General features: G+C 45.1%; 1 protein-coding gene across 1 annotated transcript; it reads right to left on the reverse strand.

Annotated features, from left to right (window-relative positions):
* Positions 1–14431: 14431 nt before the first annotated feature.
* Positions 14432–48256, reverse strand: SLC16A14 (solute carrier family 16 member 14). The gene is made up of 5 exons (XM_043578109.1): positions 47687–48256; positions 38373–38644; positions 30520–30663; positions 24047–25024; positions 14432–16441 (listed from the first exon to the last, which is right to left on the reverse strand). The coding sequence occupies exons 2-5, from the start codon at positions 38629–38631 to the stop codon at positions 16290–16292; spliced, it is 1533 nt and encodes a 510-aa protein (XP_043434044.1). The 5' UTR covers positions 38632–38644; positions 47687–48256; the 3' UTR covers positions 14432–16289.
* Between the last annotated feature and the right edge of the window lie 23157 nt (positions 48257–71413).

The following is a 71413-nucleotide window of genomic DNA, read 5'->3' on the forward strand; positions in this document are numbered from 1 at the left end:
TTCGAGCCCCGCATTGGGCTCTGTGCTGATAGCTCACAGCCCAGAGCCTGCTTCGGATTCTGTGTCTCCCTCTCTCTCTCTGCCCTCCCCTGCTCATGCTCCGTCTCTGTCTATCAAAAATAAATAAACATTTAAAAAAAATGACCACTTAACAACAGCAAATGTGAAAACTTATAAACAACAAAAAATATATTTTACTTACTGCTTTTTTCCTGAACGAGTTAGCTCGGTACTTGCATTCAACCTCACTTATGTGGAATCCAAATGATCAATTTTGGATTATTGATCAAAATAGTGATTCTGAGTAGGCTCAAGATGTAGACAGAGACTATGAATTGAGTGAAGGGTGGGAAGCAGGGGTGGGACAACTTAACCAGTCACCACTCATCATTGTTTTCCCAGCTGCTTCTGTCCAAGATGGTCACCAGCCCTCATTAATTACCCCAAACTGACTCCCACGACGCCCAAGACTAACATAGAACAACCTTAACTAAAAACAGAAAACCTTTGTGCGACAGTTTTTTGCTCTGAGCTCTAAGATGATGCCATTTATCCGCAGTTTGTGTTAAGATAATATACTGTGGGAGAATGTCCAAGCTTTTCAGTTCGGAGCCATTGGTGAAATAAGAGTGAATGTCTTCGTTATTAAAAACGGTACGTAGACAGGCTACCACCACATGAACGAGAAAACATGCCCCTGCAGTTAAAACATAACATTATGCATGAGATCATCTTAGAAAGTAAAACTGATATCTTAGCTTTACGTATTTATTGTTTTGAAACGAGATCATCCATACCGCGGGATGGCAGTCATTTGCCCTTCCTTGCGACATGGAACCCTCAGGGCCGGGAGCTACCAAAGACTCCGTGTTCCCTGCTTATCCTGTTCCCAGATCCATGTTCCTTCCACATAGGTCTCCATTCAGAAAAGTAATTTGCAGTTGTGAAATTTGTTCCACCCATCCAGGAAGTCTTATAGCCATAGATCCATGGTCACAGAATGAGTTAGAATAAGCTTAGAAATAGTAACGGTAATGGTAGTGGCAGCTTTCATTCGTTGAATGCCTACCGTGTGCCAAGAAACAGGTAGTAACCAACTTAATTCTTGCAGCAACCCTTGAAGGTAAGTGATTATTATTTCTGTCTTAGAGATCAGAGATCTACCAACTATGGTGTAGGTCTAATTTGATTAGCGCCTCTTTCTGTAGAATAAAGTTTTATTGGGACATAGTTTAAGCATCATCTATGGCCACTTTCACATTACGGTGGCAGTAATTGGGAGTCACAATACAGACTGTATGGCCTGCAAGGCTCAACTTATTCTCAAAGAGGACAAATTAATTTTCCCAAGGTGTCGTAACTAATAAGTGGTAAAACTGATATTTAAATCTGTACTGAAAGTCTGTGTGCTTAACCACAAAAACCACATACCACTTCTCTTTGCGGAGCCAACACCTCATTTGACCAATGGAATTTGAAAAGGTGATAGGATTTGCCCAAGGTCATTTGAAATAATTAGAGGGCCTTGAGCATAATATAAGAGACCATTCTAATTTAGTTGTCCAGGGAATATTCCAAGCTTTTGATGAACTAAGTTGTTTTTTTTTTAATTTTGATTTTAATTCCAGTGTAGTTAAGAGTGTTATATTCGTTTCAGGTGGACAATATAATGATTCAACAATTCCACATATTATTATCAAGATAAGTGTGCTCTGAATCCCCTTCAAGACCCATTACACCCATCCTCCCCACCCACCTCCACTCTGTTAACCATCTGATTGTTCTCTATATAGTTGAGAGTCTGGGGGTGCCCGGTGGCTCAGTCAGTTGAACGTCTGACTCTTGATTTTGGCATAGGTCATGATCTCACAGTTAATGGGATTGAGCCCCGCATCGGGCTCTGCACTGGCCAAATGGAGCCTGCTTGGGATCCTGTCCCTCCCTCTTCTCTCTGCCCCTTTCCCGCTCACGCTCTTTCTCTTTTTCTCAAAATAAATAAATAAACTTAAAAAAAAAAAAAGAGTCTGTTTTTGGTTTGTCTCTCTCTCCTTTGTTTGCTGGGTTTTTTTTCTTAAATTCCACATACAAGTGAAATCATATGGTGTTTGTCTTTGTTCAACTGGTTTATTTCACTTAGCATAATACTCTCTAGATCAATCCATGTTGTTACAAATGGCAAGGTTTCATTCTTTTTTATAGCTGAATAATATTCCATTGTGTGTGTGTGTGTGTGTGTGTGTGTGTGTATACACACACACACTACATATTCTTTATCCACTTATCTATCAATGGACACTTGGGCTGCTTTCATAATTTGGCTATTTTATTTATTATTTATTTATTTATTTTTTTAGAAAATGTTTGTTTATTTTTGACAGAGAGAGAGAGACAGAGCATGAGCCAGGGAGAGGCAGAGAGAGAGGGAGACACAGAATCCGAAGCAGCCTCCAGGCTCTGAGCTGTCAGCACAGAGCCCGATGCGGGGCTCGAACTCACAGACCGCAAGCTCATGATCTGAGCTGAAGTCAGATGCTCGACAGACTGAGCCACACAGGCACCCCTGTAATTTGGCTATTTTAAGTAATGCTGCAATAGCCATGGGGTGCACGTATCCCTTCAAAGTAGTGTTTTTGTATTCTTTGGATACTCCGTGAAATTACTGGATCATAGGGTAGTTCTATTTTTAACTTTTTGAGGCAACTCCATACTGTTTTCCACAGGGGCTGCACCAGTGTGCGTTCCCACCCACAGCACATGAGCGTTCTTTTTCTCCACATCTCTGCCAACACTTGTTTCTTGTGTGTTTGATTTTACCCATTCTGACGGGTGTCAGGTGATCTCTCATTATGGTCTTGATTTGCATTTCCTTGGTGATGAGTGGTGTTGAGCATCTTTTCATGTGTCTGTTGGCCATCTGTATTTTTTCTTTGGAGAAATATCTGTTCATGTATTCTGCCCATTTTCCCATTGGATTATTTGGGGGGTTTTGGTGTTGAGTTGTAAAAGTTCTTTATATATTTTGAATAGTAACCCTTTATTGGATATGTCATTGGTAAATATCTTCTCGCACTCAGTAGGTTGTTGTTTAGTTTTATTGGTTGTTTCCTTTGCTGTGCAGGAGCTTTTTACTTTAATGCAGTCCCAATAATTTATTTTTGCTTCTATTTCCCTTGCCTCAGAGAATATATTTAGAAAAATGTTGCTACATCTGATGTCTTTAAATTTCTGCCTGTGCTCTCTTCTAGGATTTTTATGGCTTCATGTTTCACATTTAGGTCTTGAATCCATTTTGAGTTTATAGTTGTGTGTGATGTAAAAGGGTCCAGTTTCATTGTTGCACGCGTAGCTGTCCAGTTTTCCCAACATCGTTTGTGGAAGGGACTGCCTTTTTCCCACTGCATGTTCTTGCCTCCTTCATCAAAGATTAATTGACCATATAATTGTGGGTTTATTTCTGAGCTCTCTATTCTGTTCTATTGATCTATGTGTCTATTTTTGTGCCAGTACCATACTGCTTTGATTACTACTGCTTTGTAATATAACTTGAAGCCTGGAATTGTGGTATCTCCAGTTTTGTTTTTTCCTTTGTCAAGATTACTTTGGCTATTTGGGGTCTTCTGTGGTTCTATACACATTTTAGGGATTATTTGTTCTCGTTCTGTGAAAAATGCTGTTGGTATTTGATAGGGATTGCATCAAATCTGTAGATTGCTTTGGGTAGTATAGACATTTTAACAATATTTGTTCTTCCTTCCAATCCATGAGCATGGAATATCTTTCCATTTGTTTGTGTCGTCTTCAATTTCATCAGTGATTTATAGTTTTCAGAGTACAGATCTCTCACCACTTTGGTTAAGTTTTTTCCTAGGTATTTTATTATATTTAGTGCAGTTGTAAATAGGATTGTTTTCTTAATTTCTCTTTCTGTGGCATCATTATCAGTGTATAGAAATGCAGCGGATTTCTGTACATTGATTTGTATCCTGCAACTTTATTGAATTCATTTATTAGTTCTAGTAGTTTTTTTGGTGGAGCCTTGAGGGTTTTCTATCTATAGTATCATGTCATTTGCAAACAATGAAAGTTTTACTTCTTCCTTACCAATTGGGATGCCTTTTATTTCTTTTTGTTGTCTGATTGCCGTGGCTAGGACTTCCAGTACTGTGCTGAATAAAAGTGGTGAGAGTGGGCATACGTATCTTCTTGCTGACTTTAGGGGAAAAGCTCTTAGTTTTCCCCCATTGAATGTGATGTTAGCTGTGGTTTTTTTGTGTAAGGTCTTTATTATGTTGAGGTATGTTCCCTTTAAACACACTTTGTTGAGGGTTTTTTTGTTAATTAAAAAAAATTTTTTTTACATTTACATCCAAATTAGTTAGCATATAGTGCAACAATGACTTTAGGAGTGGATTCCTTAGTGCCCTTCCCCCATTAACCCATCCCCCCTCCCACAACGCCTCCTGTAATCCTCAGTTTGTTCTCCATATTTATGAGTCTCTTCTGTTTTGTCCCCCTCCCTGTTTTTATATTATTTTTGTTTCCCTTCCCTTACATTCATCTGTTTTGTCTCTTAAAGTCCTCATAGGAGCGAAGTCATATGATTTTTGTCTTTCTCTGACTGACTAATTTCACATGGCATAATACCCTCCAGTTCCATCCACATAGTTGCAAATGGCAAGATTTCATTCTTTTTGATTGCCGAGTAATACTCCATTGTATACCACATCTTCTTTATCCATTCATTCATTGATGGACATTTGGGCTCTTTCCATCCTTTGGCTATTGTTGATAGTGCTGCCATAAACATGGGGGTGCATGTGTCCCTTCAAAACAGCACACCTGTATCCCTTGGATAAGTGCCTCGTAGTGCAATCGCTGGGTCGTAGGGTAGTTCTATTTTCAGTTTTTTGAGGAACCTCCATATTCCAGAGTGGCTGCACCAGCTTGCATCCCCATGTTGAGGGTTTTTATCATGAATTGCTGTTGTAGTTTGTTAAATGCTTTTTTTCTGCATCTATTGAAATGATCATATGGTTTATCCTTGTTGATGTGATGTATCACATTGATTGATCTGTGAATGGCAAACCACTCCTGCATCCTGGGAATAAATCCCACCTGATTGTGGTGAATGATTTTTTAAAACATATTGTTGGATTTGGTTTGCCAATATTTTGTTGAAGATTTTTCCATCTATGTTCTTTTTTTAAGTTTTATTTGGTTTTGAGAGCGAGAGAGAGCAGGGGGTGGGGAGAGAGAGAGAGAGGGAGAGAAAGAATCCCAAGCAGTCTCCATGAAGAGCCTGATGTGGGGCTCAATCCCACAAACCATGAGATTATGATCTGAGCCAAAATCAAGAGCCGGACGCTTAACTGACTGAACCACCCAAATGCCCCTCCATCTATTTTCTTGATGAATTAAATTATTGCCCATTTTTTTCTATAAATAAATATCTTAAGTTCATTTAATAATAAGGAGTAAATTCTTTTTCAAAATCCTCACACAATCTTCAGGAAAATTAAGGGATTGAGTGGAGTGTTCGATATGGCTCCTCAGTCTCCTCCTCTTCCTGCCACTCCCTGCAGTTGGGAACCAGTCCGTCCCAAGGACTCTTATATTTTTCAACTTCACCTGACAACAGGAGGGGCTCCCCAGGGCCAGTTTGAGACCCTCAACCCAACCCTCCCTGCTTGTCATTATCGGAAGTCAATACCGTTCATCTGTGGCACCTTGAATGCTTTTCCAGTGATGTCTGCCCTCCGTATGACCCAGTTCTCCCTTCCTAGGTGACAAACGCAGCTGCTGCTCAGCCTTTGTCATTCGACACCAGCATTCTCACCCCTCGCTGTTTGTGGACATTTTGACTTTGGAGGCCTCGGGTCCACAGAAGCCACACTCCAACACGGCCAACATGGCCGGTTATTCTGAAGCATTCACATCTGAGATTTCTGGGGTGAGGCCACCTCCCCTTCGAGGGAAGTCTCCTTTCCTCCACTGGCTCCGAGCACTTGTGACTCTTTGCTCTGCTCTAACCTGGGCCTCCTCAGACCCATCTCTTCCTGTTCATCTAGTAGCCCCTCACTGGCTGTACTTGGCTGCCTGCCCTCTCTGGACTCCGTGATCAGTGACACCCTCAGTGACACCTGACCGCTCTTCCCCTTTCAGCCTGGGCTGGCAGACTACTTCCTCTTCCCTGCGGCTGACTGCAGAGCATTGCCGGAGAGCATCCTAAGATGCGCCTCTTTGGTGCACTACAGAGACCGACCTGGCTCATCTGGCCTCCCGCCGTTGCTGCGACAGCCCGCTTACTGTCTCATCCACTTCCTGGACTCCTCCCGGTGAGTCCTCAAGCCGTGCCTCCCACTTGGCAGCAATGAAGTTACCAGTGTAAACCGCACAGCTTCTTTTCTCTCCTGCTCTAAATTTCCCCGTCCTTGGTCCCGCCTTTTCTTCTTCCCACCTTCAGAGGCAGGCGTCACCTTATTTCCAGTGCTCACCCCTTCCTGTTGGCAGGGACCCCGGTCCTTCCCCCTCCGTGTTCTCCTGTACCTTCAGGCTGTCCTCTTCACAGATTCCCGTCTCTTTCCTTCCCTTACATGTACCCATCATTCCTTGGAAGAAGCTTCACTTCACCCTACTGTCCTTCTTCATGCCATCCTGTTTCTCTCCTCGGCGGCCACCAAACTTCTTCGACTGTTCGTTTACCAGCCGCCCCCCCTCCACCTGCTCCCACTCTGTCCTCTGCTCTTCCTGCATTGGCCTTGCCCTCCCTCAGCAGTCTTTGGAAGCCACCCCCTTAGCTGCTGCCCTGACTCTCCTTATTAATTCATTTCCAAACACCATTTGTTAGTTACTCTGCGCCAGGCACTGGACTCAGCCCCCCGGGGACGCTTGTCTAAATAGAACACAGCCCTACCCACCAGCAAGTTCACGGTCAGTAAACACTTGGCTTTTTTCTCCTTTAACATCCAAGGTTCTTCACTAGCCAGCTTCACTTCCTAACCCACTGCTCCTTTCCTTCCACCTTGGAAGGATTCTTCTATTCCCACCCCTAATCGTCCTGCACACGTGCCTCTACTTACCTCCAGGTTACTTCTCCAGGCTGTTCCAAGCCTGTGTGGTGTGATGCTGCACGAGAGAGAGACTGCTGGTGCTCCAGCTCACCAACACCAAACACAGCTCATCAAGAGGGCTTTCACCAGGTGCTTCGCAGACTTCTGCTTTGTGCCCAGTTGGAGACACTGTGCCAAGGGCTTGGGAATGGCTTGAAGAAGGGCCCCTGTCCTCATGGTGCTTGCTCGGTGATGGCAGTGGAGGGGGGGTACAGAGGGTCGGAGGGTAATAGTTTGAAACCCTTTCCTCGGAGATTCTGATATGCACCCCTGGGTGTGTGTGTGCCGGGGGGCGGGGCGGTATTCTCTGCTCCATCCTGTTCTTACTGGACACGTGCCTCCATGAGGACACTTGAGACGCACTGTCTGACCGTCAACCTTGTCTCCCACTTTGCAGAGGTTGGGCTTAGCGGTGTGAACTTGACAGCTTCTTTTCTTAGCGTGTCTGTCAAGGTCTTGTACAATGCTCGCCTACTTTCTCAGCCTGGTCACAGCCCTAATCCTGATTACTTCAGGTGCCTGTTGAACCTGAACTTCTCCTGGGCTTTCCCGAGTCTGTGGTTTTGCTCACTTGGGTCTCTCCTTGCCCCTGTCACACTGCCAGCCCCTAACTTAATCATACCTGGCCTCCGAGGCCACTTCAACTTCCAATGACCCTGTCCTTCAGATTCCTCTAACAGGCAGTTCTCAAAGTGCGGTGCTGGGACCCTCGGGGGGGTCCCTCCTACCCTTTTGGCAGTCTGTGAGATCAAATATATTTTCACGATGATCTTAAGACATTATTTGACTTTTCCACTCATTCCTTCACAAGTGAACAGTGGAATTTTTCAGAGGCTACTTAACCTGTCATGATGTTAGTGCTCTGAGGGCTAGTGGAATGTATGCATGTAGATTTTTGTGTTTTCTAGAATCTTCTCAGGCAGTAGATTTAGGATATAAACAGGTTCAGTTGTCAGAGGCTGCCTCAGTTTGTTCTCAGGACTTCTCCTGTGCTCTTGCTAGCAAATTTTGTGGTACCTCTTGTAATTTAGGTAATCTCATTATTACCGAATAAATCATTTTGATATCCTGAAGTTCTCCTATGTGGAAACACAGCAAGAGGTAGGTATGCTTTGTTGTTTTATTTTACAATGTAATTTAAAAATATCCTTCCAGGGGCGCCTGGGTGGTGCAGTCGGTTAAGCGTCTGACTTCAGCCAGGTCACGATCTCGCGGTCCGGGAGTTCGAGCCCCGCATGGGGCTCTGGGCTGATGGCTCAGAGCCTGGAGCCTGTTTCCGATTCTGTGTCTCCCTCTCTCTCTGCCCCTCCCCCGTTCATGCTCTGTCTCTCTCTGTCCCAAAAATAAATAAACGTTGAAAAAAAAAATTAAAAAAAAAATAAAAATATCTTTCCAAACGGTTTATAAGTTTTAAACTTTTGCAAAACTCATGATTTTAGAATTTAATAGCATTTTATTCTAAGATTTTTAAATTTACTTATACTTTTATTATATTCAAGGCTGGATCATTAGCTTTAAAAAAGGAAGATTAGAAAGCTTGCTTTCTTAGCCCACAGCTGCACCATCCAAACCTAAAGATGCTGAAAAAGATGAAATACTGAAATCTGCTTAAAAAGAGTGTAAATACGAAACAAAATATTTCTCAAGATTTATCTTTTTCCTTGGCTTTATGATGTTAAAATTTTACCTTTTCGGGGCCTCTTAAAGTTGCAGCACCATTTTGAGAATAATAACGTAGAGTTTAAAGAAAAGCGAACTGAATATTTTAAATGTAGATGTGATGAGTTCATTAAAAGCCAAAAATTGATCATTACAGCCTTTCAGACGCGAAACGCAAAAGCCATTGAAGCCCCGCGCGGGGAAGTGACTGTGCTGAGCCGTCTGGAGACAGCACAGACGCCCCATGCAGCTGACGCTGCTGGATGCCTTCTGGATGGAGAGTCAGCAAAAGGAACCACAGCAATGCCACTTTCTAATGATACGGTAGCTTGTCAAATTAGAGATTTCGTTGCACACATGAAGGCTGAGTTAGTATCTTCTGTGCAGAATTGGACTTTTGTCTTACACGTGGACAAATGAATAGAAGTGGCCGGACTCACCATTTTGCTTGTATTCATCCAGTATCAACACCAACTAGTTCAAGGTCGTCTTTTTTTCTTTCTTTTCTTTTCTTTTCTTTTCTTTTCTTTTCTTTTCTCTTCTTTTCCTTTATTTTATTTTATTTTATTTTATTTTAGAGAGAGCCTGAAAGCAAGGGAGAGGGGCAGAGGTATATAGAAAGAATCCCAAGCAGGCTCCACACTCAGCATGGAACCCGACACAGGGCTCGATCCCATGACCCTGGGGTCACGACCTGAGCCCAAAATCAAGAATTGGACATTCAACCAACTGAGCCACCCAGGGGCCCCCGAGATGTTCTTTGATGTGAATTCTTGTAAACAAACTCAGATGGTGCTACAACATTCAAAATATTGAACAGCTTTATTCACTCTCGTGGCTGATCCCGGAGCAACTGTGTTGATGCTTGCACTGACTGTGCAAAAGCGATGGTGGGTCAGCGGCCAGTGCCTTAGCACAAGTCAAAGGAGTGATGACAGAATGTGCTGGAAGCCACTGTATTTCCCACTGCCAGGTGCTTGCAGTCGAATAATGGGCAGATTCACTTACGGATATCTTTGATGAAGTAGTAAAAATTATTATCTGTTATTTATTAAGTCCTTACCTTGAGTCCACATCTTTAAAAAATTTTTTTTCAACGTTTATTTATTTATTTATTTTTTTGGGACAGAGAGAGACAGAGCATGAACGGGGGAGGGGCAGAGAGAGAGGGAGACACAGAATCGGAAACAGGCTCCAGGCTCTGAGCCATCAGCCCAGAGCCTGACGCGGGGCTCGAACTCACGGATCGCGAGATCGTGACCTGGCCGAAGTCGGACCCTTAACTGACTGCGCCACCCAGGCGCCCCTCATCTTTTTAATATTCTGTGTGACAAAATGGGAAGGTATACACAAAGAACAGCTGCTGGAAATCAAAGTCCAGTGGTTGTCTTGGGGAAAAGCACGTCTGTACCTAAGCTGCAAGCTGAACTTACTGCCTTTTCCATGAAATACAGTGTTTACATTTGGCAGACACATTATTGAAAAGTGAGGCTGTCCCTTCAAGGAAAATAAGTGCAGTATTTGTTGCCAATGATGATATTGAAGCTTTCGAAAGGAAATTAGAATTTCGGATAATTTATATCAACCTCCATGAGCTTGTCCACTTGCCAATTGAGATAGAATTTACCTACCATAAAACTTACCCTGTTAAAGTGTATAATTCAGTGGTTTTTATATATTTGCAAAATTATGCAACAATCAGCTAATTCCAGAACGTTTTCATCACACTGAAAAGATACCCTATTAGCCGTGCCCACTGGCACTCCCTCCACACACCCCTTTCCTTCCAGCCTCAGGCAACCATTAATATGCTTTCTGTCTTTATAGATTTTTGCCTATTCTGGATATTTCATATAAATGGGATGACACAATGATCATGTGAGTTTTAAACATATTGTGTGAGATATAAAAACATTCGGGAGAGCCATAACTCTCCTGGCGGACCAATATTTTCCGAATGACGAAAGCATTATGTTACAAAATTGTAAGTGGGCAAAAGATCCATCCAACATGCAAGGCAGGTCAACGGCTTCTAATGTAAAGATGGTGCAAAAAGTTGGTGACACCAGGTCAGATTCCACGTTGCAACTAACCAAGAAATACCACATTGGGGCGCCTGGGTGGCGCAGTCGGTTAAGCGTCCGACTTCAGCCAGGTCACGATCTCGCGGTCCGTGAGTTCGAGCCCCGCGTCAGACTCTGGGCTGATGGCTCAGAGCCTGGAGCCTGTTTCCGATTCTGTGTCTCCCTCTCTCTCTGCCCCTCCCCCGTTCATGCTCTGTCTCTCTCTGTCCCAAAAATAAATAAAAACGTTGAAAAAAAAAAAAGAAATACCACTTGTTGAGTTTTGGCACGGTATTCAAAAAGAATCTACAATTATCTGAAGAGACTATTAAATACTCCTCCCCTTCCCAACTACATATTGGGAGAAGGCTGAATTTTCTTCATGTATGTATGTCAATGAAAACCACATATCACGACAGATCAAATGCAGAAGCAAATATGAGAATCCAGCTGTCTTCTATGAAGCCAGATATTAAAGAGATTCACAAAAATGTAAAAGAATGCCACTATTCTTTTTTATTTTTAGAGAGAGTGTGAGTGGGGGAGGGACAGGGGGAGAGGGGGACAGAGAATCCGAAGCGGGCTCCACACTGACATCAGCAAGCCTGATGCAGGGCTCCAACCCACGAACCGTGAGATCACGACTTGAGCTGAAGTCAGATGCTCAACCAAGCCACCCAGACGCCATTACAATGCCACTATTCCTACTAAAAAAATTTAGAGGGGAAAATATGGTCACTTTCCATAAAAATGTGTTATTTACATTAACATAGTAGGCTTCTTATTGTTATTCCAAAATGAAGTAATATAGGCATATTTTCAAAAATGTCTCACTTTTCATTTCTAACATGGTAAATATCAGCAAGACATACCAACCCCCCCCCCCAAAGGATCTTTGGGTGTTGATTTGTTTTTAGGAGTGCCAGGGGGCCCTGAGACCCAAGAGTTTGAGGATTAAGTCCGGCACTTGTAGTCTGTATCTTTCACTTGACCAAGTAGATACACTTAGCTTTATTGAACCTCTGTATCTTTATTATCAGTTACAGTTTCATTTAAACAGGTCATGAATCCAATTTCCCCCAGCTTTGTGATAACACTGGGACATTCAGTGCTTTGCAACAGCAACTTCCATCTACACACAAGCCACTCAAGGGCAGGAGGTTTATATCGGCCTGTCTTGTTCTTATAAAAGCCTAGTTTACATTTCTTGATTGGAAGAGAACCATGGAAACAGAAAGACTTAGTAGAATTAAAATATTACACAGTATGAGTGCTCCAAAGATAGTGATTGACCAGAATGTTGTATAAAAGGAAATAATCAATGCGAGAGTCAGGACAAGTGGATGAAATTGATTAGAAGGTTTTGATCTTTTTTTAATTAAAAAAAATTTTTTTTAAACGTTTATTTTTGAGACAGAGAAACAGAGCATGAACAGGGGGAGGGGCAGAGGGAGAGGGAGTCACAGAATCTGAAACAGGCTCTAGGCTCTGAGTGGTCAGCACAGAGCCCGATGCGGGGCTTGAACTCACAGACCATGAGATCATGGCCTGAGCCGAAGTCGGATGCTTAACCGACCGAGCCACCCAGGTGCCCCTAGAAGGTTTTGATCTTAAATACTGTGAGAGTGGGTCTCCAATTTCAGCGTGCATAATCAGCTGGTAAGCTTATCTAAGAGGCAGGTTTTGGGGGCTTGCGTGGCTGTTGGTTAACTGTCCGACTTCGGCTCAGGTCATGATCCCATGATTGGAGAGTTTGAGTCCCACATCGGGCTCTTCGCTGACAGCATGGAGCCCTACTTGGGATTCTTTTTCTCTTTCTTTTTGCCCCTCTGCTGCTGCTCTCTTTCTCTCTCAAAAGAAATAAACATGAAAACAAATAAATACATTATAAAAAATAAATAAAAGGTAGGTTTATTGGCCTCATCCCACAAGATTCTAATTCATTAGATTCAAAGAAAATCCAGGAATCTGCATTTGAAATAATTTTGAGCGCCCCCCCCCCCCCCCCCCCCCCCCCCCCCCCCCGCCGGGTGCTCAGTCAATTAAGCATCCAACTCTTTATCTGGCCTCAGGTCATGATCCCAGATTCATGGGACTGAGTGTGAAGCTTAAGATTCTCTGTCTCTCTCTCCCTCTGCACATCTCCCCACGCTCTCTCTCTCTTGCTTGCTCTCTAAAATAAAATAAATAAAAATAATTTTGGATACAAGTTTTAAATTGAGACAGCATTATGTGCATGAGGAACAAAGTCATACCCATACCGGTTCCCAAACCTCCCTCCTCAGAGCTGACCTCTGTTGGTGTTTTCTTACATTTCCTTCCAGAAATATATACATATACAAGCCATATGAATAATGTTTATTTGGTATTAACAAAAACATAATTGGGAGCACATTAAACATATTTTATCTCATCTTTTTCCGTTAGCAATATATCTTGCATAAGGTTTTCTAATTTTACAGATGGGGCTTTTTAAAAAAAATAGTTGCATAAATACCACACTTTATTTTACAGTTCCCTATTGATGGACATTCAAATTGTTTCCAGTCTTTTCTATAACAAACAACAACTCAAAAGTCTTTGTTCATTTGTAGGAAAAGTTTTTAGAAATGCAATTGCTAGATTAAAAGGCATATACATTTCAGATTTAATAGCTGTGCTTGGCATTTCTTTCTTTTTTTTAATGTTTTATTTATTCTTTGCAGAGAGAGGGAGCATAAGCAAGGGAGGGGCAGAGAGAGAGAGGGAGACACAGATTCAGAAGCAGGCTCCAGGCTCTGAGCTGTCAGCACAGAGCCCGACGCGGGGCTCGAACCCACAGACCGCGAGATCATGACCTGAGCCGAAGTCAGACGCTCAACCAACCGAGCCACCCAGGCACCCCATGGGCTTGGCATTTCTAACGACCACCTTACGTGATTCTCTCCAGGTGGTTCTATGACCACATCTAGAGAAAAAACTGTTCCAGGGGAAGGAACCAAACAGATGATCATCAGTTACATTTTAGGACTTTACCCCGCTAAAGCCAAGACAATAGAGATTTTACATAAAAACACAATGACCGTCTTTAAAGAGGACAAAATTTATTTCATCTTATGTAAATAAAAGTCGCTTGGATATGTGTGTGTGGAGGGGAACACTATAAAGCACGTGGTATAAATACACAATGAACCATTTATAATATTGCCAACTGTGAATAATAACATCGTTTAAACAGGAAGTGTTAATATGCTTGCTGTAATTCTTCATAGCATTCTCTTTTATTCTGTTGTCCACATGAACGCTGCAAGCAGGTTTTACTGTTTTTGTAAAATGGGAGCTTCTGATTTGGTAGAAATCACCCTTCCACAAATGCAGAAAGTCAACGAACAGCTGTATGAACTGCACCTCAGCGGGTCTAACTTGGGTGTAACGAAAGCCGGGGAACTGGATAAAAAGTTCATGTTTGTGATGCACAGCCAGCAGTGTGAACATCAAAATGCATGGTCTATAGCACCATTCAAAATACTGAACACCGCCTCTTGTTCATTTGGTGTTGTCTGAACATGAAAGTAATGGAAGGCTTGTAGTCAGTTTTAAAACACATGTTTTGTTTTTTTCCTCAATCTAGTTATCTGATATTACAGTAAATACATATAGAGAGAGCATTGCCTCAGGATTTAAGAATACCTTTATCAAAATAGACAGCTGGATTCTTAAGCAGCAGCCAAAGCTGTAATGATAACAAATGGGTCGTTGCGTTGAACCAAATGAAGTATGCATGCAATTTATTATCTATAACAATTTACAGGCGATTCTTGAGTCATTAGAGGTAATATTGAGTGTGCATACTAACTATGCTTTTGTTTCTCCTTTCCACTAGCTGCCTTTTATTATTATTGTGATTTTGGTGGTCCCTTTAATCACACAACTCCTCCCACGAGACATCGGAACAGGAAATAATGGAGACAAAACAAAAAGGAAATTTGTCCCCGTAATCCCTTGTCAACAGCTCTGAAGCGTTTGGTGGAGGAAAAACCTGAAACTATTGGCTAAAACGAAGCTTGGGGTAACATTCTGTGATTCCAAATGTTAGTACTGTCCCTGCTTCTAATTACCAAGGATAACAGAATGGTCTGTGCTCACTTTAGATAAATTTGACCCAAGACATTGGGCAATGATATTAAAGGATTTTTACGTGTGTGAGGAGCAAATTGTAAGTAGAAATTTACACGGTTCTAAAATATGTGTAAACAAGTGAGGCGGCCAGAAATTTCAAAATCTGGGAAGAACATTCTGTAGTCCGAAAACTGTTCTGGCTTAGAAAAATAAACATCTCAGATAAAGGAAGAGCATTATTTGATGTCATGGACCACAGTTATCTTTTGTGCACGAAATCAGTCAAGAGAACTATTTTTGGAACCTCGACGAGCTCAGGCAAATGAACTGTCTCCCTAACAAGAGACTCTGGAGCAGGGCTACTGGTTAGCACTACTCCATTGTCAGGTGCACAGACATCTAGACTAAGGGAATTCTGTTTATGAACCTCACAATTTGATAGTCTCACATTCTGGATTAGTAACACACTTTAAAAATGATTAACTGCCAGCTTTAGATACCGGCCAGCAATTAATCTCTGCTTGATTTATTGGGTGGGAGAAATCCAGAAAAAAAAATTTTTTATAAACCCCAGATCATGCTCCCAAAACGAAGAGGCCAATGATATGAATAAAAGTGCTTGAATCATAGCCCTTGATTCAATGTTCGTGTGACAAATACGACCTCTCACTAAGGAAATCATTATTATTTATCTACGTTTTGTCTTAAGGTTCAGTTTATAGCTAGATATTGAGTCAGGATTGACGGCAGATGATTTTCTTAGAGGAAGATTTAGAAACCGTACTCCCCAGCTGCAGGATTCTTTCATAAAAATATAAACTGTGTTTCTCTGATTGTACTAAAGGTATTACTTTTGAAATTAGAGCCTGCTTTTCACTAGTAGATCAACAGCTCCCTGTAACAAGTTCTGAAACCTAGTTATACTCTTGTGCTTGAAACCCAGTCCTCTGTAAGCTTTCCAAAAGCATTCGGTTAATTTCCACCTTACAAAGAGTAGTTGAGTTGAAAAGATTTTATTCCCCGTGTTTGTTTCAAAAGCTGTAGCTAAAACCTTAGTCCCAGGGGATGATGAGAGAGAATAGTTTTTGTAAGGGCATTTCTACCGACTATTTAGTAGGGTGTCTTCGAAGGACATTGTCTTCTCTAAGACATATGCAGGCTTTAATACCTCCCAGTATTGCTTCTCCCCAAACGGAAAGGCAGTGCTGCTTTCGAACGAAGTCACGACCATGGCATTTACAAATGACAGTGCCCGTTACCATCCAAAGCCCTTCCCCACAATGTCACAGGCTCCTCACAGCAATCATGTGAGGTAGGCGTGGGTACCACAAAGAAATCTTACGGGAAACATAACATGACACTAAACATGTGAGCCATCCATGTATTTCTTTCTGGATTGTTCGATAATTTGAATACACGGTTGAATGAGTAAAAAGAGTATTCCTACCATGTAGAGTAAGCCACATATATAGAAGGAAAAATCGTATTTTTCTGTGATGTCATAGATCCAACCTGCAAAACCAAAAAAAGAATATATTCAGTGTAACATAGCTGATGAAAGTCAAGAACACAATTACTGCTCCTGTAAATATTTCTATAAGGATTTAGTTATAGGTCATGTAATACCCCAAACATTTCATTTAGCCATTTTTAAAGGTGTTTTTTTTTGAATGTTTATTTTTGAGAGAGAGAGACAGAGCATGAACAGGGGAGGGGCAGAGAAAGAGGGAGACACAGAATCTGAAGCAGGTTCCAGGCTCTGAGCTGTCAGCACAGAGCCCGATGTGGGGCTCGAACCCACAAGCCGTGAAATCATGACCCAAGCAGAAATCGGACACTTAACCGACTGAGTCACCCAGGCGCCCTTCATTTAGCTATTTTTAAGCCCAGGCTACACAAGCCGGAGTTCTCGGTGCCTGGGAACGGCAGGCATTTTTCTCTAAGCTGCTAGGGCACCTTACAAAGTACTCAAGGCCTGGAAACAGTGGCTGGCTGACTGGGAGCCACTGGGAGGATGTGATGTGCAGCTCTCAGGGTCTCTCAGGCTGGCACAAAGCCAGCAGTTGAAAAGTGAACCCAATGATTTTCTTTTTTTCACAAATATAACCACCAATCTTTTCTCAAACTTTCAACGTTTGTTTATTTTTGGGACAGAGAGAGACAGAGCATGAACGGGGGAGGGGCAGAGAGAGAGGGAGACACAGAATCGGAAACAGGCTCCAGGCTCTGAGCCATCAGCCCAGAGCCTGACGCGGGGCTCAAACTCCCAGACCGCGAGATCGTGACCTGGCTGAAGTCGGATGCTTAACCGACTGCGCCACCCAGGCGCCCCTCTCAAACTTTCAAAACCCTTCTGAAGGAGTTTCTGGTGTATACCAAAAAAGGCTGAGACATTTGAACCTTCATTCACTGTGGAGTGTTTGAGAGTAAACATCTATTCTATAAAGAATACAAGTTTCCATGTTTTATAAATTCATACTTACAGCTATAAAACTTTAATATATATTATATAACTATATGTTATATTATATATATACATATTTATACATATATATATGTTATAAATATATATATATAAGTTATAAATATATAACTTTATATATATATATATATATATATAACTTGAAATTGCCCAGGAGATAGCCTTCAATGCTGACTAGATTTTCAGTTTTCAAGAAATCATACTTTAATATTATAATCTAAAGCTTTCATACACTCATCATACTAGGCTGTAAAATGCTATTATAGTTCATGGATTCTAAGACACCATGAATTGCATGATGCATCATTATCTTATGTAGCAGTAAGAAAGAAATATCCTTGTCAGTTGAAATATGACCCAGTGTCCCAGGGCTTTGTAAAATGTATTCCAATTTCAGAAATGTTAAAATGTGGAAGAAAAAAAAAAAAGGTCTCAGAAACTATGAAACACAGTTACACCCCAGTGATTAAATCTAAGAATTAGTCACATTTCATGGTCCCATGACATGCAAACCATGCAAGCTAAGAGGATTAAACTATCCACAAGAATTTCATTTATGGTAAAAATGTAAATTTTGAACATGCACTTCTTTTTCAGATGCACACGTACATTAGCAAAGACATAAGGAAGATAGAAATGATTTAATGATGAAAGGGAGTACTTCGTGACCACCTTTCAAAGCTATCTTTTCAAAACTGTCTGGCAAATGAACACATAAACGCAACTAAACCTCCCACCCACAAATAGCTACACAAAAGCAACTGTTCAATATGTCAAGCAGTGCTTCTGACTTCCTGGCTCTTGTCTTTATCTCTTCATTCATTGTATCTCCTGCATAATTAATGCGACCGGGTGAGTCAAGGTAGTCATAAGGAAAAGCAAACACTTGACAGCATGAAACATTGACGTATTGTAACCGCTCAAAAGCGGTGGGCTCCCGATATACTTTACAAGTTAACCAACTTTTTTGAGTTTGTTCTTTGATAGAAACACACGAAAGAAGAAAATACCGGGCTCTTGAGATGTCGCTTAGTCAAATGCTCTCAGGTTTTCTTAATTTCTGATCCGAGACAAGAGGAACAAGGGAAGATTGAACATATACCCCAGAGACAGACGTGACTTCCGACGGAATCAGAAGGGACTCTGACACGGACAGGCGAAAGAGACCGCACCCAACTTGGCTCTGTGTTACCGCCTGACACCTGTGCGCCACTGTGACCTATGAAGGGCCTGCTTGCAGATAACGCGGTGCCCTGTCCCTACAAACGGATTATGTGACAGGACCATCTACAAGCTACAGTTAAAAACAATCGGTAAAACATAAATGAGGTTCCCATACTCCACTCATCCCCTACGAATGGTGACCATGTCATTTCAATGGGTAAATCTGTGCCTTTCATATGACCGAGTGACAGGGTAGAAAGAATGACCAATGCCTGACAGCTGGAACGAGGTGACCCACCCCTGCTGCTGAACATGGGTCTCAGAAACAGGACAAGATCTTAACTGATTGGAAAATCAATTTGTATGCAGATCAGACTATTTATTTCCTTTACTTTTTTGTTTGAAGGGGTTGAAATAAGTTCCCAGGGCTCTGTGATGTGGCCCCTCCCTCCCCTGTAGCCCCAAGCTTAACCATGAGCACAAGCCACACTCAAGTTTTTATAGCTTCTTATTTATTTATTTAATTATCTTTTGAGAGAGAGAGAGAGAGCCAGCGCATGCACATGCATGCAAGCAGCGGAGGGGCAGAGAGAAAGAGGGAGAGAGAGAGAATCCCAAGCAGGCTCCACACTGTCAGCGCAAAGCCCGATGCAGGGGCTCGAACCCACGAACTGTAAGATCACGGCCTGAGCTGAAATCAAGAGTTGGACACTTAACCCACTGAGCGACCTGGGAGCCCCAACCTTTAGGATTTATTTTTAAATGACCCTGGTTCCTGTGGTTTCTCTTTGGCGCTGGTTTTAACCTTTCTGCCACTTTGAATTTAAGCCATCCCTGCATCAGATGCAAAGCAGGTCAGGAGAGACAGGGCTTTGCCACGTGCCTTGATCCTCAACACGCAGGGACGTAACCCTTCAGAGAAACGATGTTTCTTTTTTTAAAAAAAAATTTTTTTTTCAACGTTTATTTATTTTTGGGACAGAGAGAGACAGAGCATGAACGGGGAAGGGGCAGAGAGAGAGGGAGACACAGAATCGGAAACAGGCTCCAGGCTCTGAGCCATCAGCCCAGAGCCCGAGGTGGGGCTCGAACTCCTGGACTGCGAGATTGTGACCTGGCTGAAGTCGGACGCTTAACCGACTGCGCCACCCAGGCGCCCCGCAGAGAAACGATGTTTCTGACAAGCTGCCCACCTCATTCATCCTTCACCACCTCTCCCTACAGGTCTGATCTCGGTTCCTCGGTTTGGAGACTGGCATCTTCGGCAACCTTGATTCAACCACCAATTCAAATCAACAGCTTCCAGGTAAAATCTGGTTCCCTATTAAATTGCATTCACAGTTCACTGGAGTCTGTCAAATGAGGAATGATAGATGTTTTTCTTATTTATTAAATAGGTGTTCCCAGCTTTTGATGAAAAACACTGTTAATTGCTATATTTTAGGCAAACAGAGGATGTATGTGTGTGCAGATTCTTAGTCGAATCTGGTGGCCACGTTTTGCTATACTTTACATTGGAAACTTCTAGAAAAGCATCTACTATTATTACATCTTTCAAAGAGATGAACTGAATGCTCAACAACGCTAGAAATGAATTAGATCAAAAAGTTCATGTTGCCAAATGCCAGGGCTGAAATGTCTGTTCAGTATCTTATTATATATTCTTCTCCTAAATGGAACTGTGTGATCGTCTAACCTGCTACTAAATGGTACCAGATTTTTTAATGACAGTAGAAATCACTTTGACAAATGGGAAACATATTCATTTCTGAACCCACTAAAAGAGAAAAAAGTAATGTGAACAATCATCTTTCCTGTAGCAAACCCAGCTAAGTAATAATTTCTAGCCCACCTTGAATTTCTAGCAAGAATTTCATGTGGTAATTTGGTTACTCATATTGCCAGTCGCTTCTGAACTATGATACACAAAAGACTAGGCTTCCATCTCATTGCGATGTTGGCTCCTTGGCCTGGAAAGTCAATGAATTAAATAAACACGGTGCAATTAGCCAATGATGTTGTCAGTATTCCTTAGTGCATGAGTCTGGTGCAAGACAAAGAAAGAAAATCCCCTTCAGTTGGTGGCCTAGAGACGCACAGCAGAACATTGATTTTACAGTCCCCAGGGCAGCCTTTGACATCCATTCATAGATGATTCTTAACCATTAATGCAGTGGTTTCTACCACCCATGGTGGGAACCTTGAAGCAGGCAGAGATAACACATGATGATTTGAGGGTTAGGTATAACTCCCTGCTCTGGTTCTAATTTCTTTCTCTTCCACTCCAAAAAGTGCCCTAGAATGCAAATCAGTGAGAAGGACGTGACCATGAGAATGGGATAAAGAAAGTATGCTGGCCAACTTTGGTGCTTTAGTTAACGTTGATCATGAATTGCACGTGCCACACGTCACAGCTGTGTTGTGGTGCTGCTATTGAAATCTGGCGGATCAGTATAAAAATAACCCCTGACTGACCATTAGAAGCAGAAAATATGTGGGGCACCGGGGTGGCTCAGTCGGCTAAGCGTCCGGCTTTGGCTCAGGTCATGATCTCACGGTTCGTGGGTTCGAGCCCCATGTCGGGCTCTGGGCTGACAGCTCGGAGCCTGGAGCCTGTTTCGGATTCTGTGTCTCCCTCTCTCTCTGCCCCTACCCCGCTTGCGCTCTGTCTCTCAAAAATAAATAAATGTAAAAAAAAAAATTTGTTTAAATAATAAAAAAAAAAAAGAAGCAGAAAGTACACCTGGATCATGAAAAGAACCGTCAACGACAGATTCTGTTTCCAAATACAATACATCTGAAGAACTTTCAACAAGAGAGTGGGTGAGCCACTGATAATATCCCCATCCCTTTAATGGATATTTCGGTTTAACATCTCTAGGAAGTATCATTGGTTGCCTGATCCAACCCCCAATCTCAATTCTTTTCTCCTTTCCTTCCTCTACTACAGAGGCTAGAAAGCAAAATGCAGTTCCCTCGAAGCTTGGACTGGCTGTGTGACACAGTTCTGGCCGGTCAGATGGAAATGGAAGTCGGCTGAAACTGAGCCTTTCTTCCCATCCTCCTCCTTATTATAAATGAAGATGTAGGGGCTGGAGCTGCAGCTGTCATTGTGCGGCCATGAGGCAATTAGCATAAGGAAAAGGCCAGAAGGATCTTGGAGACGCTGTCCCCCTATACCATCCAGTATCTCTGATTTCTGATTATGGGACACAACTAAATCTCTGTTTAAGCTACCATTGGTGGGGTGCTCTCTTACAGCCAACTGCATCCCTGAGAGGAAATTCTGCATGAGATCCCTGAGCAAGTTCTAGCTTTCCAGCTACCAGTTTGGTTTGCTACACTGCCTGTTAATCACTGTCACCTAGAAATGCTGCGCCCGCATGTCTGTGTATGGACAGAGAACCGGAGCAGCCCCCCGTGTAGCCGGTAGGTTTCCTAAACTGAGTCTTGGGTCTTAAACCTTTACCAGCCAGTGCTATCAGCTGTATAGGCAAAAATCCATGATTTCTTGAATCTCACATTCTGTGGGGGACTTAAAAATGAATGTGTTGACACAAGCCTTCTGCCAGTGGGGTCGGAGGATAGGATATGACTGTATGATCCCTAGAGAGACTAGGAAGGAAAGGGCCGGGAGGGCTTTGTCCTGCAGCCATGGGGTTCTTTGGTAGAGGTATTCCTGCAGAGGATATGAGAATAAAGGGCCAGGAGGGGCCAGGCAAGCAGGGGGTGGGGGCACCCGAACGGGTGAGGCTCTACCAAGTCACTTGAAATCACTGCACAAAAGCTCTGGCAGCTTTGATGACAGCTACCGGCCGTGACCTCGCAGCCCTGTCAGCCACCTCTAGGTGGCACCTATGTGTTGATGTCTGGCCCCAGCCCCTGCCACACTATGTGGGCTCCTGCCTCCAATCTTTGGACAGAGTTGACTTCGTCACCTTCGCCCAGTACCTGGCCTCTTGGGGGCTGAGTCTACCTGCTGATATGTTTTCCACAAACAACAGGTTCAGAGAGATCCCGGCTGCCCTAGGACTCCTGAGTACCCGTGATTTCTGGTACGCCTACTGCGGGAAGCAAGTTCCTCACTGAACGCAGGTGAACGCGTGGGAGAGAGCTGGCCCCGGATGTTGTCAACTGGTGGCCTCTGGGCCTCTGGCGGGCAGAATGCCCCAAGTCTCCCCAGCTGCTCCCGTCCTAGTCCCTGGAACCTGTGAATGTTACCTTACGTGGCAAAAGAGACTTGGCAGATGGGATTGAGTTAAGGATCTCGCGACGGGGATTATCCTGGACTGTGCAGCAGAGCCGATGTAACCCAAGTGAAGGAAGGGAGCAGGAGAGTCAGAATCAGAGGAAGATGAGAAGCTGCTTAGAAGGTGCAGGAAGGGGCTAAGAACCACAACTGCAGGCAGTCTCCAGAAGCTGCCACGGGGAAAAAAATGGGTGCCTCCACGCAGCTTCCAGAAAGAAGGCGGTTCTGCGGCCACCTTGCCTGTAGCCCGCTGGGATCCAATTTAGCCTTCTGACCCCTACAGCTATAAGGTAATAAGTCTGTAATGTTTTAAGCCCGTAAGTCCGTGGCAGTTATCAGAGCAGCGACAAGAAACTGCTACCGGGCTAGACCCAGCTCCTTGGTGTGTCCCATGGGACCTACGCGCAGTGTCTTAAACATCTGGAAATGTCATGATAATGACGCTTACCATGATGAGCAGTCCATAATGTACATAATTGTGGAACCACTATGTTATACACCCAAAACTAATATAATGTTGTGTGTCAACGATACTTCAATTAAAATAACATAGGGGTGTCTGGGTGGCTCCATTGGTTAAGCGTCCAACTCTCGATTTCGACTCAGGTCATGGTCTCACGGTTGTGAGATGGAACCTGGCGTCGGGCTCCACACTGGGCACGGAGCCTGCTTGGGATTCTCTCTCTCTCTCTCTCTGTCTGTCTCTCTCTCTCTCTCTCTCCCCACCTCTCCCCTGCTCATGCTCTCTCTCTCTCTCTCAAAAAAAAAAAAATTATTAAATTTAATTAAGACAAATCTGGAAACGTCACCTAAGAGCTCAAGTCCTAGTTTTCCTTTGGAAACAGCAGCAGCAGCAGCAATACTAACGATAGAGGATCTGGCAACAATTTTCCAAATTTCTTGGTGACCGAGATCTGCTGGAGGTGGGCGGAGGCTGCCTCCTCCAGATGGGGTAGGGCTTCTGTGCGATTCCACTGCCCACTTACTTTACTAGCCCGGCTGCTTATCTTGCGGATACAGATCAGAAATTCATCTCATTCTACCTGAAAGAAGGACCGTTACCTTGCTAACATTTACAAATGAGAAGCTGGGGGGCCCAGAACGGGAAGAAAAAGACGCACGTGCACAAACGGGAACTTCTTTCTTGGACTTCAAAGCGCAAATGAGAACACACCCAGCTCTCTACATGTGCTCGAAGCTCTGAAAACCTCTCATGGTTTACCTGCAAACGGTGGCCCGAGCAGCGCGGAAATGCCATTGGCACAGATGATGATGCCGTAGGCGTTGGCCAGGTGCTCGATCCCAACCAAGTCTTCAGTCACTACGGGCATCAGGGAGAAATAACCACTGGAAAACCCTATCAGGGCGCAGATGACCGCCAGGCCGGCGTACGTGTGCACCAGCGGCAAGATGAAAATACTGAGGACGAGGGTGAAGTTGGCCATCAGGAAGACGTTCCAAACGCTGATGCAAGGTAAGTCGGCCACAACGCCCAGGATCACTTTTGCAAAGATATGCACTATTGCTATAATTGAGGTCAGAGGGAAAACATCGTTTTGCTCGGATAAATTATACAAATTGACTATTTCTGGGAGGTGGATGAAGGGGACGACAAAGCTGCTGTAGGCAAACAGAGCCCAGAAAATGAAGGCGACAAACATCCGATTAGTGAAGAGCGAGGCTGCTCCAAAATAGCCCGAGTACCAGGCTCGGAAGCCCTTCTTGACTCTCCTGGTCAGCTGGCTCGCCGTCTTCAGGACCCGAAAGGCGCCCATGTTCTGGCCGTGCCCTGCCTTCTCTTGGCCCGCCTGGGTGGGGAGGTCCCCGAGGGTCTCCTCATTCCTGGGCCCGCCACCCTTCTCTTCTGCTCCGTCCAACTGTCCGCTTGACTTGGATCCAGGGGACTGAGCCGGGACCACCTGTGGATCCTTCCCTCCACGGTCGTCGTTGAGCTCCTTCCCAGGAGAGAGGGGCCTCATAAGCGCCCCGCAAACACACAAGTTCAAGGACACAGCGCCTTGGATGAACATCGCGTTCCGCCAACCGTACTCCGCGCACAGGTACTTGAGCAAAACCGTCATGAGGAAGGTGCCAAACCCCGTCCCGGTGGTGCTGAGGCCCTGGGCAAGGGCGCGTCTCTTCTGAAAGTACCTTCCCACCATGACCACAGCCGGCAGGTAGGCCATCCCACTTCCAAAGCCTGCGCGGGTTGGACGGGGAGAAAAAGCACACAGCGCCACGTAAGTGACCGTCTCCAGACCTTGCAGCATTTCATTATCATAGTCTCTATACTATTCGGTTTTAACTTTTTTCTTTTTTTTTAATGTGTATTTATTTTTGAGAGAGACAGAGACAGAGTGTGAGCAGGGAGGGGCAGAGAGAGAGGGAGACACAGAATCCGAAGCAGGCTCCAGGCTCCGAGCTGTCAGCACAGAGCCCGACACGGGGCTCGAACTCACAAACTGTGAGATCATGACCTGAGCCGAAGTCGGGCGCTTAACCGACTGAGGCACCCGGGCGCCCCTCTATGCTATTTTTTTTACACCAAGAAAGAATAATGTTCCTAACAAAGAAGCTCAGTGGGTAAGCCCGGAGCGGGTCATCCGTGGAAGTTTCTAGTCCCTCATTTCCCTACGAGGCTTTGCAGCATAGCTTACTCCAATAATGAAGTAAGCCAGCATGCTCACATCAGAAGATCCGAACGGATGCAGGCATGAAAAGATGGGTGACTGGACAAATAAACGGATGCCAAGGGCCCTGCTGTCAGCGCTAATTGTACTAAGTACCCGGGAAAGTATTTACGTACCAGTGGCCACAGAGCAATTCCAGGCAATTTGGAGAAGTCTCAGAAATGGGTCCATGTGTTCACAAATGTATAGGAAGAATAAAAGGAATGTACCCATAAATACACCCAGCTACTGGACGTGAGAACCACAGGATGCTTACTTGTATCTCTGATTTTTACTGCTATCTTTCTCAGAAAACGGCAACAGTTTGTGTTTCCATTGACCAAATTAAAATGCTGGTGGGGGAGACTGTGTGTGTTGGGGGCGGGGGGACAAGAGAGCTGGGCTTTCTACTTGCTCTTGCTACAAACCTAAAACGGCTCTAAAAAGTGAATTTGATTTGATTTGATTTTTTTTAATTTTATTTTATTTTTAATTTTTTTTTCAACGTTTTATTTATTTTTGGGACAGAGAGAGGCAGAGCATGAACGGGGGAGGGGCAGAGAGAGAGGGAGACACAGAATCGGAAACAGGCTCCAGGCTCCGAGCCATCCGCCCAGAGCCCGACGCGGGGCTCGAACTCCCGGACCGCGAGATCGTGACCTGGCTGAAGTCGGACGCCTAACCGACTGCGCCACCCAGGCGCCCCGAATTTGATTTTAAAAAATGAAATGAAATGAAACAAAATGCTGGCCAGGAGGTCGTGGTTTGCATTCTTAACTTATAGGTACAGTGGAAACCCTAAAAGCCACTTCAATGACCATGGGGCGCCATAGATGGGGCTAATGCGCCATAATGCTTAAGACGTCCTGACAGGAGAATGGCGGCATGATAGTACGAAAGAGACTTTGGCCGATGTCGCTCCCCAGAGCTGAAGCCTCCTTAGTTCAGCATCGTCTAATAGTTTCAGAATTACCTGAACTTAAAAGAAGACCAGAGCAGTCATGTACGCAAATACAATACGAACTACCATTAACTGAGAGCCAACAGTGGGCCAGTTGCTTTATAGGCTTTATTTGATTTGGGTTTCACAATAACCTGGAAATTAGCTGTGGTGTTGCCTCCCCCCCCCTTTTTTTTTGAGGGAGAAAGAGAGAGAGACGGGGAGGGGCAGAGAGAGAGGGAGATTCTCAAGCGGCCTCCCCGCTCGGAGCAGGGCTTGACGTGGGGCTCAATCCCACGACCCCGGGATCACGACCTGAGCCCAAATCAAGGGTCAGATGCTCAACTGACTGAGCCACCCAGGCACCCCTGCTTCAGCCTGAGTTTCTAAAACCAGCCTCAAGAAGCCACCTGCCCCCTTTATTTACCTGAGAGCAGTGATATTTATAGCAACTGTCAGAAGGCAATGATCTTCAACGGTCTTCAGGTGGACACCCTTGTTTTAAAAACAATCAAGCTGGGGCGCGTGGGTGGCTCAGTCGGTCGAGCGTCTTGATCTTGGCTCAGGTCCTGATCTCACAGTTCATGGGGGAGAGCTTGGGACTCTCTCTCTGCCCTTCCCCTGCTCATGCTCTCTCTCTCTCTCTCTCTCTCTCTCTCAAAAATAAATAAATAAACTTAAAAAAAAAAAAAGAATTAAGCTAGCTTCCAACTGATTCCCAGCAGAAGCAGGAACATGTCCCCAAGCCCCCTTGCAAGCCTCCATGAGGGTAATAATAATAATTTGCATTATGTGAGAAATGAGCAGGAAGAAAATGGCTATCCTTAATTTTGAACTAAACTCTAGATTAATCTTTATGATGTTTAAGTCCACAAACAAAACACCCAGAATCTGTCATATCCTAACATTCAAAGAGGCAGAGAAAAATATCCAATAGTCCATAAACACAATTCCTCCTCCCCCTGACTGTAAAGCAAATCCTGCATATATCATTTTGTGTGCAAATATTTTAGAATAAATCTCTAAATAGAAGAATTCTTTAACCAGCTTAATCTGAAAAAAAATGAAGAATTTCTTTCTTTCTTTTTTTCTTTTTTTCATGTTCATTTTTGAGAAAGAGACAATGCAAGTGGGGGAGGGGCAGAGAGAGAGGGAGACACAGAATCGGAAGCAGGCTCCAGGCTCCGAGCTGTCAGCACAGAGGGGCTCAAACTCATGAGCCGTGAGACCATGACCTGAGCCAAAGTCAGACGCTCAACAGACTGAGCCACCCAGGCAGCCCCAAAATGAAGAATTTCTTGCTGTCATGACATATCCAGAAAGGGTTTGAATTTCTAATTGTCTCAGAAATGACTACATTTTCTTTAAAAACTTGTTTATCTAACCAGGGTCCAAATAAGGCCCACACAGTGCTATTTGTTGGCATGAATTTTAAGCCTCTTGAAATTTCTCTGGTTTTTCCTTGAAATTTATTTGTTGAGAGAACTGGGTCATTTGTCCTGTGAAATTTGTCATAGTCTGGAGTTTGCTGAGAGCACAAAGCAAGTTTAATTTTTTTTTTAAATGGATTTGTTTCTGACAATAGCTAGCATCCTAAATTTAATGTGGTTATGGATTTCTAAACACCAGCAGAATCAAATGATTAATAGGAAGAGAACTGAAGTACCTAAGCATAAGCCCTAATTCTAACTCGGTGTACCTACTAGACAATCTCATGTGTGAGGGAAAAAAACCTCCAGGCCCAACGTTGCAAATATCTATTTCCCTGTTATGTTATCCATGCCGTTAACAGCATCCTCCCCTTTCCTAAGGTGGCTTTGCCATCGGTAATGGGCAGGGGTATTCCATAAGCTTATAGGACAGGCCTTACCCAGGACAGGGATATGTGGCTCGAGCCCAAGGGTCAAGCAAGGCCCTGCTAATGTTCAGACCTGGGCAGGGCCCTGGAACAATTCTCTACCACACTCGAGTTCAGAGGAGGGGCTACAGCCCTACCAACGGGGTAGAGGAAAGAGGCCCAGAAGGGGAAAGAAAATCCTGTGGTCCTGGGTCAGTGTGCATGGGGGAAAACGTGTCTTCAGGAGACAGACCTAAGAAAATGGAGCACTGGTAAACTGAAGACATGTGTCCAGACTCCCCCTGCTGAATAAGGTTGCTCGGACAGACATTTCTGCCTAATAGGATATTCCACATGGTTTTAATTGTTTAGGTGTTCAGAAAAAGAGAGAGATACAAATAAATCTGTCTCAAATACTTTTTGGAATGAAGAAGGATAGCAAACATAAATTGTAATGACAGCCCAGGGTTTTGCGCGTGTGTATATATATATATATATATAAGCTAACTGATTTAGCAGGATTTTCTAGTTAAGTATAGTTAGATATGTATTTGTGGATGAGGTGGATACATTTATTTTCAGGGACTTTCTTTGGGTGTTTCCTGTATAAAAAGTGGGAGCCATAGAGTGCTCAAGATACACTTTCCTTTCATTAGCCTCCTGATTTTCCTTCTACTTCTTTAGACCCAGAAATATTTGTTGAATATGTAAGTGAATGAAGAAGGAAATGAATGAATGTGGAAACAATATTATTCAAAGGTCAAAAAGCAATTAACTGCAAGAAATAAAGTTCATTTAAACAAAGAACCTAATCCTAGAAATCTCTGAATGATGAGAACTCAAGTCTCAGTTTTTAGGATCAAGTCCTAGTCTGTATAACCAAATACCAGCACATCAAGTTACAGGGGCCCCATATGTCTGCCCGGAGACCCCAGTGTGGCTCCTTGATCTCAGCAGGAGTGTTTATTTCCTCACCTCTAGTATCAGAATCCCAGTGCTGGCTCTATTCATTGGACCGTTTGGGGGAAAGTTGCTAAACTTCTCAGGGAAAACATCTTAAGTTGTTCTTTCAGAGCTGTTACCAAGTCCTTCAGATCAGTGGTTTTCAAACTATGCTTGGAAGGACACAGAAATGCTTTATGCGGATTGATGTAACTGACAGAGAACCAGCCTGCCGACTTATTTGGAGGGTAGGTTTTTGTGTTCAGGTCTCCTGCTATCATAAAGCAGGCACTTCCGCTTATACTATAATAAAGATGTTGCATTCTATACAACAATTACACATTAGCTAACACCTACTGAGGACTCTATTTTGTGGCAAATGCTGTGCCAAGTGCTTTCTACAGATTATCTCAATCATTTCAATAATCCTGTAAACCCATCACTCTTCCTTATCCCATTTAGCGGATAAGTAAACTGAGGCGTAAGCAGGTTAAGTGATTTGCCCAAAGTCACACAGATAATAAGTGGGGGGAAAAAAAAGCGCAAAACTTCCAAACTCTGATGTGTAACTCTTCTTCCAACACTGTCATCAAGGTGTCATTTATCGGGATTGAAGCTCTGTACTCAAAAAGGAAAGTCAGGCTAGCTCTGGTTCATTGCAATAGAATTGTACAAGAAACTACTCATCTGTTGCGAGTTCTGCTACCTGTTGATAAAGGAAATTACGGCCGGGAATGTGTTTTGCAGAACGGATATGCAAACCACGTTGCCTAGTGGCCAATTCTTACCTATTCACTGGGCAGTGACACTCTCTGCTCTGGACTTGCTTCTCAGTCTCTACATATCTGTGGATTTTGTTGCTAATTTCACTCATTTGAAAGGGGCGGAAGGAGAAAATAATTATCCGATGATTCATGCTCCATTCTGCAGTTAAGTGAGAGTATGTTATCAATTCTCTCCATATTTGGTCTGTTCACCTATGTGAATTATTTTGAATTGTATTATCACCTTCCCTTTCCTATTCCTCATAAGAAAGAAGACTGGCAACTTAGAACCAATCATGGGAAATTTAATGAGATTCTAATAGGAAGGCCAAGTGCGCTCATTAGGTTGTTTTTCCACACTCAAGGCATATTTAATATCTTATATTAAAAAGTGTTTCCTGGCGTATACGGTGGGGTGGGGGGGCGGGGAGGAGACAGAAGGACACAATATTTCAATGGGTCTCTTTTCTCCGTAACTATTCATTGCCAAAATGCCCAACAGATAAATTTAAAATCGAGTTTAAAAAAGATCACCGTGCTTACCAGCTGTCACTCCAAAGGTGATAAAGAGATAATGCACGTTTGCTGCATAGGCACTCAATACCCAGCCGAGGGAGTTCACCAGCCCTCCAATTATTGCGGTCCGGCGACACCCACAGGTGTTAATAAACAAGCCGATGAAAGGTCCTGAAAACGGAAAGGTCATTGAAAACGGAATTGACCGACGGCGTTTTATATTCGTGCTCTCTTAATCAATCCTCACTTGAAGACAAAGACTACAACATTACTAGGGCTGTTAAATACAAAGAACCAACTCCCCCATTGCTTTATATGCAAAAGGATTTGCATATGCAAAGTGGGTGTCAGTAACCGCAGTGGTGCGTGAAACCAAGGTTCTAGGTTTTGAAGGAAGACAGACCTGAAATAAATAAATAAGTTCATTCTCTGGCCCACAACAGAGGTAAGGTCCTAAACTAGTGGTCTTTGGGCTTATTCAGCCCGTGGATGCATTTTTAAAATCCAGAACATAGTTTAGGGATGCCTGGGTGGCTCAGTCTGTTAAGCGTCTGACTCTTGCTTTTGGCTCAGGTCAGGAGTTCAGGCCCAAGTCATCGGACTCTGTGCCGACAGTCTGCTTGAGATCCCGTCTCCCTCTCTCTCTCTGCCCCTCCCCTGCTTGCTCTCTCTCTCTCTCAAAATAAAAAAATAAAATAAACTTAAAAAAAAATCCAGGGGCGCCTGGGTGGCTCAGTCAGTTGAGCGAACGACTTCGGCTCAGGTCACGATCTCGCGGTCCGTGAGTTCGAGCCCCGCGTCGGGCTCTGTGCTGACAGCTCAGAGCCTGGAGCCTGTTTCAGATTCTGTGTCTCCCCCTCTCTGACCCTCCCCCATTCATGCTCTGTCTCTCTCTGTCTCAAAAATAAACGTTAAAAAAAAATTTAAAAAAATCCAGAACATAGTTTAAAAGATGTTTTGGATCAGTTGTCAACATTTAAAAATTAAGAGCATTCACAACAAATCCAACGGCAACACAGAGTCCAGTAGCTTCCCACACAGCCAAGACAGCTGGAGCTGCTCCATAGCTGTGTCAACGCTTGACTTTGCCACTGTCACCACCCTTCCCGTTAGTCCTGTGCTTGGCCTCCTGCCCTCATTTATATTAGCTGTTATCTGAGTTTTTGACTCCAGACCTAAGGGGGGTACAGGAAGGAGTTCCCAGTTCTCCCACGCTTCCAGCCAACAGCTGAGAGCTTGTGTTCGTGAGGACACCCAGATGCAAACCACATTGAAAAGAACTCATCGCTTCATAGTGTACTTCAGCCCCCGCCGACTCTCAGTCCCAGACTGGCCCCAGCAGGCTATTCATTTATGACACCGTGCAGAAGATTCAGGAAGACGCTTCCGTGCACAGCCGACGCCACGCTCACAGCAATACTGTATCGAGCGACACATCCTTACTGCTTACTTTCTTATGACGCTCTAGTTTTTGTCGACCCCCTGTGTTTTCTTCCTGATTTTGTGGTAACTGCTGATGTCGTGGTAACTGCTGATGTCACAGAAGCTTAACGCTTGCCTTGTGATCACTGATTCCTTATCCAAAAAGCAATCTGTATTTTAGCTCTACGGTGTGAGGTTACATTCAATATTTGGTAAGATGGCACATTTTTTTTTTTTAATTTTTTTTCAACGTTTTTTATTTATTTTGGGACAGAGAGAGACAGAGCATGAACAGGGGAGGGGCAGAGAGAGGGAGACACAGAATCAGAAACAGGCCCCAGGCTCCGAGCCATCAGCCCAGAGCCTGACGCGGGGCTCGAACTCACAGACCGCGAGATCGTGACCTGGCTGAAGTCGGACGCTTAACCGACTGCGCCACCCAGGCGCCCCAAGATGGCACATTTTAAACATCATCTTACTTTTGATCATTATTACTTTTTACAGTTATGGAAACCTATATTCCAGTGGAAATATTTCAGGTTAAAAAGTTGTTAAACTTGGGGCTCCTGGGTGGCTCAGTCGATTAAGCGTCCGACTTCAGCTCAGGTCATGAGCTCACAGCTGGTGGGTTCAAGTTCTGTGTCGGGCTCTGTGCTGACAGCTCGGAGCCTGGAGCCTGCTTCGGATTCTGTGTCTTCCTCTCTCTCTGCCCCTCCCCTGTTTAGGCTCTGTCTCTCAAAAATAAATAAACATTGAAAAAATTAAAAAAAAATTTGTTGAACTCTAAGGAGCTTCCCCTTTTAGTCCAAACCAAAATAAAATTTTCCTTTAAACCTCTAACTATATTCATGTACATATTTGGATGCATAGTTTGCTAATGAATTTTTTTTGCCTAATGATTGTGAGAGGGCCTAATCCTAAAAATTATGAAGGTAATGATTTATTAATTTAATTAACTCTGGCACAATACAGGAAATAATCCAGTAGATAAGCCTCTTAGAATAAACTTAATGTAGTATATATATTTTATATAAAATAACCACATGATATATATAATATATAAACTAAACACACTGACATAAACATCTGAGGCAATTATTGGGGGCAATAATTCTGAAATTCAGAAGCCATAAGTTGAAGCTGTGTCTTTGATTTCTTCACAAATATTTTTATTTTTCTAAACTCACAGTCACTTCAGCACTCAAATCTCAGATAAGTGGATAAAAAAGAGAAAAAATGCACGATTCATCGGTCTGCTGTTAATAGGCCTTTTAAGCTTAAAAGTATGTTCAGAGGGCACCTGGGTGGCTCAGCTGGTTAAGTGACTTCGGCTCAGGTCATGATCTCATGGTTCATGAGTTCAAGCCCCATGTTGGGCTCTGTGCTGACAGCTTGGATCCTGGAGCCTGCTTCAGATTCTGTCTCCCTCTCTCTCTGCCCCTCCCCCGCCTCGTGCTCTCTCTCTCTCTCTCTCTCTCTCTTAAATAAATAAACATTTAAAAGAAAATAATTTTAAAGCATGTTCAGGAGTTCCGGAGCATGATCATATTTTGCATGTAACAGAAGGTCCCAGAAACAAGTTTTTCTGTGATACTGCATGTTTATGGAACACGGCATTGAGAAAGCATTTGGGGAAAAAGAGGGCAGGGGAATTCCCAAGTAAGAGCAGGCAGTCCTGTCTGAAGGAATGTTCTATATCAAAAAGATAGGATTAATTGCTTTACTGATAAGGACAGTAAGTTGGTAACCGTGTCTGCCTCTTCAGTTCGTCTCTCTTGTGCCGGAGTTCAGCAAAGTCAGCCCAAGCAATGTTGTGATTCCTCCATGGTTACAAAACACAGATAAGTCAAAAAAAAAAAAAAAAAAAAAAAAAAAAAAAGGAAGTCAGACCCAAGCTTTCTGATTCCGTTCCATTTAAAACAAAAATTTTTTAAATCTTTATTTTTGAGAGAGAGACAGAGTGGGAGCAGGGGAGGGGGAGAGAGAGAGAGGGAGACACAGAATCCAAAGCAGAATCCAGGCTCTGAGCTGTCAGCACAGAGCCTGACATAAAGCTCGAACTCACAGACTGGGAGATCTTGACCTGAGCTAAAGTCGGACCACTTTACCCACTGAGCCACCCGGGTGCCCCATGATTCCTTTCCATTGTCTAATGATTGCTGATGGCCAGTTGGAATCTCCAAGCTCAAATTACCGTTTCACCCCAATGAAAAGAACTCCCTACGTGGTCTAAGGACAAGGGGCAAAGGAGCTGGTGGGTCGTCTGGCTATGATTCCCATTGTTGTGGAGAAACTCAGTGTTCTGGGAATGAGATTCTACACTTTATCAGACTCTCCTCTTCAGAAGGAATCTGATTTTGGCCCATTTCCCACGTAATAAAGCTGCGGGGAACACGATGAGGAAGTCACAATTACTTGCCCATCTCTGCATCTCATAGGTTGGAAAAAGCTCAGGTGAGGAGAGAAACAATCTGAGGTGACCTTGGCATATAATCATGGATGAAAGTAGGTAGTTCGTTGAACTCCTGGCCTCTTGGGGTAACCCCTCCCTGCAATAGAGCGTCCAGAGCCTCTAAATCAATGACACCCCACCTTGGCTGAGCATTGGCGTCACTTAAGGGCTTTAAAAAAGACCTGATGTTTGGGTCCCCTCCCAAGAGGTTATGATTTAATGGTCTAGGTGCAGTGTGAGTGGCAGGGATTTTAAAGCTCTCCAGGGGGATCCGATGTGCAGTCAGGATTGACAACTGCTGCTCCAAATCTACTTAGCAAGTAAGTAAACTTTTGCAGCCAGTAGATTCCCCTAACAACATGGCTTCCACCAAGAATTATTCCAAGGACTATCACTAAGGCTGCTCTAGATACGACTGAGGTGATTACATTTTGTTAAAAATTGGGACCTTCGGCAGGAAACTGGCAAAGTCTGTGCTGGCAAAGAAGGAAACAAAAATGAAATTATTGAATTTCCCATGTGCAAGCTACTGCCCAAGAGAGAGATGGCTTTCAACTCTGTAACGTAATTCCTGGGTATCTATCTATCTATCTATTTATTTAGAGCGAGTGAGCAGGGGAGGGACAAAGTGAGAGAGAGAGAGAGAGAGAGACAGAAAGAGAGAATCCCAAGCACTAACAGTGCAGAGCCTGACGCAGGGCTCGAACCCATGAACCATGAGACTGAAGTCAAGAGTTCGAAGCTCAACCGACTGAGCCACCCAGGCGTCCCATGGATTTGTTTTTTCTAATTTAAAAGAGAAAACCCAATATGCTTCTAATGGTTAGAAAGTGAAAACAATTTATATTTATTCACTTCAAAACCATTTTCAGTTCTCCTTTCAAATAATGGCAGACAGTGTGGTGTGGAAGACACGATTTTGGAGTCCAGTGGACCAGCTTTGAAGCCTGCCTCACACTTGTCGGCTGTTCGACCTTCAGTTAGTTGCTTAAAGTCTGTGAGCATTGCGTGTTCTTCCTACGTCAGAGAGAGACAACGGTCTGGCTCTAGCGTTGTTGTGGGATCAAACAAGATCATATACATAAGGTGCATTTGGCATGTAATAAATGCTACATAAAGGAGAGATGTTCTTTTGGGTTTCTGGCTTGGAAAAATCCCTATATATCTGTAGCCACCCTGTATCAGGCAGCTTGAGATGATGAATGGCAGTTTAAGACGATGATAAGATAACAGACCTTTTATTTGTATAACTATGAATGTTTCTGGGTTATGATTTCCAAGGCAAAAGATATTTATCTGGCAGGCACCCACCCTTCCTGTAGAAAGGTTAGTCTACGCACTGAAATTACGCTGTCTGGAATTCACGGACGTTCCAACAGAATTCTGAACTACCTCCCAATAAAAGAGGACAATCACATCTCACCATGGCTCTGAGTTAGGTGTTCTTATTGTGAGGGTCCTATTCAAAATCATTTCCAATAATTTCAAGACTGGCTTCCATTGCTTACTTTTGTAGAACTTGTGAAACACAAAATCGTATCTAAGACAACCTTATTGGATGATTGGAAATGGGACATTTCGTATGCTGGCTTTTTGCGGACTCTTCTTTTTTGCGGTAGATATGCGCTTCCTAGATTGAATCTGTAAGTGTTTTGTTCTACCCCTCAAAGATTTGTTTATTGTAAAGATTTTATTTATTTTTAAGTAGTCATTACACCCAGCATGGGGCTCGAACTCACAACCCCAAGCTCAAAAGTTGCATGTTCCACGGACTGAGCTGGCCAGGCAGCCCTTAGAGATTTAGTTTTTAAAAAGTAAGAAAAACGGGGGCGCCTGGGTGGCGCAGTCGGTTAAGCGTCCGACTTCAGCCAGGTCACGATCTCGCGGTCTGTGAGTTCGAGCCCCGCATCAGGCTCTGGGCTGATGGCTCGGAGTCTGGAGCCTGTTTCCGATTCTGTGTCTCCCTCTCTCTCTGCCCCTCCCCCGTTCATGCTCTGTCTCTCTCTGTCCCCAAAAAATAAATAAACGTTGAAAAAAAAATTTTTTTTAAAACTTAAAAAAAAAAAAAGTAAGAAAAACGGATGTTAAGTGTGCTAGAAGCACAGTTTTCCTTCTGTGACCTACTGAAAAGGCTGAATCACATCCAACACAAACGTAGCGTATTCCCTACACTGAAGCAAACCATCCTCCATTTTTCGGATGGCAGTCCTTGTTTTAATAAGGCCAGTGCAGGGTTGAAGGAGTCAGTTCCTTAATGTTGCAGGCTAGACGATGTGTCCGTAATTCCCTCACACACATAATGGTGCCCTGATGTAATTTTAAAGCAAGATTAGTATTAATTCCCTTTGATAAACATGCCTGCTCCACACACATCTTGAGGAATAACACTTTGTCCTTGCTTTCCATTCTTAGCACTACCATGATTATTAATGTTGTTTGTATTATCCAATAACACTGTCTGAATGCCAGCCAAGATCAACAAATCTTTGAGTCGGATTCAAGCGATTAATTACCAACGTGGAGATCACTGAAAAGGGAGGCTTCCATCAAACACACAGATGCCTGTCCTACCCAAACTCTCACAGAACCAGAAAAAGATTTGAGGCCACTTATGTTTCTAGTATAAAATATATTGTGAATACTTGAAACTAAAGAGAAATCTGATGTAAAATTGTGGCTTTTACTTTCAAGAGATAAGGCAAGGGGAAGCACCTGGTTGATAAGAGATGCTTATTATTAGTTGACAGTAAAAATTGTTTAGTTCCCAAAAGGAAACCCATGGGCCATAATAACATGTTACATTTATGATAATTGTCTAGCTTGGTATCTCCAACTGCCTACGGATTGCTTTCACAGATTGGTGTGCGTTCAGGTTTAACTAGAAAATATATTATTATTCCTTCCTGTTAGCTAGATCAGAAACCTTTCTAAAAGGAGCTTAGTAGATTTTTCAACAGCATAGGATTGATATCTCAAATTAAATAAGTGGAACTCTGAAATAAGATTGTTGCTTGACTTTTATGGTGTTTTCTCTACATTTTTTTTCTTTTACAAATATTCGTTAAGTATTAAAGAATTAAAGTAGTTAAGTATCATTACATCTGTAATGATGTATAATGAATTACAGCAGTCAAGAAAACAGAGTTCAGGGCAAAATTTTTTAATGTTTATTTGTATTAGAGAGCGAGACAGTGCATGAGTGGGGGAGGGGCAGAGAAAGACAGAGACAGAATCTGAAGCAGGATCCAGGCTCTGAGTTGTCGGCCCAGAGCCCGATGCGGGGCTCGAACTCACCAGTTGTGAGATCATGACCTGAGCCTAAATTGGATGCTTAACTGACTGAGCCATCTAGGCGCCCTGAATGAAGCAAAATTTTTTAAATGATCAGTTTTTAAGACACTCCAACTTTTTATAATATTCAAATAGTAATATCAGACAAAATGACAAATACTGTATGATTCAACTTACATGTCATAGAGACAGAAAACAGAGTGGTGGTGGGACTGGGGAGTTACTGGTTCACGGGTACAGAGTTTCAGTTTCGGATGATGAAAAGATTCTGGAGATGGATGGTGTTGATGAATGTACTCAATGGCAATGAACCGTATACCCAAAAGTGGCTAAACGACATTTTTTAAAGTTTATTTATTTATTTTGAAAGGAGGGGTGGGAGGCAGAGAGAGAGGGAGCTAGAGAATCCCAAGCAGGCGCCTCTCTAACCATGCAGAGCCTGATGTGGGGCTCAATCTCACGAACCGAGAGGTCATGACCTGAGCTGAGATCAACAGTTGGACACTTAACCAACTGAGCCACCCAGGTGCCCCTACCTAAAGGTGGTTAAAAACGGTGAATTTGATGTTATATATATTTTGCCACCATAAAAAAAAAAATAGTGCCATCATTAACATCTAGTATCTAATGTTTCAACAGTATAAAAACATATTTACAGTGGAAAACTGTCAATTTATAATTATTCAGTTTTATAAGAGTTCGCACACGAACGTACCCACAATCAAGGTGATGCCCATGCTGAGGGAGCTGACCCACGCAGTCAGGCCACGGCTCTGGTGGAATTCTTCAAGCCACTCCACGTTGAGGACTCCCAGGGCCATCTGGGAGCCCATGATGAGGATGTGCACGAAGAAAGAGGAAAGAACCACCATCCAAGCCCACCCACTGTCAATGTTTGGGTGGGGCTTAAGCGTCTTCTTATCTTTGGGGTCGTCTTCAAAATCATACCCAATATCTTCATGACTTGTATACATTTTCCAAGATTTTCTGAAATACACATGACAAATAATTTCCTTGTACATCAACCCAAAAGTATCTTTATCTTCCTTGGACAGCTCTACCTCCCCTTTTGTAACCAAAGTGGCCTCATCCTATCAGACCTTCAGATTCGATTTGTCATTGTGCAGATTTGGGAGCACTCCTTACTTCTCTACTGCCGAGCACTTTTGTGAAACCTGTTGCATCTTTATATCAGTGTTATTACCCACTTTTTAAAGAAATGGAAATAGACTCAGAGAAGTGAAATGCCTTTCCCAAGTTCTCATGGCCAGTAAGTCTGGCTACACAGGAACCTAGGAATCAAACTCAGCTATTCCTGACCTTAAAGCCCATGCCTTGTGTCCACTATTGAGATGGGGACTGACAAGTGACAACAAAGATGTCACAGAAGGCAGACATCTGGCCTTAAACAGGCTTTCGGGGTAGTTTTGCCTGGGTAGGGCCCTTGGCAAAGCATCTGGTTCTCATTTTGTGTGTCTAAGTGTTCCATGTGTTCGGTACAGCCAGAGTAGATTAGCCTCAGAAGACCAACTCATGTGAACCCAACTCAGGAGAGACTGGTAAACTAGAAGGCCAATTTATTATTTCTACAATGGGAGATATAGCTTTCTAATAACAGTGATTCCCAGGTCTTATACACAAGACACATGTTTTTACCCATTCCGCCTACCCCTATTCCAGCATTCCCTGGGGAACTAGAAAGCTGAGCGCTGAGTTTGTACAGGAAACGGGCATGATGACTCATGCTCTGCATAGATACATCTCAAGATGTTTGGAGGAGAGACCTGGGGGTTGGATGGAACTGGAGGGGGGCTGTGATGCCGGGTCTGGTGAGGACTCTGGTTTCATCTTTATTTTTTAGGATGATCATTGAGGGCATGTATGAGAACTGAGGATAAAGAGTAGAAGGACACACAGAGACAGTAATCGTGGAGCTGGTGGAACGGGAGAATTGGTCTTGACCAGGAGGAGCAGTCCATCCCCTGAGACCAGAAGAAGCAGAGGGTATATGCAGATGACATGCCCAGTAGTGGTATGAGAAGTAACACCTGATGGTCTAATTCTTGGGTGAAGTAGGAAGTTAGGTCACCGGCTGACAATGAAGAGGATGGTGGTTATGAAGGCACATCAATGTTTAGGAAAATGGAAGAGACACGGTTGCCTGCCACAAGTGGCAATGACTGTCAGGGAGTCCGGAAGGGGGAGCTGAGCCCTGCAGGGCATCGCTGCAGAGTCACAGGAGTGCAGCACCAGGGACAGAGCGCTGGAAGCACCGCCCCGGAAGCTGGCAATTAGAGCATCGCTGAGCGTCCTGAGGGGAGAACTTTAAAACAACAAACCACTAAAAGTTGGTCTGCTTTTTATGATCGCTATGTGCCTGCAAATCCAGACGACATCACTGATAAAATACTCCTCTCCTCAAAGATCTTTTGCTGGTCAAAGTTTCAAACAATTACATTTGAATTTTCTGTCTGTAAGCTTCAAATCAGCATGGTGCTGTTACTTATCCTTTCGTAGGCACTGTATCATCCAAGGGAGCTATTTCAGAGGATCCCTGGTTATACGGTTGGCCCTGACACGCAGGTGGCCCCAGTTACGCACATCTGCTTTGAGAGTAAGTGCCTATGAGTTCAGAACTGTTGGATCTCTCTGTGGCCCAGAGAAGGTCTGAAGCTGCTGTGATGCCACATGTCACCACCTTCAGCAGGACGGTCGAGATGAACTGACAGCACGGTTATCGTAGAGATGAGGAACCGGAACTTGAGTTCTTCACTCCTGTCACTCTATATGCCTACTTGGGAGATTTTATGTTGTTTCAAATGTAAAATAGCAAATGCATGAGTGCAAGATGACAACCTTCGTTTTGGAAAGTGAAATTTGCAGGCAATACATGAAATGTCTTACTCAATTTAAATGATGTCTTTAAAATAGACATTGATTCCCAGCAAAGAAATAGAATTAGTAATCAAAAATCTCCTCCAAAACAGGAGTCTAGGGCTGGAGAGCCTTCCAGGGGAATTCTACCCCTGGAACATTTAAAGAAGAGTTAACACCTATTTTTTTGATGCTGTTCCAAAAAAACAGAAATAGAAGGAAAACTTCCAAACTCATTCTATGAAGCCAGTATTACCTTGATTCCAAAACCAGACAAAGACCCCACTAAAAAGGAGAACTACAGACCAATTTCCCCGATGAACATGGATGCAAAAATCCTCAACTAGATACTAGCCAACCGAATCCAACAATACATTAAAAATATTATTCACCACAACCAAGTGGGATTTATACCTGGGATGCAGGGCTGGTTCAATATCTGCATAACAATCAATGTGATTCATCACATCAATAAAAGAAAGGACAAGAACCACATGATCCTCTCAATCAATGCAGAGAAAGGACAAGAACCACATGATCCTCTCAAATGCAGAGAAAACATTTGACCAAAACCAGCATCCTTTCTTGATAAAAACCCTCAAGAAAGCAGGGATAGAAGGAGCATACCTCGAGATCATAAAAGCCATATATGAACGACCCAACGCTAATATCATCCTCAATGGGGAAAAATGGAGAGCTTTCCCTCTAAGGTCGGGAACACAACAGGGATGTCCACTCTCGTCACTGTTATTCAACATGGTATTGTAAGTCTTAGCCTCAGCGATCAGACCACACAAAGGAATAAAAGGCATCGACATGGGCCAGGAGGAAGTAAAACTTCCGCTCTTCACAGATGACATGATACTCTATATGGAAAACCCAAAAGATTCCACCAAAAAACTGCTAGAACTGATCCAGGAATTCAGCAAAGTCGCAGGATATAAAATCAATGCACAGAAATCGGTTGCATTCCTATACACCAATAATAAAGCGACAGAAAGAGATTCAAGGAATCTATCCCATTTACAATTGCACCAAAACCCATAAAATACCTAGGAATAAACCTAACCAAAGAGTTGAAGAATCTACACACTGAAACCTATAGACAGCTTATGAAAGAAATTGAAGAAGACCATGCTCCTGGATCGGAAGAACAAATATTGTTAAAATGTCGATACTACCCAAAGCAATCTATATATTCAATGCAATCCCTATCAAAACAACACCAGCATTCTTCACAGAGCTAGAACAAACAATCCTAAAATTTGTATGGAACCAGAAAAGACCCCGAATAGCCAAAGCAATCTTGAAAAAGAAAACCAAAGCTGGAGGCATCACAATTCCGGACTTCAAGATATATTACAAAGCTGTAATCATCAAGACAGTATGGTACTGGCACAAAAGCAGACACTCAGATCAATAGAACAGAACAGAGGACCCAGAAACGGACCCACAAATGTATGGGTCCACAACTAACCTTTGACAAAGCAGGGAAGAATATCCAGTGGAATAAAGACAGTCTCTTCAGCAAGTGGTGCTGGGAAAACTGGACGGCAGCACGAAGAAAAATGAACCTGGACCACTTTCTTACACCATACACAAAAATAAACTCAAAATGGATGAAAGACCTCAATGTAAGACAGGAAGCTGTCAAAATGCTCGAGAAGAAAGCAGGCAAAAACCTCTTCGATCTTGGCCACAGGAACTTCTTACTCAACACGTCTCCGGAGGCAAGGGAAACAAAAGCAAAAATGAACTACTGAGACCTCATCAAAATAAAAATCTTCTGCACAGTGAAGGAAACAATCAGCAAAACTAAAAGGCAACCAAAGGAATGGGAGAAGATATTTGCAAATGACATATCAGATAAAGGGTTAGTATCCAAGATCTACAAAGAATTTATCAAACTCAACACCCAAAAAACAAATAATCCAGTGAAGAAAGGGGCAAAAGACATGAATAGACACTTCTCCAAAGAAGACATCCAGATGGCCAACCAACACATGAAAAAATGCTCAACATCAGGGAAACACAAATCAAAACCACAATGAGATACCACCTCACACCTGTCAGAATGGCTAACATGAACAGTTCAGGCAACGACGGATGTTGGCAAGGATGCGGAGAAAGAAGATCTCTTTTGCAGTGCTGGTGGGAATGCAAGCTGGTGCAGCCACTCTGGAAAGCAGGATGGGGGTTCCTCAAAAAAATAAAACTAGAACTACCCTACGACCCAGCAATTGCACTACTAGGCATTTATCCAAGGGATACAAGTGTGCTGTTTTGAAGGGACACATGCATCCCAATGTTTATAGCAGCACTATCGACAACAGCCAAACAGCATGGAAAGAGCCCAAGTGTCCATCGATGGATGAATGGATAAAGAAGATGTGGTATATAGATACAGTGGAGTATTACTCGGCAATCAAAAAGAATGAAATCTTGCCATTTGCAACTACGTGGATGGAACTGGAGGGTATTATGCTAAGTGAAATTAGTCAGTCAGAGAAAGACAAATATCCTATGACTTCACTCATATGAGGACTTTAAGATACAAAACAGATGAACATAAGGGAAGAGAAGTAAAAATAGAAAAACGGAGGGGGACAAAACGTAAGAGAACAAACAGGGTTGCTGGAGGGGTTGTGGGAGGGGGGATGGGCCAAATGGGCCAGGGGCACTAAGGAATCTACTCCTGAAATCATTGTTGCACTATGTGCTAACTAACTTGGATGTAAATTAAATAAATAAATAATTAATTAAAAAAATAAAAAAACAGACATCGATTCATTTTCAACTGATTATTTTATTATTTTATTTACTATTTTTAAAAAAAAATTTTTTTAATGTTTATTTATTATTAAGAGACAGAATGTGAACAGGGGAGGGGCAGAGAGAGAGGGAGACACAGAACCGGAAGCAGGCTCCAGGCTCCGAGCTGTGAGCACAGAGCCCGACACGGGGCTTGAACTCACAAACCGCAAGACCACGACCTGAGCCGAAGTCGGGCGCTTCACCGACTGAGCCGCCCAGGCGCCCCTATTTTATTATTTTTTTAAGGATTTATTTATTTAGGTAATCTCTACACCCAACGTGGGGTTCAAACTCACGACCCAAGATAAAAAGAGTCGCTCTTTGCTCTACCTACTGAGCCAGCCGCGTGCCCCTCAATGAATTGTTTTAAAACAGAAGAAAAAATAAGGAAATAATGATCATTATGAACCACACCACATGGATATTACTAACTGTTCTGCTGTACCGGACGAAGGAGGAACGAACGATAATCCTAAATACACAAGGAATCCCTTCAATTGTGGGGCTCTCTCAGCAGTGTCCTGGTGTGGACAGGGTGGCGGGGACGGCGAAGTAGGTTGTGGTGGACCACACAGTGCCCACAGTCTCCTTCTCTACACCCCAGAGCTAAGAGCTGTTTTTACCTTTTTTAAAGGCTCTATGGTCCATGAAACTTAAAATACTTACTCTCCGGACCTTTATAGGAAAAGCTGGCTGCTCGCCAGACTGGGGCTTTGGTTCTGGCTAAGAATTTTTTGCCAAGAAGTGGGTGTTGGGAAACCAAGGACGCCAGTGGAAGAACAGCTTCCAATGGATCTGTCCTGGGGCTCATCTGGACTTTCCTTTTCCCTCACATCCCGTTCTCATTATTATTTTTATCTTTTAAGTGATCCCAGGTCTTAAACACCCATCCAATTCTCAACCACAACACTTCCTGCCCACATTATTCCTCTCTGCCCGGGTCCTTTTCCTTCTCCCTGTTTTGCAGACAGCTGGGAGGGATAAAATGCTATCTTGCTATGTGATTTCTGCCACCCGGTCCCCTGGTCCCTGCTCCCCTCTCCTCACCTTTGACCTGTGCGCTCCAGCCCTGAGAAAGCACCGCCCTGACCTTGGCACAGTCTCTCCACCTTCAGGACATGACCTTCTCTTCATCTGACTTTTAAGGACCCACTTCTCTCCTTCGAACCTCCTGTTCCTCCACTGTTCCTCCAAGATTCAACTAAATTATAAGAGCCAAACCTTGATATGGTGAGAGAAAAATGTGGAGGGAGGTTGCTCTTTGGCTGATGGTCTTAAAGTAATTTTCCTTCTTTTAGTTTATCTCGTTGGTTAAAAAAAAAATCACAATAAACACATATTAACTTTATGGTAACAAAATAAAAGTCCCTCTCTCTATCTTCTAACCATGATAGACATTATCTGGGATCAGCTGTAGATTAGTGGCTGACTGTAAAAGAGAAGCAGATGATTCAGGAGCCACTTCCCCTGGGGAGCCTAGTCTGCCACTACCCTCCTCTCCCTGCAGCGAGAGGATGGTAAGTGATGAGGCAGTCCTTGCTTCCCAAAGCTCAGGGACCAGAAGAGAGCCGCCCTGGCAGAAGGCCCAGCGGACAAACCTACAAAGGTATCAGAAGGGGTGTTGGGTGGCTGTCTTCCCTCTGTCCCCGCTACCTGTATGCAGGATCTCAGGGGGCCAGAAAGAGAAGAATCAGGTGGCCTGACAAGGGGTGCGACTGGCCTAGATGAAGACTGACACCCTCGTTTTCAATCTGGGGGATAGTGCTCAGCCCTGTCCAGGAAGACAAAACAAGCTGGCATTTCCCGAAAGTCCGTTTACATCTACGAAAAAGCTTGAAATAATGATACAACAAGAGTTGTAGTTTTTCACCCCATGACTTGAAACAGCAAGCATTTTCCTAAGCAACGGTAAGAACTTTAGAGTCTTACTGAATTATTAATTTTATGGGTTAAGAGATGCATTTGCCATTGAGCTGCTCTCAACATTTCCAGTTTATTTGTTCATAAATAAATGACACTGAGTAGCATTTAATTGCCAAGTTTTATTCAAGAGGCGTAAGGGTGCATGTGGTGTTAGTGTCAAACGGAGAGCACTGGTGGGGGGTGAGGGGCTAAAACGAAGTCCTATTCAGTCCTCAGGAGGGCCCTAAAGATATTACCAGGCAACAGAGTCATCTGAGTTTCATATCCTAATCTCTCGGTTAGTAATTCCTGTTTTGACTAATCACAGTTAACCTACTGTCGGACCACGTTAACTAAAACAAAAGACAACAGAAAAACATATTTCTATTTCCCTCCACCCCCAAGTTTGCTTTAAGCGTTTATATCATTATAAGATACAAAATAACCATTTGAGTATTATAATCCTAGTCTACAGCCAGTGAGAGAGAGAGAGAGAGAGAGAGAGAGAGAGGGAGAGAGAGAATGAACTGGGGAAGGTTCTGGACCACCCTGTCTCCCAGGCTCCCCGTCTTTCTACACCACATGGCCTTCAAGCTCTCCCACCTTGTCCACATCCTGACACATGCATAAAACAACATGCATGGGGCACACTGGGGTAAACGGAGGCATAGAGTGTGGGGCTTCCTCTAAGGATCAACATGAAAGATGGAACCCATTCTAGGCTGGCCTGTTGGAAGGTCAGCATACAACATGAGGGCCTTGAACCCAAGAAGGTGAAGGAAGGCAGTGGGAAGATTATGGGACCAATAGTCAACCTTCCATTTGCCCCCAATGTGAGTTCACAAATGGTGAAGAATTAATCATAAACGTAGGGAAGGCTATGAAAATGGAGGCCAGCTACATATACGTGTGTTCACAAGTTGAGGTGAAAACAATTTACAGCCAGCTGGACTGTATCAGAGATTAAAACAATTCAATTTTCTACAGCTCTGTTATGGGAGTAAGTTTTATAAGCAAGTCTTTCGCTTTTAATTTGGCTTCTTTGATGATGTTAGCATGCAGTGAGTTCTGTATAAGCGACAAGCAAAGGGGACAGCGCCCCGTTAAAACGGAAATTACAACCTTCCAGAAAGGTGGACAGAGCTTGATGGTGCGTGCCCCTCCAATTGGGCTCTAGGGATTCTTCGCCCTCTAGACCTGGTGTGCACAGTAACTCTTGGGCCTTTAGGGGGCGCACTTGAGCCCAACAGGCTGAAGAGGTTTGGGGCTGAGACGGTTGGGGAGCTGGGCGAGTGCAGAGAGGGCGGCGCAGAAGAAATGGAAACTTTCAGCGTGGGTTCGCGCTGTCCTGGGGAGAACCAAACATATAAATGCCTTTTATGGGCCAGGGGATGTGCTGGGTGGCTTCTCCACACCGATCCTGTCCGGTTGGCATCAATGTCCCCATTTCACAGATGAGGAAACTGAGCCTATTTGTCGATGGCGGGGGGGGGGGGGGGGGCGGGGAGGATGAAGCTTAGAGATCAAACTAGCAGGTAGTGGAGCCAGGACTGCGGGTTTCCAAAACCTGTTTTATCCACCCCACCATCTGTCTCTGTCTCTCTCTGCCACACACACACACACACACACACACACACACACACACGTCAGACAAGGCGAAAAGGAATCTCTCTAATCCTTGACAATAATCCTCGCTCACCCTTGCTAATTAACCCGAATCAACTTTTCCGCGGAAAGAAAAAGGGTTAATTGGTAAGCAGGGTTCAGCTCCTTCAACATCGCCAATGGCCTCGGTGGCGTTTGGCCCGGTGATGACCCGCCGGGCCCCTCGCCCCGTCTCCCCCAGCCCCCTTTCCTCTCCACGGAGGGGGACTAGCACCTGCGCGCCCCGCTCGGGGGCTCCTCGTTCGCCCCGCGCCCCCCGCGCCCCGAGACCCCCATCCCGCGCAGCCGCGTCCAGCGGCGGGCTCGGAACCCGCCAGCTCCGCGGGGAAGCGGGCCGAGCGCAGTCCCGGCCGCCCGCGCGGGGAGGCAACCCCGAACGTCCCCCGGCCGCAGCCCCCGGTCCCCCTCTCCGCTCCGCCACTGCCCGGTTCGAGTCCCACGGTGGCCTCGAGGAGGCGGGAGCGGGGCCGGGCCGGAGTGCAGGGGGCCCCGTGCGCCCTGCCGGACGCGCGCGGGGCCCTGGCCGCCGTGGGGAGCGGGGCGCGCGTCCCCGCGCTCCGCCGGGGTCCGCGGCCCCCCGCCCGCCCCGCGGTGGCCTCGCCCGCAGCTCGCGACCCCGCGCCTCGGAGCAGCCCTGCCCGCGACCCCCCCCCCCCCCGGCAGCCTTCCCGGCCCGGCCCCGGGCCTGCGCCGCGCCTCGCCGAGGTCCCCGGGGTGCAGCGGTCCCCCGCAGTCCAGGGTGCCCCCGGTGCGGCGCGGCCTCGGGACACTCACCGCCCGCAGCCCGCGGGGCTGCGGCCTCACTCGGCTCCCGGCCCGGATCCCCGAACTTGCAGTTTTCCTCGGAGCCCCCTGAGCGGCTGGGCGTAGAGATTTGTTGCAATGTCGCCCAGCATCCTGGATGGAGATGCCGGGGGCTGCGGCTCGGCTCTCCGGCCGGCTCCGTGCGCTCGGCGCCCGGCGCCCGGGCTCCTCCGCCGCTCGCTGCCAGGCCAGGTGCGCGTGTCGCGGAGCTCCGAGCTCCAGGCCTCAGTCCGTGTGGCTTTAAAAAGGGTACGTTTGGAGGTGCCCGAACCTAACCCGGGCTTTCTTCCAATCGGTGCAATTTCAAATCTCCACGCTCGTTCATTCCTATACCGGCTAATTCTGGTTTGGCAGGAAGAAATTGCAGTTCACCTCACGTGCACACTCTTGTGGCCGGTTGAAGTTTATAGCTTTGGCTGAGGCTCGCGAATGCTCTGCACATTTATAACCGGAGGAAAGGGTTGGAAGCCTGACCCAACACGCCCGCGAGAGAAGTACCTTCCCTTTCACCGAGAGAGCGGAGAAGCGAGGAACAAAGCCCTCGCCCAAGTCTGGGCCGCAAAATATGGCAGTTTGTGGATGGAAGAGTCGAGCAGGTCTTGCAGGGTTCTTGGCCAAAGAGGACTGAAAATCCCTAATTCTTTGTCCCATTGCGGGTCCCTCCCTCACCGCTCTCTCTCCAGGATCTGCCCTTTTTGTCTGCTACACGTTCAAGGGCACCAGGCACACATTTCATTTCACGTGTGTGTGCACCCTGTTGCCAACACAATTCTTCGCCCGTCGGAAGTTTGCAGTATTTGTTAAGAGAATGTGAATCAATGAAGCCAGTGCTATTTTACCCTCCCCCGGAGGACTTTGTAGGCGTTTTCTATTGCTGTTGTAATAAATTACCACAACTTTAGTGGCTGAAAACACAAGCCTGTGATCTTCCAGTTCTGGAGGTCAGAAGTCTGAGTGGGTCTTACCCCGGGCAAAATCAAGGTGTCGACCCAGTTCTGTTCCTTCTGGCAGCCCTAGGGAAGAGCCGGAGGTTCAGAGGGTGCCACATTCCTTGGCTCGAGGCCACGTTCTGTCTTCAAAGGCAAGAGCAATGCATCATGCTGTCACATCACCCTCTGTCCCCCCTCCTCGGCTTTTAAGGGCTCTTGGGATTACATTGGGTTTCCCCGGTGGTAATTGGATTACTGGATAATCCAAATCGTCTCCCTGTTTTAAGGTCAGCTGATTAACAATCTTAATGCCACTTGCAATCTTAATTTCCTCTTCTGCTATGTCAGGTGCCGTATTCACTGGTTCTAGGGTTTAGGACGCGGAGACTTCTTTGCGGGACCATTATTCTGTCTACCACAGGTTTCCTTCTTTCCTTTGTCTCTTGTTTCATTTTCTTATGGTTGCAAAAAAGAATATTCACATGTATTTCACATCGCCATTTCTTATATCGAATCTTGACTAGAAAATAATTGAGAACACTGTGAGAAATTATGGCTAGCCGAGGACATTTTGATGAGGCACTAGGCTTATGCGTTCCAAATGTTTTAAATTGCTGATCAGAACATGAGCCAACCGGATGGTTAGTGTGGTACTTTGGGCTGTCCTCAGATAGCACTCACTTCAAGCAGGCTGTCGCCAGCGTGTCAAGATTGGGGAAGTACCTCAAGGGCAGGTGACCCATCTTGTTTGAAAAGAGATCTGTGAGATTTTTAAGTCTGGTTTTTTTCCCCTCTGAGACCGTATACGTTTATTGAGGTCTAAGTGATGCAGTATGAGCCATACGTATTTAAATGTGCAATTTGATGAGTTTTAGCCTAAGTCTGGGGAACCATATCATCTCATTCTAATAACTCCAGGATTTTCCTTGTGCCCTTGGTAATCCAGGCCTCACCCTGTCCCCACAGCCCAGGCAACCTGTCATCTGTTTTCCGAGGAGCTTCTACTCTGGACCGTGTGTCGTTCACATCTGGAATGCCCAAAGAAGGTTTTGCTTTTCTTTCTGTTTCCAGCCTTACTGACGTATAATTGACGAATAAAAGTGTGTGTGTTGTAAGTGTACAATGTGATGACTTATACACCATGTACATTGTGAAATGGTTGCCTCAATCAAGTTAATGAACGCATCCTTTCCTTCACATAGTTACCTTTTCCTCTGTGGTGAGGGGAAGAGAGAGAGGGGGAGAGAGAGAATCCCAAGCAGCAGGCCCAAGGCGGGGCTCGAACTCACAAAGCCAGAGGTCAGGACCTGAGCCAAAACCAAGAGTCGGACGCTTAACCGACTGAGCCACCCAGGCTCCCCTCTCTTGGTTTTAATCATACATTCAACTGATTTCATAACTCCACATTGGAGTTGGGGTGGAAATAAGCACTTGGACATTCTGTGCCTTAATTTTGGTGGCTTAATGGTGTGAATTACTCATAGATTGGGAAAAAAAATCAGCTTTTGGGGAAGTCGCTAGCACAAAATATTGAAGGTTTTTGAGGAACGCCCTAAACGTGTTGCCTCGACTGCCTCATTTGAGCAAAACCGCTGTGAAGGCAGCCCAGATGTGAAGACGACGCAGAAACTACATGGTTGGCCCCGGGACATTGTTCTGTCTATCCCTCGGGGTGGAAGGCAGCCCTACCCACACCCCTCCAGGTTTACCGCGAGGAGACTCTGATGGTTCATTTTGTGTCAGCCTGACCAACAAGTGCTGGTGAGGGCGTGGAGACGTCAGAACCCTCGCATCTGTTGGTGGGAATGTAACATAGCGTAGCTGCCGTGGAAGAGTGTGGCCGTCCCTCCAACGTTTAAGCAAGGAATCACCAAATGGCTCCGCGGTCCACGCCTCCGTATAAACCCCAGAGTAAGGAGAACATATGTCCACATGCAAACTTGGGCTTGGATGTTCACAGCAGCATTATTCATAACAGAGGTGGAAACAACCCAAATGACTATCAGCTGATGAATGGCTACACGAAATGGGTTAAATCTGTCAAATGGAACGTCATTCAGTAATAAAAAGAAGTACTAACACCTGTCACCACACGGACGCATCTTGAAAATGTTAAGCGGAAGAGGCAAGTCACAAAAGATTACATGTTGTCTGGTTCCATTTATAGGGAATGTCCACAATGGGCACCACTGCAGAGAGAGAAAGTGGGTTAGTGGTTGCCTCGGGCTGGAGATGTTGGGGAGGAGGAAATAGAGAGCGTCTGCTGATGGGGACAGTGCTCCTTGTGGGGGCAGGGAGGGATGAAACCATTCTAAAAGTGATTTTGGTGATGGTTGTGCAAGACTGTGTATAAAACTAAAAACTGTTGAATCGTAAAAACAAAACCCAAAACCAATAAAAAAAAAAAATCCCCCTCCCCCAAACTGACTAGAGTGGGCCCGTATATAAACCAGTGTTGGGGAAGGTCATGGAAAAGACGTGACTGTGACTTGACCCGTGACTGGGACCTGGACGCTCAGAGGCTCCTCACCCCTGCACCTGTCCTTGGAATGTGGGGTCCACTTGCCTTTCCCATTCCCAGAGGTGCTCCAAGGACAAAACCTTGAGATGGCGATGTGGTGTTGAGAACACCTGCCTGGGAAATGTGACCCAACCTAGTTAAGGTCTCTATCTAAACTTCTAAGATGTGGTGGGTGGTACAGGGATCCACTTGCCTTTCTGGTGCCCAGGACAAGCCTCATATGTAAGTTCCCTTGCTCCTTAAAGCCGCCATCTACAACCTGGAGTGGCCTGCCTCTTTCTTTGGTCTCTCCCTGCTCTCTGAGGGCAGGGGGTGGGGGTGGGGGGCTGGTTTCAGGTTTTACCAGGGAAACTCCCAGAAGGGCCATGAACCAATTGGAGAGCCAGCCAAGGAGACCAGAGAAACGGGCCTTGGGAAAAGGCTCTTAGGGGGGAATCCGGAGTTGGCCAGGGACCTCTGTGTGGGGAGGAGTGGCCTGTGTGTCAGGTGCTTGTGGACTGCCAAATGAGTACAGGGGCGCCCCGAAAACCCCAGCTGGTCTAATGCACTTGTCGGAGGCACTGCGCAGAGCACACTGGGACGAGGAAGAGAAACGCGTGGCTGTGCGGTGGGCTGGTCTCTACTGCGGGCAGTTCAACCGGCCCCTGGCTAGCGGCTGAAGCTGGAGTCAGGAAGTTAGAAGAAGGGCTCCGGTTAGAGAAGGATGTGCAAGTGTCTGCAACTCTGTTGGTTTTGGGGTGGGAAAGCAGGATCCTAAATTAGACACCCCGGTGTGCCTTTCTTCAAAGCTAGGAGGGCGCAAGGTGTCACGGGTTCAGGTCCGGGCGCTTATGACAGAGCCGGGTGAGGACACTGAGGGTTGGAATCTCTGAGAAAGTGATGGAAATGAGGAAGAGGATGTCATGGTGAGTGACAGGAAAACAGAGGAAATCCCCTGTGCCTTCTGACCCCTAAAACAAAGGAAAATTAAAAAAAAATTTTTTTTAATGTTTGTTTATTTCTGAGAGAGGGAGAGAAACAGAGCGTGAGTGGGGCAAGGGCAGACAGAAAGAGAGAGAGACACAGAATCCAAAGCAGGCTCCAGGCTCCGAGCTGTCAGCACAGAGCCCGACGTGGAGTCGAACCCACAGATCATGACCTGAGCTGAAGTCAGACGCTTAGCCGACTGAACCGACTCTCATCAGACCTTTCACCATGGCCATTTTGAAGTCTTTTGCATTGCAGACGATTGTTTTACTCTGATGCTTTGGCAAAAAGCGTTCTTGCAAAAGTGCTTCGTCTTCAAGGAAATTCATGGAAAAGGCTTTGACAGTTTCTGATAACTAAGATAATGTGCCTTCACGTGGGAGCGACAACAGTGAGCCTTTCAAGTGCTTCCTGAAGGCTACCTGCCTGGCCCCCAGATATGTCATGGGATGGTAGCTGGACACCTGTCCCTGTTCTCTTTCCCCACGTCAGTGAAATGGGCTCATTACATTGCTGACACAATGTTAACATATAAAGACTTGCCTGTGTTGCAGGACAGAGGCTTTACTGGAGCGCCTGTGAGGCAGAGAATGAGCAGGGAACCCACAGACAAATCCAGACCTGGGTACCACCGTAAGGTGCTGAGAGTCCTCTGGTCGGGGAAGACCCCCCTTGTCCCCAAAGCTGTGATTGATCAGGTGCAAGCTTATCCAGCCCCTGAGAATGTGAAAGAGGTACATGCTTTTGTAGGAATTTGGGGTGTCAGAGAACTCTCATTCCCCACCTGGCACAGTGCCTCCGTCCCTCCTGCCACCTGGCAAAGAAAGGACATATATGGGACTGGGGATCAGACCTATAAGCCACCTTTGAGAAGGCAAAAACAAACAGAAACAGCAAAAAAGCCTGATGAAACACATTGACGCTCTGGGCATTCCTCAAGTTAGAGTTAGATGTGTTAGTGACCCCAGGAGGGATGGTCAGACACTGTGGCGGAGACAACAAAGTGGTGGGGGGGGGGCCCTAGGATTTTGGTTCCAGCTCTGGAAGGAGGCAGAAGCCCAATGTCCTCCCGCAGAGCAGTGGATGCGGTGTTCCTCCGGGTGAAGCCTCTCTCACAGCAGCCAGTAGGCTGAGCTCAGAGCATGTCAGCCTGGTGATTACTCATGAGCCCTGGAAAGACGTTTGGTACATCTGTAAGAGCCTAAGGCAGCCCTCGCTGTTTTTCATGTCCCAGCTCATGAGGCACTGACACTCAGGGCAATTAGGAAGCTGATGACCTGGCAAGCGTCGGAGCCCTAGTCGGTGCAGCAGATTGGGTGCAGAGAAAAGAATGGCCACCACAGTGCCCAAGTAAAGTGGCGTTTGGCCAAGGATGCCGGATTGCTTTTGAAGGATAGTGACTTGGTTAATGCAGGAACAGCATGTTCCGTATGTTCTGAATAACGCCCAGGGCAAATACCAAAAGAATCTGGGGCCACGCGCCGGAGTTCCCAGCCAGGGAGGGATTGGCGAATTGATTATGGTGGTCCCTTCCCTCTGAATGAGGGTTCTAAACATGCCTTGGTTTGTAGGGACAACTACATCTGGCCTGCCTCCAACTTTCCCTGTTGCCGTGCAAACCAAGCTGCCACTGTCAGGGGACCAGAGAAACTGAGTACTCTGTACAAGTACCCTCGTTGAATAGATGGTGGTCAGGGAGTACCTGTTAAGGGTTATGGTGGGCAGACTGGGCAATAAAACGTGACGCTGAATGGAGATTCTAACTCTCCCCCTAACCCACAAACAGCAGAGGAGGTAGAAAGAACAAATGGAATATTAGAGTAGCAGATGAAACTGTTATCAGGTAAAACCACCTTGGCCGAGTGGACTAAAGTATTGTCCCGGGCTGAAATACATTCACATGACCAACCAATAGGGCCTATTGTCCCACATGCCAGGCTAGGGACCTCTGCCGAGGCATCTGACACAAGAAAGGCGTCCGACACGGTGGAGGCGGGGAAGTCAGACAGCCATTGCCTGACTCTCCCCGAGATCGAGCCGCTCTGACGCTGAGAACACCAAGCCCAGCGCACCTGGAAAGGAGTCATCTACTGAAATTTGCATTGGGATGTGCTACTGGGACGGTGAGTTAGGGATGGTGAATGCGTTTGCACCCCTGGGTGGTGGTGGGGTGGAGTACTCGATCTCCATTGGGGTCCCGTTGTCCTGAAGGGAGCCGGACCTGTGAAAATGCACCATGCGCAAAACGGAGCACCCGCCATCAAGAGAGGGGAGGAAGGGGGCGTCCTGTCCCCAGGGCATCGCCTCGTGCGCTGTCTCCCCTGGCCAACACGTCTAGTATGTGCAGCCAGGGCACCTTTCCAAATCGGCCAACCTCCCTCTCCTCAAGGGCAGATGGGCATATTCTGTCTTTCACTGGTATGATCGTTTGACAGTGTCTCTGTTCCCTCCACTGGCTTGGAAAATGTCACAGCTTATATCAAAGTCCTTATTAAGTTTACCTGGCAAGACTCAACAAAGCCTGTCCTTACTGAACACTGAAATGTCCCTGATGAGAAAGCTGTCCTCCAAAGTAGAATGGCCTTAGCCATTACTACAAGGAGGCACTGGTGTCATTATCCAGACAGAAAGTTGTGTGTTCGTACCTGATGAGTCGGCTACTGTATCGTCTTTATTAAATCACACGGGGACTCAAGTGAGCGCCAAGCTTAGGAGACTTGATAAATCAGTGGTTCGGACCCTGGGGCTCTTAGTTGAAAAAGTTGTCATCGATTTTGGGAATCCTTGCCTTGACCTGGGTTTTCCCTCACACGCGCCTGTATCGTTGCTGTGGGATCTGCCTCCTGCAGCCAGGCGGACAACAAATGAGCCAAGGTCAGCCACCTGGCTGACCGCTCAGTGCCACTGCAGAAGAGGGGCGCGTATGAATTGTAAGAGCTGCTCACGACAAGGGGTGGAGAGTTGGGGAGGTCATCGAGGAGATGAGACGACCTGTCGATCCGTGAGCTGGACCTGGGCACTCGGAGACCCCTCATCCCCTCCCCTGTCCTTGAAATGTGGGTTCTGCTGGCTTTTCCCACTCTCAGAGGCTGCTCTGAGGACACAGCCTTCCGACAGTAGGTGGTGTTAACAACGCCTGCACAGTATACGTGACTGAACCCAGTTAAAGCCTCCATATAAACGTCTACGATTTGGCGGGCTATGTACCTAAAGTCCAAGATACAATTAATTAAATAACTCTGTTCTTTAAGTACCTTCTTTAACCTCATCTTCAGCAGCAATATCCATGGAATCATGGTCGTGACGTCCTAGTAATATACTTGCCTAATGCATATCAGTAGAAAAGCCTACTGATTTAAATTAAAACAAAAATTTTTTAAGCTTTATCCCGAGAAGAGACAGAGAGCGTATGAATGGGGGAGGGGCAGAGAGAGGGAGAGAGACAGAGAATCCCAAGCAAGCTTCGTTCTGTCGACACAGAGCCCAGCTCGGGGCTTGAACTCACAAAACCGTGAGACCGTGTCCTGAGCCGAAACCAAGAGTTGGACGCTTAACCGACTGAGTGACCCAGGCGCCCCTAAAAGCCTAATTATTTTAAAGCTCGTCAGCCTGTGTCTTGCTCTGTGGTTCCTGCAACACCCCCCTTTGCTCTCACTGTCCGCACATACCTGTCTGCTATGACAGGCAGAGCCCAGTGTTTGCCTGAAGAAGGTCTGGTTCACGAGCCAGAAGGCCATTTGCTTTTCCAAGAGGGTGTTATAAGCAAGGGCGTGAGAGCAATCCCAAGCACTCAGGGCGGAATTTTCTTCCTGATGTAGGACCTCCTCGGACACTTGATCCCAAAGCACCACCACGGCCTGTGCCCCAGGTGGTTTCAAGCTTACCTTTACCATGAATTCAAGTTCAAGAACAGATCAGAGTGAAATGTAGCAAAATCAGCAACATGTTTCTGTCTTTACATTAGTCTTCCAATTTTCTTGCATTTTCCTTTCTGATAAAAATAATACCCTTATGAAATAGCATGGGATTTCGTAAGAGTAGAAGCTCTAAAAATGCCAGTGCTGCCGCTAACTTGGAAACGAAACGCTTTTTCACGCATGTGTCTTAAAAGAAGTAATGCTCAGTTCGTGGGCATTGTATGATAGTTTTGTTGGTTAATATCATTACCCGAGTTTTAAAGACTTCTGTGAAATCAGTGATGTTAGTAAGCACATCATTAAACATTTTTCTTGCAGCTATAGTTTTTCTTCTTTTATTCAATATCCATTGTCCTGAATAGTTGCTTGTAGATCAAATCTTATTTTAAATGCTCTCAGGGCGTTCACTAATGGAAATGCCCAATGAATCCTTCTGAGGTTAGAAGAACACTCATATGCTGATGTATTTACGTACCGACTTCATTGTTTTATAGGTTCAGATTTAAACTTTATTATTTCCCTTAAAGCAGAGTATACTTGTAACTTCTACTATTTTTAAAATATTCTCAGTGTTTAAAAACGGATCATTGTCATTAAATATTCATGCTCTGTGCTCAAAAGTCAACTCCGCATCACATTCCTTTGAGAAGGTCACTAATGAATAGGACTGAATCTGGGACTCCAGGAACCCAGATGAGAAAGACCTAGCATTTTCTCTTGTCAGTCATGACCTCAGTCTTTATTTGCAGGAGCAAATGTTTCCGATGAAACCGGGTGAAGTGATGAGATGGATGCTGTGGTCCTAAGAGGAAAAGAGTTTGGATGGGAGGACTTGACATTCCCTACTTGTGGGACAAGTGTGTTCTCCAGGAAGTGATACGAACCGCTGGAGGACAATGTGTCTTTTAAGGGAGAATCAGAAGCAGGTTCTTTTACTTTGCATAGGAGGAAGATGGTTCTTTGTTCTACAATTCTGTTTTCTGTTGTTGTTGTTTTTAACATCCCTTTATTTTTGAGAGATAGAGTGTGAGCGGGAAAGGGGCAGGGGGTGAGGGAGACACAGAATCTGAAGCGGGCTCCAGGCTCTGAGCTGTCAGCACAGAGCCCGGCACGGGGCTCGAACCCACAAACTGTGAGATCATGACTTGCGTCGAGGTCAGACGCTTAACCGACTGAGCCACGGGCACCCCCTTTGACTCTGTTTTTTATGATCACTTTCGGTGGATTTCTTTTGCTTCCACCCCTGTACCTTCCAGCTGGACAGACAAACCTAGGAAACCAATTGGCGAGAGGTCAGGTTAGGCTGCACCTCTTCAGCCCGTTGTGGACCTCTTCGTTCTGTCCTGCCGTTGGGCTTTTCTCTACTCTCTTTTCTGCCTGACTCTTGCTCATGTTGACTTGACCTTCTGTCTGAGGTTTCCGGTTTTCCTCGTCACCTTGATGGCAAACTGGACCTCCAGTGCTCTCTCTCTGGGACACCAGTGGATCTTCCAGCCCCAGATGGTTTCTGTAACCTGGCTCAGCAGGCCAGTCCCCCAGCTGGGCCTACATAGGCTCCTCTGTGAGAGAAGATCAGTTGATTTCAATATATTGTGAAGGCCAGAGGCCAGCATTAGGAAACTCCTAGGACTGTGTAACGAGTGATTATGAAAAGCAAAGGGCTATCCTCTTCCTGGATGCAAGGCAGTAGAAATGTGTGCTAGAAGCCAAGAGCACACAGTGCTTAGGTATCTAGGTTGTGAGGTCAGCCAGACCTGAGCTGGACCCTGTTCTTCCCTTCGGTGTTTATGTGGCCTGGTCACTGGCCCTAAAGTAGACGTGATGACAGGGCCTCATCGAAGGGTTATTGTGAGGGTTAAGTAGGATAACGCGTGCAAAGCACGTACTTCGCATGTAAGTAGGGGACTTCATTTTAACGCAGTGAAAATGGTGTCGTCTAGATCCATTCCATTTCAGAGAGCAAATGGCCTTATAGCGGCACTTTTGAGAGGCAACATAAAATAGTGGTTAAGAGCATAAACCCTACAGGGCCGCCTGGGTGGCTCAGTTGGTTAAGTGTCTGACTCCTGACCTCAGCTCAGGTCATGAGCTGGCGGTTTGCGGGATCGAGCCCCACACTGGGTTCTGGGCTGATGGTGGAGCCTGCTTGGGATTCTGGCTCTCTTGTGCTCTCTCAAAATAAATCAATAAACATCCAAAACAAAAAAAAATCCATAACCTCTGGAACCTTATCGCCTGGATCCAAATCCCCACATTCACTTTTATTTTTTTAACCTCTTAATGAGGTTACTTAACTTGTTTATATATAGCTCAGTGTCATCTTCTGTAAAATGGAAAGAAGAAGGAGAAGGAACAGAAAGGGAAGACGAAAAAGAAGAAGAAGAAGAAGAAGAAGAAGAAGGGGAAGGAAAGAACAGGAAGGGGAAGAAGGAGGAAGAAGAAAGAGTTGGAGGAGGAGGAGAAGAAGGCGGTCTCTTTCTTGGGTTGTTGTGAGGTGTAAATGATTTAGAGCATAGAAAGTCAAGTGACATCTGCCTCCCAATGTGAGGCACTGAGAAAGAGGGAGCATTCCTTCTGTGAGACTCTTTTTTTTTTTTTTAAATTTTTTAATGTCTATTTATTTTTGAAAGAAAGAGTGACAGCGTGAGCAGGGGAGAGGCAGAGAGGGCGGGAGACACAGAATCCGAAGCAGGCTCCGGGCTCCGAGCTGTCAGCCCAGAGCCCGACGCGGGGCTCGAACACCCAGAGTGTGAGATCATGACCTGAGCCGGAGTCGGACGCTTAACCGACTGAGCCACCCAGGCGGCCCCCTTCCGTGAGACTCTTGACAGAAAATACATAAGCTAAGTCTCATCATGAGGAAACATCAGACAAGCCCGAATTAGGGCTTTTCCAAAGCATAACTTCCCTGTACTCTTCAAGAAGGGGAGTGTCAGGAAAGAGAAAGATTCCGGAACGGTCCAGATGAAAGGAGCCGAGAGAGACATGACAACGAAACACAATGTGGGATCCTGGATTGCTCTACACAATTGTCGAGCTAGATCAGACTTACATCTGGAGATTAGGTTATAGTATTATGATGTCGTTAAATTTTTGATTTTGGAAGTTGTCCTTTGGTTATGTGAGAGAATGCCCTCGTTTTTAGGAAACGCTCCCTGAAGTATCTGGGAGTGAAGAAGAATTTTAAAAATATGGGAAGTCCTTGGAACAATGCCTGGCACTTAGCAGGACAGGAGTGTCCCCTGTTCTTTGCTAACTGAACTTTTAGTTATTTGCTAACTGAATTTTTTCCGGTGCCAAAATCCACTTAGGGTCCAACAGTGCCATTGTGGCCTTCACTAACAATGTTGTAGGAAACTGGCTAATCTTGCTGCTTTTACTTTTCCTGTTTCTCAGCCTTTGATTTTGGATCTTATGCAGTCTCAGAAAATATAGAAAAGCTACAATGAGTTTTCTTTGCGGACTTAACATTTCTCCATTCTTCTTGGTTCCTCCTGCCCTCTCTATCTCTCTCCATGCCTCTTTTAGTTCAGTTCAGTGCATTTGGACTATGGAAGGTGAACCTACCTGGGGTGCCTGGAACAAAATGGAGTGGATCGACTCATCTGCCTCAGTAGAGGATCCCTGCTACCGGGCACTGGGAGGGCAGCTTGTCCAAGTGGAGTGGGACATTTGTAGAGAAGAATATTCCCCAGAGATCTTTAAGTGCTTTACCATGGTCCTCTCTTCCCCCATAGGATGAGCTACTCAGGTGGTATATGAAGGAGGGGTGTTAAATAAAAATGCCTACCTACCCAAGCCATATGTTGGTCCCCAATTCCTCATGTGGATAACTCTGAAGGGACCAATGTGGCCAGATAAGGGCAAGAGAGCTACCTTTCAAAACCGTGCCATGCATGGATGGTGAAACCTTGAACCAACACTTGGTGACTTCTGCGTTGGGGTGAGTGGACTGAGTGAATGGGGTTTTAAACCTTAATGGAGAGAGGTTTGCCACTGGGAAGGATGGAAAATGGTTTGGCTCCCCTCAATCTGTATACACTTGAGAGGAGTGAGAGAGGTGTCATTCCTAGATATTGTGTTGCTTGCAAAAGTAGGAGGGTGTACTTCTTGGGTATTAGGGCCGTGCCAGCACGATTTGAGGCACTATCTCCCAGAGAGTGAGATCAGCAATAAACACACGTATGTCTAATTCTTTTTTAGTCTTTTGAATAGTCAGTGAGAAAGTCTGTTAGGAGTGGAAAAGTCTTTAGCACCTCTCTAATTTATTAAAGGAGAAATCGGGCTTCAAGCTTAGAGGCATCCAGCAAGTAGCCCTATCTGGTTAGAATTTAATAACATTGTTTTATGTTCCTCTATTTATTTGTGGATTCCTTTACTTGCTCATGTATTTGACGGTAGTTATTGAGAATTTACCACGTGACAGGTGAGACTACCACACCGGACAAAGCCGATGGAGCCCATGCACCCATGGAGGATGCATTCCAAGACAGAATAAAACATGCAATATTTCAGGTGGTGACAAGTGTTACAAAGGAAAACTAAGGAGGCTGAAGGGAGTGAGGAGAGGGTTGTTTTGTTCTTTTATAAGGTCAAGGCTTGCCTTGGCAAGGGGTAGACTTGCTTTCCGTTTCCACTAATGAAATGACATCTCCTTTTAAAATAAAACTTAAGTTAAAATCTGATTTTATTTAAAGAAAATTGTAAGTAAATAATTGTTCAGCAAGATGGTAGGCAAATCCTTTAAGGCAGTGGTTCCTAACTTTGGCTGAGCATTAGAATCACCCGGGGAGTCCTTCCAGTCAAGCCACACTCCAGACCAGGGGCATCAGAGCAATTAGTCAAGCGATTACCCATCCTCCAAACCCATAGGGGGTTTCTTTTCTGGAGATACTGAACTAGACAGGGTGCAGACTCAGATATCAGGCAGGGCAGAAGGTGGGGCCGTGGATCCAGACAGAGAGCCGGAGGATTGAGTGAAGTCTGCTTGGTGAATGCTGAGACCCTCAGCACCTCTCACCTGACTGGCTCTTCCAGACACAAGCAGTCTGGCTTATATTCCCCAAAGAGGAGCCTGGGAGATCCTTCCCTGGAGAAACTGAATGATCTCAGGAAAAATGATTTGCAAATAATGATGTTTTGGTGGTACCCGATGAAGAAGTTGGCTTTGAACCCAATAATAACCAGTGAAACACATCTCCTTTGTCACACTTGTCTCTGCCCATGAACACGGCGCTTCTAATCAGCTTTCTAACAAAGGAGTAGAGGAAGGAAGTCCAAATCTACACCTGTTCAGTTAATTGAGTTTTAAGAAGTGGGTTTTGGAGTTGGAATTGGAGGGGATGGTTCGATCCTGAATTTAGTAGGTCACACAGTGGTGGTAGTTCGTAGGTGGTACCACTCAACTGGCCTGCCATTGGTGTGTGCTGTTTAATAAGAATAATCACAGTGCCTGCAGTGAGCCTGGCACTGTTCCCAGATCTTTATGTACTATTTTACTCTACCTCCAAAAGGAAAATGCTATTATTTTCTTCTTTATAGGTGAGTAGACAGAGGCTCAGACAGGTTAAGGAACTTGCTACATTCACACATCTGGGATCTGGATCAAGGTGGTCTGGCTCCAGAGTCCCTGTTCCCTTCTAATAGGCCATTGGCTGGAGCTCATCCAAAGCAGTGCCATAAGCCTGGCAGTGTGCAAGCAGCCCCAACAGGGGCCAGCATCACCCCAAAGTGACTCCTACCCTGGGGAAAGGGGAAGATAACCACACACACACACACACACACACACACACCAGTCTGACTGCAGCAGTGGACTGGGGGCAGACATCTGGTGTGACTGCAGGTCAGTGAAAGGTTTTCAAGGTACAACACCAGGAAAATGCACTGCAGTTCAGTGATACCGTATCTCTGGTAAACACCTGGTCTGACTCAACTGAAGCCCCAGGTGGCCCCAGACTGGCCACTAACAACACAGGGACCAAAGTTTGCCTACAACAGGCAATGAGAGCCAGTGCAGATGAATGGGCTGAAGGCAAAAGTAGTTCAGCCACAGCGGCAGGGTGCATGAAACACACATAGGAGACACTCCTGAAGTGCAAGTCCTGGTGAACAGAAACGATCAAAGGGTACCACAGGACCTCTTCCTCATAAGGTCACTACTTTCTTTTCTTTTCTTTTCTTTTCTTTTCTTTTCTTTTCTTTCTTTTTTTTTTTTTTAAGGTCACTACTTTCAAGAGCAGGAAATATAGGCGACTTTCCAAACATATAGAAATAGACACAGAGAGTTAGACAAAATGAAGAGATGGAGGAATATGTCCCAAATGAAAGGCCAGGACAAAAAGCACAGCAAGAGAGTTAAACAAAAAGGAGATATGTAATATGCCTGATAGAGAATTTAAAGTAATGGTCTTAAAGATACTCCCTGGACTTGAGAAGAGAGTGGAAGGCCTCAGTGAGACCCTTAACAAAGAGACAGGAAACATTAAAAAAGACCGATCAGAGATGAAGAACTCAATAACTTATATTAACAATGTATAAGATGGAATAAAGAATAGACTAGAGGAAGCAGAAGAATGGACCAGTGGCCTAAGAACAGGGTAATAGGAAGCAATCAAGCTGAACAGGCATGAGAAAAAAAATAATACAAACTGAAAATAGATTTTACAGAACTCAGAGACACCATCAAACATGATAACATTCACATCACGGGGATTCTAGAAGGAGAAGAGCTAGAAAAGGTGGCAGAAAATGTATTTAAAGAAATGGTAGTCGAACACTTCTTGAATCTAGGGAAAGAAACAGAAATCCAGATTTAGGAGGCATGGTGTGCCACTAAACAAAAGGAACCCAAGGAGGTCAGCACTAAGATACATAATAACTACAATGGTAAAATAGTAGTGATAAAGAGACAATTTTAAAAGCCTCGAAAGAAAAAGAAATGGTTACATAAAGGGGAAACCCCACAAGGCTATCAGCTGATTTTTCGGGAGAAACTATACAAGCCAGAAGGGAGCAGTATGATTCAAAGTGCTGAGAGAAAAAAATCCACAGCCAAGAATACTCTACCCAGCAAGGCTATCATTCAGAATAGAAGGAGAGATAAAGAGTTTCCTAGACAAACAAAAGTGAAAGGAATCCATGGCCACTAGAACAGCTCTGCAAGAAATGTTAAAGTAGACTCTTTGAGTGAAAAGGAGAGACCATAAACAGGAGTAAGAAAAATAGGAAGCAAAAAAGCAGTAAAATGAAGTATATCTATAAAAACCAATCAATGGATTCACAAAATACATTCACAAAGGAGGCAAAGTATGATACCATATACCTAAAACATGGGGGTAGGGGGACAGGAATAAAGAATTGATTCAAACTTAAGAGACTATCAACTTAATATAGACTGCTATATGCATGAGATGTTGTATGCAAACCTAACGGTAACCACAAATCAAAAACCAGTAACAGATATGAAAAGAAGAGAAAGGAATCCAAGTATATCACTAGAGAAAGCCAGCAAACTGAGAGAAGAGAGCAAGAGAAGAACAAAGAAGAACTACAAAAATAACCATAAAATGAGTAACAAAATGGCAATAAGTTCATACTTACCAATAATTACTTTGAATGTGAATGGACTAAACACTTCAATCAGAAGACATGGGGATAACAAAACAAGACTCATCTATATGCTGCCTATAAGAGCCTGGGTGACTCAGTTGGTTAAGTGTCTGGCTTTGGCTCAGCTCATGATCTCACGGTTCATGAATTTGAGCCCCATGTCGGGCTCTCTGCTGTCAGTGTGGAACCTGGTGGGACCCCAACTCGCAAACTGCGAAATCATGACCTGAGCTGACATTGGACACTTAACCGACTGAGCCATCCAGGCGCCCCCTGGAAACAGATTCTTAACTATAGAGAACAAATAGATGGTTACCAGAGGGGAGGTGGGCAGGGGCAGGGGTGAAATAGGTGAAGGGGATTAAGAGTACGTTTATCTTGATGAACACTGAGTAATGCAGAAAATTGTTGAACCACTATTTTGCACACCTGAAACTAATATAACACTGCATATTAACTATATTGTAATTAAAAAAAACCGATGGGGCGCCTGGGTGGCTCAGTCTGTTAAGAGTCCGACTTTGGCTCAGACCATGATCTCGCGGTTTGTGAGTTTGAGCCCCGCGTCGGGCTCTGTGCTGACAGTTCAGAGCCTGGAGCCTGCTTCAGATTCTGTGTCTCCCTCTCTCTGCCCCTCCCATGCTCATGCTCTCTTTCTGTCTCTTGATAATAAACAAACGTTAAAAAAAAAAACAAAAAAAAATGTTGACACATTTCTATCATGGTTGGTAAATAGGAAAATAATCACTTCCTCATCCATTCTGATTGGTGGATACACTTGCTTTACAGATATGAAATGTTTTGATACCTAAGAATGCTGTACAGCTTAGCTATTATTCTTTATTATGTATGCATTTAGACATTTAAAGGTATCGAGTTAAACCATTTGCTACAAATCCAAAATTTCTGAGTGTCTGTTATGTGTAAATGATCTGATGAAGTCTGCATGCTGGGCTAGATAGCATGTAGGAGACACCCACGACCCCCATGCTGACCCGCTTCACCCCACAAAAGCCCAGACGCTTGCCTGCTTCAGTCTCCCATTTCCGTAAGTGAAGGGAAACAGTAGAGGAAAGACAAAAAGGAACGCTGTAATAACTAAGCCCAGACAGATCTCCTCTGTGCCCTCTCTTTTCTGGAGGACCAAGCAGAGCCCTCGTCCTGCAGAGCCACAGAGCAGCTGAAGGAGCAGGTGCCATGTGGTTCTCCCATCTGGAGATCCGGAGGTCCCAGAGTGCCCGAGTGAGGGGAAGAATAAAGCCACCCAAGGAGTTAACCCATGGGAGAGGGCACTGGAACCGAATTCTCAGGGTCTGAGTGAGGACTGAAGCTTTTTCGGGGGTGGTGGCAGTGTGACAGAGCCTTGGTGATGGGTGGCAGAGTTTACAGGGTGGTGGCGCTTGAACTGGAAGCAGGAAAACGGGCCAACATGACTCAAGGAGAGCTTCCTAGTATTTGGGGCATTTGGGAACAAAATTCTCTCTCAAGGCTTGGATGATTTTAGAATGACCTAAAATGAAGGTAGTTGATGGAATGCATTTTAAAAAGGCAAAGGAGGGGCGCCTGGGTGGCGCAGTCGGTTAAGCGTCCGACTTCAGCCAGGTCACGATCTCGCGGTCCGTGAGTTCAAGCCCCGCGTCGGGCTCTGGGCTGATGGCTCGGAGCCTGGAGCCTGTTTCCGATTCTGTGTCTCCCTCTCTCTCTGTCCCTCCCCCGTTCATGCTGTCTCTCTCTGTCCCAAAAATAAATAAAAACGTTGAAAAAAAAATTAAAAAAAAAAAATAAAAAGGCAAAGGAAAAAATGCTAAAGTTCTCTTAATTGTTTTCCTTGTTATTGACCCCTTGAGGGCTCGTCTGACTCCTCCATGCCTTTTTGAGAGCAGGATCTCCTTGTTGAACAGAGGCCTCTGCTGTGCACGGGCAGGCATTGGCTTTTAACCTGCTCACCACTAACATGATAAAATGGCCTTTCCTCCACTCTTGCTATGAACACGTATTCATGTCATTCATTTGAACACGTGGATGGTTGAAGCAGGTAACACTCCCCCTCGTTCCTGATCTCCATCTGCTGGTGGGGGTGGGGGCGGTAGGAAGATGGGCTCCAACAGAAGCTGGCCATGTAGGGACCCTCTCTGATTTGGGGTCATCTACACTCTGAAGGTCAACAGGACCACTTTTTCTCCACCCCTTCGCCTCCTCTGCACACTGACCTCTTCCTGACCATCCTGAGGCCCGCCCATGTCCATTCTCATGAGCCTCAACTGAAAACTCATTCCGGACTCAATTTCAAATTGTTAAGGGACCACCATTGGGGGGTGTTGGCATTTTGAAAGTTTTAACTTATCAGAGACTCTGAGGCTTGGACAAGATGGTGGAGATTATCTAAGCTAGGGGTCAGCCAATTGGACCCAAACTACCCTGATGACCATTTTTGGAAAACTAAGTTTTATTGGAATACAATGCTCATGTATTTCTACATTATTTTGTGCTACAAAATGGCAACACTGGCATTGTTGAGCAGTTGTGACAGAGACCACATGGTCCACAAAGCCAAACGTATTTACTATTTACTCCTTTACAAACCAAGCAACATCTGATCCAACCTAACCCTGCATACCTTCCTTTTGTTTCACCAGTACTTGAGCACCTTAACAGCTCACTTCCTAATACTCACCAGTTCTTCTGGTTCCTTCTTATGTTCAGCTGCATTAACTTTCTTGGTTGTCTTCTTTCTACTACTTTACTGGAAAGCTAAAAACTCCGATAACCCCAAAGAGCTACTTTCTGTTGGTAGAATTACAAACACCTTTACAAATAGGTGGAAATGAGGAAAGAAAAAAAAAAAAGAGGGCTTTAGAAGCAACTGTCTTTCAGGGGCACCAGGGGCTCAGTAGGTCAAGCATCTGACTCTTTTTCAAAATATTTATTTATTTTTGACAGAGAGGGAGAGACAGCATAAGTGGAGGAGGAGCAAAGAGAAGGGGACAGAGGATCAGAAGCAGGGCTCCACGCTAACGACAGCGAGCCCAATGTGGGGCTCGGACTCCGGAACTGTGAGATCATGACCTGAGCCAAAGTCAGATGCTCAACCGACTGAGCCACCCAGGCACCCCAAGCGTCTGAATCTTGATTTCAGCTCAGGTCATGATCTCACGGTTGGTGAGTTCAAGCCCCAAGTGGGATTCTCTTGGGATTCTCTCTCCCTTTCTCCCTGCCCCTTTCCTGCTCTCTCTCTCTCTCTCTCTCAAAATAAATATAAATAAACTTAAAAAAAAAAAAGCTTTCTTTCAAACCTCATGACATAGGTATTCACCTCTTTTCTGCCCACTTGCAAGGTCTACTCTTGAAAATCTGGGGATTCGGTCTTGTAGGCTGAGTCAAATCAGCTTTTGGAGGCGGAAATAAAAACACAGGATGCCCAGTTACATTTGAATTTCAGATAAACAATGAATACTTTTTTATGGAAGTATGCCCCCAATATTTCATGGGATATGCTTACCCCAAACAATTATTTTGTTTTTGAACCAAAATTCAAATTTAACAGAGCATCCTGTATTACTATTTACTGCATCTAGCAATCGCATCCCCGAGTCCCGTATTTCCTCCCCTCCCGATTCTGAATTGGGTGCCTATCACTCTGTTCTCAGAGTGAGTCATGCATCCGTCTCCACTCATTCCCCTACTGAACGGTAAACTCTTCCAGGGCAGAGATCATGGCTGGTTCACCACTGAATCCCCAGTGCATCAGACGTGATCAGGCAAGTGGTAGACTTCAGTGTTTGCTGAATGATTCGCGCCTAATTCCTGTTCCCTACGGTTCCCATCCCCTGTTCCAGGGAGGAAGCCACCCCGAGATCCAAAGGAAAACCCGGATATCTCTAACCTGAAGCCTCAGATCCCAGTGTTGGAGAGGGAAACCCTGAATTGGGTCTCAGGAGTACTCCTGGGGTCAAGCTCGTGTCCACAACGGATCTTGAGAGCCAGTAGGAGCCAGGGCGAGTAGCAGTGGTGAGATAAGAGGCAGGACCAGGAAGAATCAGGGAGGGGTAGGAACAGATAGAAGGAACAGGATTGTTGATGTGTATGAAATCTGCAGCGGGTGTATCTCCAGCAGGGGTGATCTCATTCCCTTCACGCTCTTCTGTGGTTGGGTGGGGCTATTTTAGGGGACTGGCACTCGGTAGGCATGCCAAATTTTGCCTGAGGCTGGGAAAGGCAGGAACATCCCTCTGAGGCTCTGTGTCCCTCCAGGCTTTGCAGAGCCACCGGAAGACGGAGCTGTGTGCGGCTGGCAAGGAAGATCTGATGTCCCAGCTAGAGAGAACCGGGGAGGGAGACTTGTTTTGAATGCAGCAAATCTCTTTGGTATCCGTCTTTGCAATGAGTAAATAAGTGGAAATAGATACTCATTTCTTTCTTCAGGGTTATTTTAAGAAGAGCCAAGGAAAGCAAACAATACTAGTTGATAAGATAAAGTCTAATAATTGGCAGTCTTTTGAAAGTTGATTTCATTGGTAGAATGTATCTGACATCTGTACTTCACAGAATGTGGCTGTGGCTGAGCATTGTTTTTACTGGCTTCAAAGATTTTTTTTTTTTTTTTGGTTTTAGATTCTTTGTTTAAGGTATAAAAATGGATGAGGGCCCCTAGTTATATTTATACTAAAGATAAAGTTATCAGGAAATCATATGCTTATCAGTGCTTTTCACAGCCTGTCAGCTGTTGGTCTTAAAGCAATCAGTAAAACCAGATGAATTTAAACATAACAGGACTGAAGACCCTTTAAAAGAGAAAATAAACAAACAAACATAAATTGCTTTTGCATGGGGAGCCTGGGTGGCTCAGTGGGTTAAGCACACGACTCTTGATTTCCGCTCAGGTCATGATCTCACAGTTCGTGAGTTCAAACCCCGCATCGGGCTCTGTGCTAACAGCATGGAGCCTGCTTGGGATTCTCTCTCTCCCTCTCTCTCCCTCTCTCGCCCCCTCTCTCTTCCACGTGCGTGCCCGCTCTCTCTCCCCCTCTCAAAATAAACATATAAACTTAAAAAAATGCTTTTGCTTTGTTTGTAAAATATCTTTTTCAGAGATTTCTCCGGACTCCTTACTGTAGTCACCCAGGTCAGACAGAGGGGAAGCAGGACCCCTGAGTTAAGAACAAGGTTCTGTTGAGAAGTTCAGACTCGGTAGTGAGCATTCAAAGAACAACCCCAAACAGAGCTTTTCTGGCATTTCTGCACATCGCTACACTCTGGCAAAGAGGCTAAGTGATGCTCTGACCCCCAGGTGTCTTTTCAGTTCTGTTAAAAAATTGTGTAGATGCACTATAAGAGCCCTAGGCTGGGTCCCAGGGGTGATGATATAATGAAAGGCTTTGGGCTCTCAAGGGGTTGACAACCCGATTAGTGGAGATTAGTGGGGTACTAGACAGTCTCCAGGGGGTTCTTTGATTACTTGCCCTCCTCCTATACCTCCCATTGCCCTCCAACCCCACCATTAAATCTATTAGCAATGACCTTGAATCTGTCTACTGCCCTTTCTTCCCTACCACCACCCTGGTCCAGGACATAGACGTCTTGCCTGGACGTGGGCACAGGCTGTCGATGGTCCTCTGGGCCCATGGGGCGAGCTGAATAAGATATCCCAAAGACATCAGGTCCTATTCTTGGAAATCTGTAAGCATTACCTTATTTGGAAAAGGGTCTTTGCAGATATGATTAGGTGAAGAGACCTGAGAGGAGAGGTTATCCTCGATCATCAGGGTGGGCCCTAAATGCAATGCCAGGTGTCCTTATAATAAGACAGCGGCAGAGGGAGCTTTGGCACACGGAGACGAGAAGGCGATATGAAGACAGAGGCAGAGAGGTCACCAGTGACGCAGCCATGAGCCGAGGAATGCCAGCCGCCATCAGAAGCTGGAAGACACAGCTGAGTCTTGGCCCAACGCTACTGACGGCCTACTTCTGGCCTCCAGAACCGTGAGAAAGTCAGTTCCTATTTGTGATGAACAAAGACATGAATGAATAAATAAAAATAAGTAATTAAAAAAAATTCTTTTACATTTATTTGTTTTTGGGGGACAGAGAGAGACAGAGCATGAGCACGAGGGGCAGAGAGAGAGAGAGGGAGACCCAGAATCTGATGCAGGCTCCGGGCTCTGAGTTTCAGCTAAAACTCACCAGCTGCGAGATCATGACCTGAGCTGAAGTCGTGCACTTAACCAACTGAGCCACCCAGGTGTCCCCTCTTTTTTAAAATATTTATTTATTTTTGAGAGAGAGAGAGACAGAGACAGAGACAGAGCATAAGCAGGGGAGGGGCAGGGATAGAGGGAGCTGTGGCATTTCTTTATATCGGCCTGAAAGGAGGAAGACATCCTCCCTCACCATTCATTCTAAAGTAGCTTCCAAGTCCCTTGCTATGTATGACTCCACCTCTTTTTAATTATCTCCGTGGTAGTTATTTGGTACATTTCATATGTATTTGTTGCCGCGTTCATTATTTATATTTCCCACTTGCCATATAAATTCTGTGAACTTTTCTGTGTTGATTATCCTTGGATCCCCAGTGCCTAAAATGCTGCGGGGCACATATTGGCACCCAGTGACTATTTATCGAGTGACAATGAAAGGGAGACGTGAGTTTTCCAGCAGTAGTTTTAAAGAGTGTTGTGGGAGCCCAGAGGAGAGGACATTTTCCAGCCTCATAACCTTGATACTTTATCAGGTAATTGCTTCCTGAGCTGTCATATGGACTAGATTGATGAACAGCCCTTATATGCTCTGTGACATGGTCTAACAGAGCAATCTTTCGACAGAGCTAAAAGCGCACTAGTCTTAATGCCAACAATCATTTTTTTCCCTTTTTAAAACATTCTTGAAATGGTCTAACACCCACCTCGGCTCCCCTGCTGTCAGGCGCAGCTGTATCCTTCACAACCTCACTGTGTGTGCTCATGGCTCCCGATTTCCCTTGCGCATGGCCCCTTCTCCATGTCAAAGACAGGACACGGCTCGCTGCCTCTGAGTGGTCAGGTGGGCAGAAATTTCTTGCGCCTTTCAGCCCACAAACACACGTCTATTACAGGCATGTCAGCTGAAGCCCTACATCCTGGTGCGCTTCTGGAAATTCGGGAGAGGAGCCCTTCAATAACCTGCCTCTGGACCCACGTCTTACCCATCTTATCCACATTTTGTCCCTGGGGTATTTCCTCTTGCTGTCCTACACCAGAAAGTGTAGATGCCTATCGGTTTTGGCTAGATTCTATAGGGAGCTCTGACAGGAGACCCTTGCTGCTTAAAGTGATCTGTGGGTGGAAGCTGTTCATCACCCGGGAGCTTGTTGGAACTGGAGCCTCAAAGACCTCCTGCATCAGAACCTGCATTTATTTTGTTTGTTTGTTTTTGTTTTGTTTTGAGAGAGAGAGGGTGCGTATGAGTGGTAGAGGGAGAGAGAGAGAGAGAGAATCTTTTTTTAAAAAAAATTTTAATATTTATTTTTGAGGGAGAGAGAGCGAGACAGAGTGTGAGCGGGAGAGGGGCAGAGAGAGAGGGAGACACAGAATCCGAAGCAGGCTCCAGGCTCCGAGCTGTCAGCACAGAGCCTGATGCAGGGCTCGAACTCATGAACCATGAGATCATGATCTGAGTTGAAGTCAGATGCTTAACCGACTGAGCCACCCAGGTGCCCTGAGACAGAGAATCTTAAGCAGGCTCCACGCCCAGCACGAGCTGGACACAGGGCTCCATCTCAAAA

Source organism: Prionailurus bengalensis, chromosome C1 (genome assembly GCF_016509475.1).
Source record: "Prionailurus bengalensis isolate Pbe53 chromosome C1, Fcat_Pben_1.1_paternal_pri, whole genome shotgun sequence".
NCBI classification, from domain to species: domain Eukaryota; kingdom Metazoa; phylum Chordata; class Mammalia; order Carnivora; family Felidae; genus Prionailurus; species Prionailurus bengalensis.

Bases quoted from the DNA above. Each gene is read 5' to 3' on its own strand.
- SLC16A14 (XM_043578109.1), bottom strand. From the start codon at position 38,631: ATGTATACAAGTCATGAAGATATTGGGTATGATTTTGAAGACGACCCC. The intron at 30,664-38,372 runs GTACGTTCGTGT...TTCCGTTTTCAG, and splicing joins GGGCATCACCTTGATTGTGG to GACCTTTCATCGGCTTGTTT. The intron at 16,442-24,046 runs GTAAACCATGAG...TTGGTTTTGCAG, and splicing joins GCTCGGGCCACCGTTTGCAG to GTTGGATCTATGACATCACA.